This window comes from Nymphaea colorata, chromosome 5, assembly GCF_008831285.2.
Source record: "Nymphaea colorata isolate Beijing-Zhang1983 chromosome 5, ASM883128v2, whole genome shotgun sequence".
Lineage (NCBI taxonomy): Eukaryota > Viridiplantae > Streptophyta > Magnoliopsida > Nymphaeales > Nymphaeaceae > Nymphaea > Nymphaea colorata.
The window spans coordinates 3,263,378-3,324,325 of NC_045142.1; the positions used below are offsets into that span (position 1 = coordinate 3,263,378).

At 39.0% G+C, this 60,948-nt stretch overlaps 5 protein-coding genes across 5 annotated transcripts; 1 reads left to right on the forward strand and 4 right to left on the reverse strand.

Moving 5' to 3' along the window:
- The first annotated feature begins 11,190 nt into the window (after positions 1 to 11,190).
- On the forward strand, positions 11,191 to 13,223 carry LOC116253850 (uncharacterized acetyltransferase At3g50280-like). Its single transcript, XM_031628812.2, has one exon. It carries the CDS (start codon positions 11,430 to 11,432, stop codon positions 12,855 to 12,857), a length of 1,428 nt encoding a protein of 475 aa, XP_031484672.1. The 5' UTR covers positions 11,191 to 11,429; the 3' UTR covers positions 12,858 to 13,223.
- Positions 13,224 to 17,598: 4,375 nt separating this feature from the next.
- Positions 17,599 to 21,953, reverse strand: LOC116253859 (sulfoquinovosyl transferase SQD2-like). The gene is made up of 11 exons (XM_031628824.2): positions 21,409 to 21,953; positions 20,486 to 20,552; positions 20,216 to 20,286; positions 19,497 to 19,614; positions 19,349 to 19,422; positions 19,072 to 19,127; positions 18,904 to 18,987; positions 18,723 to 18,810; positions 18,548 to 18,625; positions 18,410 to 18,466; positions 17,599 to 18,330 (listed from the first exon to the last, which is right to left on the reverse strand). Exons 1-11 carry the CDS (start codon positions 21,708 to 21,710, stop codon positions 17,835 to 17,837), a joined length of 1,491 nt encoding a protein of 496 aa, XP_031484684.1. The 5' UTR covers positions 21,711 to 21,953; the 3' UTR covers positions 17,599 to 17,834.
- A 10,082-nt stretch (positions 21,954 to 32,035) lies between these two features.
- LOC116254319 (putative tRNA (cytidine(32)/guanosine(34)-2'-O)-methyltransferase) lies at positions 32,036 to 38,143 on the reverse strand. The gene is made up of 11 exons (XM_031629649.2): positions 37,823 to 38,143; positions 37,596 to 37,689; positions 36,418 to 36,467; positions 35,583 to 35,632; positions 34,654 to 34,765; positions 34,162 to 34,222; positions 34,029 to 34,081; positions 33,572 to 33,664; positions 33,352 to 33,415; positions 33,129 to 33,233; positions 32,036 to 32,750 (listed from the first exon to the last, which is right to left on the reverse strand). The coding sequence occupies exons 1-11, from the start codon at positions 37,847 to 37,849 to the stop codon at positions 32,509 to 32,511; spliced, it is 951 nt and encodes a 316-aa protein (XP_031485509.1). The 5' UTR covers positions 37,850 to 38,143; the 3' UTR covers positions 32,036 to 32,508.
- Positions 38,144 to 39,509: 1,366 nt separating this feature from the next.
- Positions 39,510 to 48,931, reverse strand: LOC116254320 (26S proteasome non-ATPase regulatory subunit 7 homolog A). The gene is made up of 9 exons (XM_031629651.2): positions 48,475 to 48,931; positions 47,538 to 47,630; positions 47,317 to 47,398; positions 46,561 to 46,657; positions 46,397 to 46,472; positions 41,262 to 41,320; positions 41,049 to 41,171; positions 40,001 to 40,144; positions 39,510 to 39,911 (listed from the first exon to the last, which is right to left on the reverse strand). The coding sequence occupies exons 1-9, from the start codon at positions 48,659 to 48,661 to the stop codon at positions 39,840 to 39,842; spliced, it is 933 nt and encodes a 310-aa protein (XP_031485511.1). The 5' UTR covers positions 48,662 to 48,931; the 3' UTR covers positions 39,510 to 39,839.
- A 5,830-nt stretch (positions 48,932 to 54,761) lies between these two features.
- On the reverse strand, positions 54,762 to 56,356 carry LOC116255056 (WUSCHEL-related homeobox 5-like). The gene is made up of 2 exons (XM_031630788.1): positions 56,047 to 56,356; positions 54,762 to 55,033 (listed from the first exon to the last, which is right to left on the reverse strand). The coding sequence occupies exons 1-2, from the start codon at positions 56,354 to 56,356 to the stop codon at positions 54,762 to 54,764; spliced, it is 582 nt and encodes a 193-aa protein (XP_031486648.1).
- Positions 56,357 to 60,948: the final 4,592 nt, after the last annotated feature.

Sequence of the window (60,948 nt, forward strand, 5' to 3'; positions counted from 1 at the left end):
TTAAACAATCAGAGAGAGCAAAACCAAGGAAAATTTTTAAATATATATATAAAAAGAAAATGCATGCCATCACCATGTGTCTCCATTAAATCTTACTCTGTAGCGAGTTCAGAAGGGGGTTTCTTTCCTTTTGAATTGCCCATCTTCACATTGACAGAAGACAGATAAATAAATGCTGGAGGTGCCCATGTGTGATCATAAATAGCTAAAGTCATGGCTGCCCAACAATGAGGGCACCAACCTCATCAAACCAAGTGGCAAGCCAAGGTCCACTCATTCTCAGACCAAGACATTTAAACTATGGCCCCATAGAGTGCTACTTTATCTTGGAAAGATCATGTGCACAATAGCAAGTGGATAAGTGCAACCCCCAATCATTTTTTCTCATGATCCCAGCGCTCTCTGAAAATCTCTCACATTGACTGTGCTGAAAGAAGTCATCTTCTTCCTTAGATCCTCCAATCTTTTCTCCAATTCTGAAAATCGAATATGCATTTGTGTGAATGACCCGTGAGGTTTTGAGGGGGTAAGGTCGACCCTTGAATCCCATTTAGGTCGCTGCCACTAATTGTTTCACTTTCTAGAATATGATGTCGAAAGGAATTATTCTGTATGCAGATAATGTGGAGAAAAGTTTGGTCTTTGAGCACTTCTCAACATAGTTGCTTTCAGACTTTGCCAACAGCAAGTCCAGAGCACCGACTAAAGATGAGGGATTGCTTCTCCTTTCTGTTCTGTCTTCAGTCTCTTGGCATTGTTCTTGCACTCAGAGGTAACAATCTGCAATACTGACAGCTTCGTGGGCCCGCTGCACCTTGGTAAAACCTATTTGGATCACTAGGGACAGGAGCTTGTTTGCATCCTAGTGAGTTGATCGTTCAATTAGTAAACAAATGAAAGAAAACAGAACCTGCATTGAGCCCTTGATCAATTGCATATTTTGATTCATTCATATCCTTTTATATGTGTCTTGTGTGTGGGCAGCTGAAAGCAAGCAGACAGCTATCATGTTATGCCCAAGAAAAATGTGCACTTTGATTATTGAACTCTCGACCTCCTTCAACTTAAATATCTTAAATGCTGGCATCCATAACAGTACTTAATTGCAGCATCATACTTTTCTCATATGCTAAGGAAAAGCCCCTAATGTCACTTGCTACAAATTGGCAGATTTCAGGCAGGTAAAATTTGAAGTCCTCCTGTCCAATGGGGTTCATGCTTGTCCTTGTGACAAGAGATGCGCTCTAGTTTGATCTAAAAATTCAACAACCTTTTAGCTCGGTGGAGCTCACAAGTTTCTCTTACCAAATTGATAATGCCCTTGCAGGCAGAAAGACCAAACTTTTCCAATACTGCCTTTGTAACAGAGAGACATTTTGTTTCTGTATGCAAGACCCTCAGTTAGAGACTTGATCAATATTATCTCAATGAATTCCACAAGGATTTCTGCATGATCACAATGTCATGGATGTTAATTAGCATACTAAACATTCTGAATGGTGCACTTTCCTTTCACAAATTAAGCTTTGTCACTGAGATGTGATGCGGAGGATCAGTCAGAGAACCCAATTTATCCGGCCTTAGTGGCGAGAGAGGGCCCAGGTTCAGTCTTCCTCCATAAGACAACCTTCAACAAAGCTCTAGCACTCCCTCTACTGACCTCTCATAGGATTTCAAATCTTTTTTTCTGTGACAGAAATCCCTGATAAGGTGACAGCAGAACAGTGGGGTGATTAATCAGAGCATTATTGAGGAAGCAAATAGTCAATCAATCTGCAATTATTTTTCAGAAGCAAAACCAAGTTGGTAGGAAAACTTTCTGTTTAAGCAGCTTTTAGACCATATCCTTTACATTTTACTATTGAATTATTAAATGCCAAGCTGCAATCAACTCATGCTGCATTGGTCCTCCCAACTTGGAGCAATGGGATCCAGTCATTTTCTCTTTTGAGGTCATAGCTAGACTGTGTAGTATGGGATTTGGATTAGTCCTAAAATAGGGATTGGTGTGACAGATGCAATGCTACAAGCGCATGAAAACACACCATCAGTCTAGGTCTGGGAAGCGACATTGCTTGCCAATCCATCATTATTGTTTCTCATTGATAATTGGCGGAAGAAGCATCATTACAAATGGGATCACCTGCAAGTGACCTGATAAACGCGAAACACCACCCGAAATGCATGCTCTTCTATCGGTGTCCAATCAGTAGGTGCAGTCACAAAACAGCATCAAAGGCTTGTGGTCCTTGGAGGTGTTGTACATTGCGAAACTGCGTGACTTGATCTCAATTCTAGGTAGATGACTACCATATTATGCCAAGAGATGCACATCAATGAGTGATCAAGCTCTTGGCCTTCTTCATCTTCAAGGTCTCAGGATGATCACTTAAAGGTCTCTTGTTTGAGCCGCTGTCGATCTAACTATAAAAAAGAATGACTATTTAAGCCAAAAAAGTGAAGATTGTGAATCAACAAAAGAGAAGATGACTGTTAAATGGGTTAAATCGGAGTTTTAATGGAGCTCAGTTTTTGGAAATATTGGCTCATCCCAATTACTGGTAGGATGTCTAACAATTATTGCAGTACTTTCTCTTTAAATTTGAAGCCTATCTCCCATCTACCATTTCTAAAGCAGAGCCTAGACTTCTTTCACTTCTTCAGTAACAATGATGAACAGGTTAATTGCTGACCCACAGACAGCACAGAGTACCAACAAAATTTACAGCACTCCAGACACCAAAGAGATGGGGACAAAGAACTTTTCTTCAACCACTTAAATCCATGCAATGCAGATAAAACGTGCTGCGCAAAGAGGAGCACTGTTCCCCCACGCTATTCAACAGAGTATGGAGCATTCATGTATATGGTAAACACCCTCAGAAGAATTATAGATGTTATTACCCCACACCAGTACTTTATAGACATGTGCTGCATACAAATGTTCAATTCAAATAAAAAATGTCTCCCCCACACACCTTAAATGCGGAGAATACATCTCTCTCTCTCTCTCTCTCTCTCTCTCTCTCTGTATCTGCTTTAATCGGAAGCGTTCTGTGGCGTTCGAGGTTGATACGCGTGTTCCTTCATTGCCGTAGATGAGATAGAGATCGAACCAAAGTAACCGAATCAGGAAGGTCAACTAAAGTAGCCATATTAGGAAGCGGAAGCAAGAAACTATATGTGTGGGAAGTGAAGGCAGGAAGCAAGAAACACTGGAATTTTCGGAAGGCAGAAATAGAAGCAAACTGAGAGAGAATTAAAGAGGAAAGCAGAGTCGTCTTAGCCACAAACAAAATAGCAGGAAAGTGATCGATTGAGAAAAGGAAATTTTGCTACCAAAAAGAAGGGGGATAATAAGGAGAAGAGCGTTCTTGTCTTATGAGTATTTAGTAGCTCTTCTCACCAAGTAAAAGTTCATCATTCAGGCCATCAAAGTGCAGTTTTTGACATGCTTCCCCACCTTGGTGGCCTTGATTTAAACTGCATGACAAAAATCACAGAGGCGCATTTTTTTCTGCAAAGGTCATATATTTGTTTTATTGTTTACAATTTACAATTAAAAAGTTTCAAAAGAAAAGGGTTTTAATATGTAATTTGCTTTTTCAGAAATTTAAAAGAGCTGAGCGCCCTGGTTCTGCACCTGACCGAAGAGTGGTGCTTGTTTCTGAAAGGTCTTTTTGCAAGTCTGCCCACTATTAAGACAATTGATCTTAAAAAAATCTGCCATGTTCTTGAGAGGTCAATGATCTTATCCTAACATGCAGAAAAAGTGAAGCAGCACGGCTTTTAAACGAAGTTTCTGCTTCTTCTTTGGCCTGAGCCTCTCAGATTCTCTTTCTTCTGCTCCAATTTTTCCGAGTCCTGAAAAGAGTAATAGTGCAGAAGAAGACAGGAAACAGGCCCAAGGGCTCAATCTGTCCACGTCGCCGCTGCTCTTGTGTGGGCACATCATGGTAGACAATTTCTTATTTTCCAAGATCACAAATCTAACATACTACCACAGTGCTCTTTCGTCAAGAGATAATTCTCTCTCTCTCTCTCTCTCTCTCTCTCTCTCTCTCTGTGTGTGTGTGTGTGTGTGTGTGTGTGTGAATAGATGGAAAGGGAGATGTGACAAGGGCAGTGGACAAGAAGCAAGCAGGTGATCCTACAGGTGATCCTATAGTTGATGAGCTTCAGTACTAAAGTCCACTGGAAGTTTCTTGCATTGAGCAGACGTTGCAGGTCCAGGTTCAGTTCATCCCAACCATCACCATTATTTGCGCTCAAATCACACAACCACTCGCAAGAAGACAACAATGGAAAATTATGATCACAATCGTGCAGCTATTTTTTGACCACGTCTCTATTTTCGTACTGTAAACTTGATCTTTTTCAACAGAGAGATCGAGTTGATCAAGTAATTAAATGAGGAGGAAGAGCTGATCAAGTAAAATAGTGGGTACAATGTCAATGTAGAACATCAGTACGTCTCTCCTGCTTTCTTCTCAATAAATTCACAAGGGTCCCCCAAGGTGTCAAAATGAATTGCAAAAGTTATTGTACATAGTTTGGCCTTGATGTATATAGATATACATAAACATTTAGATGTGGTGGCGTTTTTACGTGAGGTACACTCGAACACTCACTTACCTATAATATATGGGAAAATTCAGATGTGAACATTCTAACTTTAAGTAGCAGCAAATCTATAGCGTGTCGCTGTTTCATTTACAAACTTACAGGAAGGGAAAACCCGTATCTGAATATGAGTGACAGCAGCGACAGAACTCCTAGAAGTTGTTTGATAAAAAGAATATTGCGTTCTTATAACACATATTTTTATAATATATAATCTAAAAAACACTATGTTTTTGTTTGTGCAAATATGATGTGCATATAAATATTCTTTTTAGATTCAACATGTAAACGTTGGACAAATTCAGTCCATATTTTCTAAAACATGAACATGGTGGTCTTAAAACACATATTACAAGAACATGTGTTCCATAAGCACAATGTTACTCTTATGAAACATGGTTTCATGAAATTTGAACCATGTACCACAGCCCCACTTTATCAACCCTTTGGAGTCCAAATAAAGTTAGACAATTAGGATATAAATAGTTTCAACCTTGAGAATTTGAAAATGAATAAGTAGCAGTCACTCCCTGTTGGACTTAATAGGCTTCAACCTTTTTTTGTAAGTACATAATTTTGCTTTTTACGGGTTTGATCTAATCCCCACGTTTAACAGGAAGGCGGTGATTTTTTCTTGTTTTCTTAGATCCTTTTGAGATAGTGAAAAACCTTACGCAGCCATGGATGCAAGAGAACTTTGTCTCCGAACTACTTAAAAATCCTTGTGTCTTCTTTTTTCTTCATCTTCTTTATTTCTTCGCTTGTTGTCGTGAGTGTGAGAGAAGGCCTTGTTCCTAACACTTCCTCCTCCCAACAACCCATTAGCTGATTTCATACTGGCTTCTGAAATATATTTCATATCAATAAATAGCACTAAATTTTGTCCTTTTTCTCTTCTAATTTCACAGTCCAATATCTATTGCATTTTGAGTCCCCCCAAAAGTTTAACATTTTATTATGGACTTTGATAGATAAGGGAAGAATAGTTGCCAACTTTGTCAGGTATCAGATGAAGGGTCACTAAAGATACTGATGTATGTGAAGACTAAGGACCACGAATGTGGGGGGAACTAAAAAGGGTAGAGAAAATAACCCCTTGATGCATGAAAGAAAAGGCCATTTTTGGTATCCATGTAGCCAAGAAAATCTCATTGATCTTGATGTTAGAAGAAAGCAACCCAATTAATAATTTAGTGATGGTAATTAGCATGATAGATGAGATATTGCAATGGTCATGATATTTAGTACGAGATATTATTAGCTGGTGCCATCATGTGACAAGGAAGTCCAAGTTTTAAATTTGTGATGTACATATAAATTCTAATCATCTTCTCTACATAGATTTATTGTGTTCTACTAACTGCATGGTAAAGACAGTACAACTTAAGAAGATGTTTTGATAGGAAGGACGAGCGTTCTGTTCCACGCGTTCTGCCAAATTGAATAAAACATAACATCACAAATCCGGCATGTCTCTTGGTAAGGAATCACCAAGCAAAAAATGCGGATGTCGCGTAGCAGAGCTAGAAATTTCTGGCTGAAGGGCACTAATACATAGTAATCATACTTCTCGACCATTCAAAGAATATCTGAGGCACTTCAAATTAAATATGTAATCGACCATCAATATGTGAAACCCTAGTTTTTCAACCAGGTTTCTGGAAACTGGTTAGTTTTTGTATATGGAGTCTTTAGGTGACAAGACAAATACAACATTTGTGAAAAAAACTTTGAGGAGATTGGGAAAAGAGCCAGTTTATTCACAAACATATGAAAACATTGTTCAAAAACCCAGTTTTGAGCATCATCCATACATGCCTTAAGGTTGTGTTTGATAGTCTCGGATCTTAGACCAGAGGGTGATTTAAGATCCCTTTTATATGGGACCCATGCTGTTCAAAAACCAGATTTTACCATTATGTGAAAAAGAGGAATTGAGATCCTTAGTTTATGGCCAAAACTTTAAATCCATGGATCTAAAATTCTAAATAATCTCAAATCACCTCGGACTTCAAATCCAAAACTATCAAACACCTCATAAATGTCTTCAAAAGCCCAGTTTCGACTATCATACAGATATGCCCTGAATGTCTTCAAAACATCCGAACATGTCGTAGAAGTTCTTATGCATTAGAAATATAAGGTAGTCCACTTGATGCTTGCTGTTTGATATTGATATTTGCTCAGTCCCCTCCAAGTTTAGAACACACACACAAAGTCATACTAGCAAAAGATGCATTTCTTAAGTGAGCAGAAGCTACATATTCAAGACAGTATCCAGCCTCATCCAAATTTTAGAGTCCAGATCTTGTCTGAACTTTGGTCCATCTGGATCTAGGTACAACCATTTCAAGATCCAACTTGTTTACTAGCCAGATCTCATATTATTTATTCATCCAACTTCAGAACAAGGATTGACTAAAAGTCAAGGCTCCCACTTTCTTTTGCTTCTGCGGTTTAGGGCTGCGTCGTCGCCTATGGCACTCGAACTCGAACCAGTAACTGGCTGTCTAATGGCGTCTGACCTGAGACCCGAGATCTTATATTATTTAATAACATGAACTGTATTAGAAGTCGGTGCAAGACAGAGGGCGCACTTGCATTCCTTATATTTGATACCACTGGAAGCATATAAAATTTTTTGTAAGTACAGCCAGGATTCTCCAATGATAAGAACTGAAGCCAACCGACCAAAACCGCCATTGATTTAAAAATTAGCATAATAACTGTCTTCAAGTGAGATCCCACAGTTCGCTGCTTTCAAAAAAAAATGGCTGACCATTGATCTCATTAATTGTCTTCCTGTCACTGAACAGGCACCATAACTTCGGTCTTCTTTTAAAATATAAGCAAAGAATCAAGTATAAATTTTCTGCAACTTCAAGACAGGCATAAAGAAAAGAAGAATGCTTCACATCAGCTGAGTTGGCCTCCCTCTGTCAATAAGAGGAAGAATTGGTCATCATTTAGTGCCTACTTGTTTATAATTTAGAAAAGTGTGCACATATTTTTTTATTTTTTTGATATAAGCCTCACTTTTGCTGATTGCTGTCAAATTAACAATAGTTTACTTTCTCTGTTGTGCTGCAACTCCTGGTAAATCTTAGTTAAACTGAACCAACCAATCATACTTTTCATCTTGTGAAAAGAATAAGAAAATATGCAGAGTTTGCTCATGTTTGAAAAAGGTAAAACTTAAAGTAAAGTTGGGTTACTGCTCATCAATTGTTTCATGAAATTATGTCTTATCTATACCAATTTACAAAACAAATAAAAGTAAGAGACCCATCTTCACATTATTGCGAAAGGAATAAACTTTCAAACAAAAATTTAGAATCCTCTACTTGGTCAATGTGGTAATATGTATATATCCACGATTGAACAGCAAAGAAAGATCAAGTTCATAGAACAGTAAAAGAAAGAGGATCGCAAAACCCATTAACCAGATCTTACTCATTAATCACATGATGTATGTAGTAGGTTCATGGATGGCATTGTAAGTAACCAAAATCCATAATGTTGGATTCGTTTCTGATAGTTGGCAGCTGCCGTGGATCATGCAGAGATCTTCTGCAAGAGATTGGCAGAGTAATTTTCACTCATCTGTTGTTCTTGATTATTTTTTTGTCTGTTCTTTCTTGGGGTAAGAGACCTGACAGCCCCGCTTTACCCTGTCATTTGATGGAAAAAGTAACCAAATATCGTATTGGTAAATTGAAACTTATTCATTGCTAGGCTGTCCTCAGCCGTCCATCTCCAGATGAGTGCACGTAGTTGTACAGGGAAGCATTAATTTTTTATTTTTTTAATCAAGGTCTTAGTATTTTACTCGCGCACCATCTTCGATGAACGGCTGCTTACAGCTTAGCAATCTAAAACCAAGTCATGCTTAAGCTGGCTGATTGGATGCCTACTCTTTCAAAGATCTTTATCTTCTCCGAGGTTGAAGATATAATTTCTGCTGCTTTTTCAGTGTATGAAGATAAAAAAAAAAACACAGGGTTCATGACTATATTCAATTCATAGAGTCAGAAGATTGAGAATGAAAAATGATTGTTTACTGATCCCTAAACTATATTATTTGGAGCTGAAAATTAGTGTGTGTGTATATATATATATATATAATTTCTGCTGCTTTTTTAGTGTATGATGATAAAACCACAGCGTTCATGACTATATTCAATTCATAGAGTCAGAAGATTGAGAATGAAAAAAATGATTGTTTGCTGAATCCTAAACTATATTATTTGGAGATGAAAATTAGTACTTTATATATATAATTTCTGCTGCTTTTTCAGTGTATGATGATAAAAACCACAGGGTTCATGACTATATTCAATTCATAGTCAGAAGATTGAGAATGAAAAAATGATTGTTTACTGATGCCTAAACTATATATTTGGAGACGAAAACTAGTATATATATATAATAACTATAACACCTGAGATTTGTGGAACTTCTGAACATTTTTTGACATGATATGATTTATAGATGAGTTCATTATAGACCATTTTGTAAGAACCGAGGCATAAACCATGTTCTTATACTGATTTCTGTGGTCGAAATATTTATGAAAATTTTGGTTTGCCGATGTTATAATCTACATAAAAGCATATATATATATATATATATATATGCATTGGAATTATTCAAAAGGAAAGTTGATCACTGCAAATTGATCAGCAATTTATATCATACAAGCATGTTTACTTTTATTTATAAACATATTATCTTAATTGAGCAATCATAATGTTGTTAACATATTTATTTACTGGTTCGGCGAGACACGTGGCCCACCGACCAACTGAGCCACTTACCGAGCATTTTGACTGAACAGCTCACAGACAGACAGAATAAAATGTGAAATTCATATAAGAAATGGTTGACTTATTTCTTGTGATCTGAAGCACATGAGCCCCATGATCTGGACGACTCTTCTCCTTAAACAAATGAAGCGCAGTCAACGGTCTATTTTATGCAAGTCATGCTTGACCCCTAACCTCATATGCCATAATTTGGGTCTCGCCCACAAAAAAAAAATTAGGCAGTTTTAAGCATGTTGATATATATATATAGTTAAAAATCCATCGCAATTTTATACAGATTAATTCTGCGCAATTTTGCTGGTAGAAGACATAATTTAGATGCTTTTAAAAATAAAATTCAAAAGATATTCTTTAAGGTGCCGTTTGACAATAATAACGTATTGTTGCTGTCTCATGAATCTGTCATAGATTTATTGAACACCTATTATGATGTTTTATGAATCTGCCCCATTTTTCAGGACAGGTTTATAGGTTTATGGAATAATAACAGAATGTTACTATTCCCAAACCACTCCTAAAAGTTTTTATTCATTAAACAAATCATGTAAAACATATTCATCAAATTATTTTTGCCTATGCTTAAATATGCATTTCATTCACAAGTAGTAAAATACAAAAACACATAAAGAGTGCAGCATTTAATCGCAATGTTGATGGACATAATTTAAGTACATGAATCTGAAACTCTAGCTCTTTAGCCAAGTGAAAGTACCTATGTGGCGGCCACATTTGAAAAAGGCCATGTCCTAATAAGACCCACCTCACCACTGTGTCCGAAAGTGGGCTCATGTTCAGCAGCCGAGCTATAAATTTTTGGCCAAGAGACGCTCTCATTCTAACTTTCAAAATTTAAGGGACACTCATATGTAAAAAAAAGTAAAAAAAAAAAAGAAAAAAAAAGAAGAAGGAAGTATCAATACATAAATAAAACAAATTCTATAGACAACTGCCCGCACCAGCAACAAATTGCTCATGCTCATCCAATTGTATGGCGGTGCCCTACAAAAGGCCATATATTCACGTACCGCCAGGCGAACCGCCTAATTGGCCACCGACACGTATCTCTATCTTAGGGCCATGTCATTTTCAATGCCCCCCCCTACCTCATTCATGGTTCATTCAGGGGGCCATGCACCTTGTACGTGATCTACGTAGTTCAGATGCTCGCCACTCGTTTATCTTGATGCACCATATTCGTATTCTACAATATGATGTGATTATATTCAACATTTCGTTGTTGAACTAATCTACATGATGTCATATCCAGTAAGGTCATATTGTTCTTGAATTATGTCCCAATAACATAATGTTCGATCTTTTCATGAAACGCTATTTAATAGCTATAAAACTAGCAAATAATTCTACCAATATGATTTCAATCTAACTTGTAATACATTTTGTTATGTATCAAATTTGGTACAAAGAAGTCGGATGGTAAACTTTTAAGGAAAGAGGGATTTGAGTTCCCACTTGGATGGGTGGTATCTGTAGCTGGCTGAGATGTTGCCATTAAAATGCTGGTGGGTCCTACAACCCACCGTGCCGAGCACATGAAGGAGCTGACATGGCATGTTGCGATTGGCGCGTATGACACTGAATCCTTATCCAAGAGGGACCTTTTCTGTCCCCTGCGTCTCCCTCACATGTGGGCTCCCCCGTTCATCGTCTGTCAATGAGCCTCGTTGTCTCCAACCAGCAGATCCCTTGTGACTTTAACAATTCTTTAGCTTCTTCCATCAGTTTTTCAGCAGTATTCTATTATATTTGGAGAAAGTGAGAGAGAGGTAGCCCTGTTGGCTGTTGACAGCATCTTTTTCGACGGCCAGCAGCGACCCCTTCCACAAATGCATGAACCGATCCCTCCCTTCCGTCGCTATAAATAGCCGTCGCCTGCTCACTCTCACTCCCCACCACCAAGAAGAGAAAGAGAGTGAGCTACAGTGAGAAAAGAACAGAGAGAGAGAGATTGGTAGTGGAAAAATGGCGGTAGCACCATCCAAGTGTTCTTCTTCCTCTTCTGTGAGCCCCCTCTCTGAGTGCACGGTCTTCCCTGAGAGTCCCTCGATTCCCGTGGCCTACAAATTGACTGTTTCCGACCTGCCCATGCTCTCTTGCCAATACATTCAGAAGGGGGTGCTTCTCCCCTGCCCTCCCGACGCGTTGCTCAGCCTCCTGAAGGACGCCCTGTCGCGCACCCTCGTGCATTTCCCCCTGCTCGCCGGCCGTCTCCGGACGGACGCCGACGGGTACGTTTACGTGGACAGCGACGGCTCCGGTGTCCCTTTCGTCCACGCCGCGGCGCCCGGACTGAAGGTGGGTGACGTGTTGGCTCCCCAAGACGTGCCGGAGGTCGTCCGCGGGTTCTTCGCGATGGATGGTGCTGTGAGCTATGAAGGGCACTTCCGGCCGCTGGCTGCCGTGCAGGTGACTGAGCTCGCGGACGGAGTCTTCGTCGGGGCCACAGTCAACCACTCATTGCTGGACGGCACGTCCTTCTGGAACTTCTTCAACACGTGGGCAGAGATTGCTCGGGGATGCACCGAGATATCGCGACCCCCCGACTCGAACCGGTTCTTCGTGAAGGACTCGGCCGCTGTCCTCCGCTTCGATGCCGGCAGGGCCCTCGCTCCGCCGAAGGTGGCGGCGCCACCCTTGAGGGAGAGAATCTTCAGTTTCAGCCGGCGGGCGGTGGTCGAGCTTAAGGAAATCGCGAACCAGTGGAAGGGCGCCATGGGCGAGGAGGCGGACATGGTGGAGGTGCTCGGGAAGGCAAGCAACGACGCCTGGAAGGGAAGCGGTAAAGGGAGGAACGGGACTGCAGGGTTACCGGCGCCGGAGGTGTCGTCGTTCCAGTCGCTGTGCGCGCAGATATGGAGGTCGGTGACGCGGGCGAGGCGGCTGCCAGCGACGACGAAGACCACGACGTTCCGGATGGCGGTGAACTGCCGGCACCGAGTGAGCCCCCGGATGCACGCCGAGTACTTCGGAAACGCCATCCAGAGCGTGCCGGCGACGGTGGAGGTGGCGGAGCTGCTCCGGCAGGAGGTCGGGTGGGCAGCGTGGCTGCTCCACCAGGGGGTGGCGGAGCACTGGGACGCCGCCATCAGGGGGCGGGTGGAGGAGTGGGAGAGAGCGCCACGCGTCTTCCCGCTGGGCAACCCCGACGGCGCGGCCATCACCATGGGCAGCTCCTCACGCTTCCCCATGTACGACAACGACTTCGGGTGGGGCCGCCCGGTGGCCATCCGCAGCGGCCGAGCCAACAAGTTCGACGGCAAGATGTCGGCGTTCCCCGGCTGGGACGGCGCCGGCAGCGTCGACGTCGAGATGTGCCTCGCCGCCGACACCATGACGCGCCTTGAGCGCGACCCCGAGTTCATGCAATACGTCACCCTGCCCCAAAACTAAACTCTCCTCAAATCCCCCTAAAACCTTCTTACTTCAAACTGCTTTCTCAAATCCCACCTCCTTCAAACTTCTTAATGTAATATTTTTCAGAGAACCCTTCGTCCCAAATCCGCCTTCACCATGGTAACTATGTCTAAGAATACGTTCTCCCTTTCTTCTCCAAGAAAGAAGATTGTGAATACTTGGTCGCTCTGCTGTTAACTCTGATCAGGAACAATGTTGGTCTCATTATGTAACTGTAGTGAAGGGGATTTCCTTTCATATCTCCTTCATTTTCTTTTCCCTTTTTCTCATTTTGGGTTTTGCTGTTATTTCTTCTTGTAGTTTCTGTCATATCTACTAATAATAATTTTCTTCCTTGGATAAGACTTTTCTCCTTTTTTGCTTTTAGAGAGAGAGAGAGAGAGAGAGAGAGGACAAAATAGAAATTTAAGGAAGCCTATGGACATGAAGAGAAAGAGAATTTACTTTCGCTTCTTATAATATGTGTTGGTGGAATTTCTGTTCTTGGAATCTTCCTTTGCAGATTGGTGGCATTTTGCTCCACATATTATTTGATGATGCTTTTCTGCTTTTCCAAAATGGATATGGGCCCAACCGACCCGAGTCACCTCTGTCAATTAAAGCCTAACAGAGGGATGTTGTCAACTATGCCTCCCATAAGGTCCAAAAACAAAAACTCAAAAAAAAAAAAAAATCAGATTTTTTATTTTTATTTTTGATGCTATGGTAGAACATTACTGGTCTAGAATTAAACAGAAGACTTTCAGTTGAAAGAGGTCAAAAATTTAATTTGAAAGAAGTCAAGAGTTTAATGCTTAGAATTTATTTATATATTTTTTTTAAGCTTAAAGCTGACAAAATAGTTAAATAATTCATTGGTGGCAATGCTTGCGCGTGTCCGGGGACGGTGTCCATGTGATGCAGAGCTTGATGTTGACCTTTTATAGGTGCTAGTTGACATAGGAGAGGGACAGTAGCCACCAACTGCTAGAGCTGTCTGTGAGGCATCTTTCTCTACTAGTAAAAAAATTGCCAAAAGAAATTAAGACCAAGTGATGAATTCTCTTGACCCAAGTTGACAATGCTAAAGACTATAACAAATTTTAAATTACCAATGTTGATTGCTAAGTTGACATTGTTAATTATTTTCATTTGTCAGATATCTTGGCAATAATAAGAAAGCATGAAAATAATGTGCATATGTGTGTATATTATGTTAGAGAGAGAGAGAGAGAGAAGAGCAAGAGAGAGAGAGAGAGGTATTAATTGAACATGAGGTTGACTAGCTCTATTAATATTGATGTCAAGTTGGCAAATTTTTTAGCCTTGACAAAAAAGCTACGAATAATAAAATGTGAGGGAAGTAGGAATCACGTGAAATGAGATACGTGCTCCAAATAATTACTACTTCTCATAAGAACATGTCCTAAAGATGCATTGCGATTTGGAAAATCAGATCCACTTTGAAAGACTTCACTGTCAAAGAATACTCTCAAAAGCTGGAGTCTCTAAGGATCCATCTAGTAGATGAAACAGTTTGTAATTGTTTTAAGTTTGTAATTGTTAATGAATCTATCTTAAAAGTTGAGGCAGATTCATAAAATACTTTTTAAGGTATTTCAAGAATCTACCCCAAACTTTGAACCATCAAATGACCGCCAAAGAGCTGTTTGTTTCATTACCATTCTTCTTAAATAGTTGCACATGTTTCGAGGTTGCTCTTGATGGTCATATTTGATAGCTTCGGATCTTAAATTAAAGACTCATCCATAATTCGCATGAACGAAAATCCGCGGCACCTACAAATCTAAGATCTGTAACACATGCCAACACCACGGAAGGCGAAGAAGATGGATCGAGCTCCAACTTGAAGAAATTTTTTGCTTTCTAGCTTCGGTCGTAGAAAATGGTTCATTTTTATACACGTTTTGGCTTCAACCTCAAGGTTTGAACCTTTAATATATATACCTACATCTCAACTATCTTGTTTGTTTTCTGTAATTCGATTATTCTTTCATTTCTTTTAATAAAAGGTCCCGGAACCTCATCTCTAACAGCGTTTGCATCAAAACTATCATATTTGTTTAAAAATTAAAGCAAAGGCGCAGAGTGGCAGCATACCTCGGGCCTACTGAAGTACCACTTCAAAATATATTAGGAGGATCACTCTTTTACGACAGACCACTGACAGCCACACAATCTATATATATATATATATATATATCGAGAGAGAGAGAGAGAGAGGGGGGGGGGTCAATGGGTCCCCCATCGTAAATAAATAAAAAAAGTGGAAAGATGATCAGTATTTATACCATTCTAAAAGGATTGGCAAAATATGCATTTTTCTAATTGTCCATAAGTTTGTAGGGATTCAACTCAAATGAGCTAACGGCACTCTGGAAGATTGTAGCTTGGCATGTAGCTTGCTTTGGCCTTTAGCATTCCAAAGTGCCAAACACCAAGCTAAAGGGCATTGTTAATAATATGTTATGTACATGGAATCGATTCAACCTATTATGCGACTTGTTTTTAGATGATGTCGTCCATTTTCCTCACTTTTTCACTTCTTATCACTTTCCTGTTTCTGATTTTTATATTTACAACTATTTTCCTACCTAGAAGCGCGTAGCATAGCTAGTGGACTGGTGAAAGTATCGTCGACAATTCAATTCTCATGGGTACCACTCATTTAAACTGTAAATGGTGATATGCTACGCGGACTGATGAAAGTATCGTGATCAATTCAATTCTCATGAGCACACTTATTTAAACTGTAAATGGTGAATGCGTGACAAGTTTCAACATAGATTCATTTGAAAGGAAGGCGGCCGCACTCCAAGGTGGGTAGGGGCCAATATGGACGGAACAAGAATGGCCTTAACCAGCAGATCATCTCTCTCCCTGGCATTCCATTCATGACCTAACTACTATCCCGGTTTCGAGGAAGGAATCACTTGCTCGATCGAACCCACGTAAATTCACAACCATCAAAGATTGGTGAATATGTGTGCGTGTACGTTTCTGTTTTTGAAATTCTTCTCGATTCAAGATGCTTCCACGTTTCATGGTCTTCTGCCATCCATGAAGTGAGTGAGTGATGAATCCGGCGCATCCAAAGATTCCAACGGAGGATACATCATCTTCACCATCATTGCAGGAATTCTCCAACACTCTCTCTCTCTCCCACACTCTTCTCTATCTCTATCTACGTACTTTTTTATTTTATTTCGCTGGTCCCACTGTCCATAGCCACTTCAAATGGGAATTGTGACAGCTTCGATTCAGAACACTTGAATAGATTGAAAGTTGGGACAAGTTAGAGTTAAAACTGTTGAAAATTGAGAGAAGTTTCACCCTAGATCCGGTAAATTACTCGGTGTTGCATTTTGTTAATGTTCAGTATTACATTTTCAGAGTTCATCAGTAAACCGACAAGCCTATCACAGAGGTGAAGCAGCATATGGACATGAGATCAAGCACTCGAACCGAGTACTTAGGAGTTGAGCCACAGTACTTGGTAGCCCCCAAAAACACACATATTACTGTGCAGTAATTAGGGGACAAGGTAAATGAACTACTTTGTACAAATAGCGTCACCTCTCTTATAGATTCCTGGCCTGATCTCAACTCCATTTGCATCCTTAGTTCAAGCATGGAACCAAAAGTTTAAATCTGCATCCTGAGAAGCTCAACATTTTTCCCTTCTCTCTCTCTCTCTCTCTCTCTCTCTCTCTCTCTCTATCCCTTTCTTCGTCTACATCGAATTTCAGCTTTCTTTCTTTCTTTCTTTTTTTCCCACATTCCTCCTTGCCACCAACAAGCCTGGTGTAATACTAATATGAATGAGCAAGTTACATACTTTACACGGATAAGGAAAATGAAAATTTTCGTGCTCTCCTGGATGTCAGGTCAATGATGGAGGGTACAAAAGCATGATGGAGGTTCCTTCCCTTTTTCTCCATGAAGCACAAAACATGTGTCTGTGTCTCATCGTTTTACACACATAGATTTTCATAGACAAGATATTTGAAGATCAATTCTAGTTTTTTGGGTTTTGATTAATGTAATTTATTCATTTCAATTGCAGTAAAGTAGGGTAGTATTAAATTTTTTAAATCTTACGATAGATTGAAGGTGATTAAGTTTATTGATATGGTTAATAAAGCATTTTCAAAAGTGCAAAACGATGAGTTGCGATCTGTCTATACTTGGACAGTGATCCTCGTAAACCAGTAACCTCCGAAGATGACGATGATGATGGAGCAATGGAGTCTGGACGGTTTGGAAAGATAGTAGGATTTTGATCGGCATGGAGCCTCCACCCAAACGAAGTCTTTTTTTGTTGATACTTCATCATTGGTAAAACCAAGGCTTGGTGCAAGACTTGCGATAAGGGATGGTTCTGCAGATATTTGCCACATGTTCCATGTCATGCAGTTTACTCTTCTTCATTCAGGAGTAGGTTATCTCCTCCAAGAAAACTGACAGGAAGGGTATATGTGATGTCCCCCAGCCTCAGGCTGATTTCTGGATATATGTGATGTCAGAAAGTGTTTCTGCTAGAGTCATGGTGGTTACTTATGTCTACTGCTTCTTAGTTACCTCAGAAGGAGGTGCCACTGTAGATCATGGATGCAAAGTTTGGATAAAAGCATTTCCATCAAAAGTAAGGTTTAACTTTGTCAAACTTTATGATTTCTTGGTAAATTAGTAGTTTCATCAATGACCGATAAAACCATGCAGCAATATCCTTGCCTCCTTTAGCTTTTCTTTCCTCAAAGATCTTGTCTTCTTGATGCAAGCATCCACAGTTCCAACCAGCTTGCTTTTCCAAAAACAAATGGAAGCACAGGAAGTTATGGAAAAATGCTTCTTCTGCCACAAGATAAGATACATTGTGGGCATTGAACTCAATGAATGAATAGCAACACTTGATCACCAAGCACACAATTAGGCAATGAACCATCTACTAAACTAATCATATCTGACTGCTGGAGACCTGAACACCAACCGGACCAGCCACTGAACAGGCCTCAACAGTTGTGCTCGTTTTTTCCTCCAGAACCAAATTGCAGCATTGTACTGCTCATTACGAATCTTCTTTGTTGCTGCTCGCCAGTCATACTTCTCCATCTCTTCTCTAGCAGCTCTTCCCATAGCTGTTCTCAATTCTTCATTAGAGAGCAAAGTTTGCACTTTGTTGACACAATCTTCTAGATCACCAGGTGTAAAAAGGTAACCTATCTTTCCATCTTGATCTTCAGGAATTATATCTGGTATTCCTCCAGCACGTGCAGCCACCACTGGAACACCTGATGACATGGCCTCTAGCACAACAAACCCAAGTGTTTCAGATTCTGATGGCATCACAAAGACATCACCACTTGCATACGCTTGTGATAATTCCTCCCCCTGCAGCATTCCTGTGAAAACAGCAGGCATGCCAGAGAACATTTTCTCTAGCTCTAGTCTGCGGACAAGATCATGTCATATAGCTGCAAATTTAGACACATGATTTTCAGATGCTAGTGGCAGGGCCTTGTGCTTACCTATATGGCCCATCTCCTACAAAAGCAATCCGTGCATTTGGAAGTTGGTCCATCACCCTACAAATTGATCATGGTGTCAGCAATATATTTCAACAACCAATTCCATATCTACACTTGACCTCCAAGATAATATCATACCTTTTAAGGACATCCAAGCTCTTTTCAACTCCTAGCCTTCCCACATGAATTATGAGTGGCTTTTGTGGTTCACCGTTACTAGTCAACAACAAAAAGAAACTCTCACTAACTAAAGATGCATAGACATCGGAGGCACAAATGGCCTATAAATGCAAAAAGAGGTTATCTTGCTTACGTAAGTCGGATTCTCATCTCTTCACTTTGATAACGTGGATGGAAGCTCTCGGAATCAACACCTTTGCTCCAAAGTCGTATTTTATTAGCTGAAACATCAAGCAAGGTGTAATACTTAGAACTTGGAAGCCAACATGAAGATGTAACAGTTAGAAGCCAAAGTTGTTAATGATGCAGTTCACCTGCAGTCACACGGGCAGCCAAGAGGTCTCGACTGATGGCAACAGAAGGAACCAGAGTAAGATCTGCCGCTCTGTGAAGAAATTCTTTATAAAGTAAAAGCAGATTAGAGACTAAAACAATTGAAGTATCAGAGAAATGATGAAATAAGAAGTGAAAATCTTCCATACTTATGATTAGCCACATAGGTTTCACCAGCCAGCTGAATGTGTACCTTGGGATATATCTGTGACCAGAAATATAAACAAAACTAAGATGAATAGCGAGGAAAACCATGTTAAGCATGTTCATCGTGACACGTAAAGATTAGATGTATCAGAGTAGAAGTCAAGAGTACACAGTAAAAACATATTTTATTAAGTTGGGGAGGATTGTAAACTTATTCCTTCCCCTTTTCTGAATTTATCTGATGAAAAAAAAAAATTAGAAAAGAAGCAACTGACTCACATTGGAACATGAGTGTGATATGACAGCACCAAGGGAACACATAATAGTTTGGCAATTACTAGTGCACCAAATACCTGAAAAATACAGAATGGTCAAATAATAAATATTTATTTTACATAAAAATATGATTTCAATTTGTCATGCGTACCATAATTCCAGGCGATGAAGCATGGATTATGTCAGGCTTGAATTTTGCAACTTCAGAAATTATTCTTGGGCTCAGGGCCAATGAGAGTGGCACGTTTCGGTACCATGGGCAAGGGAAGCTGTAAAAGAAATAGAAATGCTTAGAAGGCCTAGAGAGATGCATAAGCACACAACATTCATGCATAATTTGCCTTTATGGTTCAGTCAGAGGATAATGCAAATTCGTTGCACAATTTCCCACCCAACAGAAAGCGTTATATATCTCAGGTCACATATCCAGGCAATAAGACAACACAGGCAAACACAACCCATCAGAGGCACAGTATATAATAATAATTTCTCAGAGGCTGATCAATTTCCTTGTACGAGTTTCTAATCCACAGTCAAGTGGTCACAGATTTCCAAGAGGATTGCAAATATATAAGAACCACGAAGTCATGGGCTAAAGCCAGTCTTCTGCAAGGTGAACATTAACACAATAACTTTTCTATACATTTCGGTGCCAATGAACGGTTTAGGGTTTCAGAGTTTGAAGATCCTCAAAAGTCTCATTTTTACAAAGAATCCTTTAGATGGCTGTCAAGTCAATATGGCAACACTGGAAAGAGTGATTAATCTTTAGATTCCGTTGGGTGTCCGAAGCTGCATAATTACATGCATATGCTGACAGGAGACATGTATTTTCTAGGTTCCCATATAAACAAAGAATACAGAAATCACCTCCATGAACCGATCAATTTAGCACCATAGAACTCTTGCGGAACACCTTCATGAGTGGTCACCACAATGACCTAGATACAGACAGGGGACATTAAATATGTGAAAAATATCACTGCATTTATTTAAATGAGAAAAACCAATCAATGCCTCACTCTCAATACACCTTTTAGCGTATGTGAAGCCTGAAAGTAGCTTTACAACTCACTAACAGAAAACTCTAATATAGAGTTGCAACAGAAAAAGATACATATTGATTGACTATGCAAATACCTCATCCCCCATTTCGCGCAGATACTTGATGAAGTTTTGGAAACGGTTCTTGTATCCCGAAATGTAGCTGCAGTCATAGAAAGCATACATCAGTTCGTCATGTGGTTGTTTGTTTTCCTGTTTTCAATACACGGGTATCACAGGAGAAAAGGCCAACCATGGTCTACAGATAAGTATAATATAAATATTAATTCTAGGGTCAGTTTTCTTTAACATAATGGCATAATTAAGTTCAATTCATTAAATGCAAGACAAGAAAAACCATCCCAGAACTTTTGCGTCAGACTTCCGATAAAATTTGGATTGAAGTTCAGATCTCAATCCAATGAACACGGTTCTATAATCCAAAATGAGGACCTAAATAAATCAAAGACCTGAGGACAAACACATTGGATAAAAAAACAGGCCCTTAAAAAACCTGTCTGTGGCATTTCCTCAAACAATAGCTGGATATCTCACCTGCACAGGCATGAACTTGCGCAACCTCTCCAAAATTTTCCTATTCAATTAGACAGTCACCATAGCATGAAAAATGCATAAGAAGGATCTCCCTTTCTTCACTATTTGTAACCGAAGCCAACACTATAACATCTATTTACAGGATTCAATTCCAAAGACAATTGTCCGTAACATGAAAATTAAGCAACAAGAAGAAAAAAGGATCCCCAACAAGACGAGCATGATAACTCTCAAGTCCAATTCAATAGTACTTGCAATATTTCAACACCACAATTTGCCATTTATGGAAACCGGATTTCAGATGACAAAAAAAGACAAATTCAACTCGGAATGGTACAGAACAAGAAATTTGGTGCAACATAAACTTAGAACAACAAATTACCAACTTGAAGAAAAGAGTTCACGAAAACGGGGAACGGTAGGCTACCAAAGTGCAGAAGCGGTAAAAGTGAAAAGAGACGCACGCGAAAGGGGAAGGCTCCACGAAAAGAGCGATCCTTCTCGGTTTAGACTTGGGGTCAACCACAGGCGTTCCAATTGATGGCACGTCCGCTTCCACTTCAGCTACCAATTCCATTTCTCCCGAACTCAAGCTCTCAGTTCTTCCCACCATACATCTTTGCCTTTTAGCAACCGATAACACGCTAGTGCGAAAGATGGTAGTTCTGCAGTCACCAACAGTAAGCTTGACCGGCCGTTTCTTCACCAGGTACGCGGGAGAGACCTTCTGCGGTACTAGCGGATTCGTATACAAGGAAGCAGCCATGGCGGGTATCGGTTCATGAGCGCATTATACGATATAGATAACGAGAATCTGAAAGGCTACGCTTACGATTTTCCGCCTCTGAATGGGTCGACTCAAAATAGGATATTCTCCAAGCAGGGAATCATTGAATGGATATGCCCACTAGTTACCAGTACTTGCTTTCTGATATGTCAAACACCATCGCATCGCTTCTGATGTTGGTGCAGTTCCTGCACAAATCTTTCGCTAGCGCTATGAGGTTAAATAATGATAAGCATGGAGATGTCACCAATAAAAATACTAATCAATCTCTACCCTCTGGTTTTTTAAATGTTTATTTAAGGAAACGGCCTTAGTCAAGTTTGCTTCAAGCATGAGTGGACCTTACATTGTCACCAGATGGGTAGCACAAAAACAGTGTGACAGAGAACACAAGGTTTGAACCTTGAACCCCTTAAGGGGTGTTTTGATAACCTTAGGTCTGAGATTTGAATAATTTGAGATTATTAGGAATCTTAAATTCATAGATTTAAGATCAAACCCCCATCCATCCAATCATAAAGGCTTTGATCATAAATTAAGGATCTCTAATCTTCTTTGTTTTTTCATAATGGTAAGATCTGGTGTTTGTTCATATCTTTCTTAATTTTCTCATATATCTGAAAAGGATCAAGGCTTGAGATTATTCATCTAAAATTTAACTATTGAACACCAACCAGTTTCTCTCTCTTTCTCCTTTATATATATGTGTGTGTTTGCGGGAGGGGGGGGGGGGGAGAGAGAGAAAATTTTTTGTCCTTAGATTTTTCTTTTTGTTTTTCTCTCAACCATCAATCTAAAAAAAAATAATCAAAGGTTAAGATTACTCTTCATCCAACTGCCATTTAAGTGTCTAGCGTGCATATATATATATAGATAGAGGGACAAAGAGAGAGAGAGAGAGAGAGTTAAACCCTCAGCCATCCCTCACTACCAAACATTGTTAGAATAATATGATGAGGAAACAGACCCACAACTTGAGCTAAATCCACTCTATTCGTTTAGCACTCTCTATAACTCCTATTTTCTTATGTGTTTGAACTCTTTTAGCTTCACGAAAACACCAGAAACACCACATATAGGCAAGTGTTAGTAGTTGGCCACACTAACCCTACAAAAATCGTTCAGTTTCATATTGTTGCCTTAAATTATTTACTTAGTGTCCCTAAAACTGAAAGAATTTTTGAAATTAATGCCCTTTAGCCCAAGATTCCTGGCTATGCCACTTACAAAAACATGCAACTTTCAACATGAGCCTTGCTATTTGCTTGCTCCTCTCACCATTCTCACTTCAGCTTTTGCTTTAAACATGTAATGTGTTTGCACAAACATATAACATCTTAGTGTCACATGCTTGTATATTGCCGCATTGGCTTGATTTTTTCTTGCTAATTTCCTCCATATCGACTCCTTTTTCCTACTAATGCTCTGTTTTGTTTATCCTGCGGCTATATATTTGCTCACTTTCATATGAACTTCAACCTCCTATGTAAATGAGTTGATCTCGAGCTTAATTGAAAACTGGAGCTTATAAACAAGTTGAATTACATGAACTCGGCTCGATTAAACTGGAGTAAACATGTTTAATCTATGTTATTATTTGGTAATTTACAAACTTAAAACCAAGAAAAGAGATCAAGTCAAATGAGGTAAACGAGCTTAAACGAGTCAAGCTCGAGCCGAGACTTGGTCTATCTAGTTGAGCTCGACCTGACCTTGTAGAGCTCGAGCCAAGCAATATATAAGCCAAGTCGAGCTGATGAAGCTCAAGCTCAACTCGGCCTGTATACATCCCTATATGTAAGCTTCTGTTTTGTAAAATATGATCTATCTTGACAATGTTCCACCGACTAAAAAATCGTGTATTCATTTTAGTAGTAATTGGGCCCAAAACTTTCTGCCTACTTCTTAATCGGATTGACGGAAACTGTTGTCAACGAAAGTGGAACAGAAGTTTGCTTGGTGAGATGGATATGTGTGTGGTCTCAATTAATTCACGTTGTTATTTTGACAACATCATGATAATGCGATGCATCCGGACTCAGCATATATACAATTTCAGGACTGAATATGAATCCGACTCTCCTATTTTACCCGGGTGATCCAATAAAGAATTAAAGATCTGGCTTCATTACATACTATGATAGTCACATCCAAATCCGCTCTTTTTATAATAGTATTCTCAATTGGAGTTGGAACTTGAATCTGGTCAAGCCAAATTCAGGAAGGCCGAGAAAGATGTCGACCTGAATACAAACCATGCTGCTTGTGAAAAGTAGTTGGCCAATTTTCTCAATCTACTTATAACCACCCCGAGGTACCGACGCGAACCTTAAAGGGATGAGAGGAAGGGAAAAACTTCAGCCTTTACTCCGGCGCTGAGATTTTCTTTCCCTTACTATATTATAGCCAACAAATTGGAAGCTGCAGTTGCACCATTATAGTTTGCAAGCTAAGGATTAATGGATCTAAGAACTTAAATTTCAAGTACGTTAAGAAGTTACTGATAGCTGAGAGGAATCTCTCGGCATAATATAATACATACCTTTTTTCTGACACTTGGGCAAGTAATCTTTCGTGAGTGCAGGGTTTCTCCACTGTGAAGAAACAGTAAATGTTTCTGAAAAATTCACTATCTGTTCATCAAAAAATACTCCTCCTGGTCCATAACTGGATATGCAGAAGGCGGAAAGTATTGTCAAGTACTTGTTTGAGTGAGCCCCATGAGCACAGCTTATATTCCTTCCATTTTGTGAAGACAAAAGAAAATAGTTTTACTTTACTGTAACTTTTTTCAGCCAAAGAAACGCAGAATTACAGAAGTAAATCATGAAATGTACTATTCACTATATCACATGGGCACGAGCGTGAGACAGGACATTACATGGGTACGGGACGTACAATAAGATAGATACATACAATATGCATATATAAATATATATATATAATTGGAAGTAACTTATATATGAGACCGACAAGTATGGAGGACAGACATGAGTATAGCACGTATAAATAATTGACAATGAGAATCCAAACTCTATGTAAAGCAGACAGAAATACTGTTCATCTTGAGTAGTGATTACATGTTATGGTACCTAAGTACCAGTGTAAGAGCGTGGGCTCATGGAAGTACGAACATGGCAGTGTATTTAATAGTTTTACAGAGAAAATATGAAGATAGTACTGGAACAGTATTGTTGGATGTCTGGTCATAATGTTATTGCTAACCTTGTCGTCTTCTTGTAGCCATGCACCTGCAAATGCAGCGGGAGGTTGGTATCTTTGGCCCTACTAAACATCAATTGATCTTCCTTCAACTATTCACTGGTCTTTCCCTTTTACCCTCTTTTATTCTCAGGAGGAGAATACTGTGCTGTGAAAGTAAAGCATGGCTTCTTGCAATGAAGAAGAAGCTCCATTTTCTTGCTTTGGTCTTTCATATATATATATATATATATATATATATAGCAGAGCACTTCTATTGGTCGCAAATTGCGATTGATAAGGACGCTCTTCATTCATATTAGGGCGCGAAGATCATGCAGTGTCAATGTTCTAAATGGTGCGTTTACAGAAAACCTAAAACACAAAAAAAAAAAAAACAGACGCACACACGCACAAAATCTTTCCCTTTTTTCATCTTTGGCATTTTTTCACATTTTTTAATGCTAAACTACTTGTTTCTGTGTTTTGATTTTTATTTGTTAGTTGTTCTACTTATTTTTTGATGTTGCCTTATTATAATTTTGTTTAATTTCTCCTGATTTTAAAAATTTGCTGTATTTTTCCCGTGTTTTTCCTTCTTTTTTTTTCAAGAGTCGATGCCATATTATACACGAGAAAACTACTGTAAAAATGGTGTTTGTGACTATACTGGAAGTAAAAATATATACTTGTCTTGTATGTCCACCCTCGCTGTAAAAGCTACCACTCCTTTGCAGTTTCTTATTCCTAATCTTTTACATGGTTCTCCTTTCTATACAATTGAAAATCTCATATACCACAGGTAATTGTTCCAACGAGTCCGGGTCATGCCCATCATGAGCGGATCCGAATCATACAATCCAACACAAGAATTTCCCTTTCATGTCAAATTTCCTCTTCTTTAATACTGGTCTGTGAACATGAAGAATCAAACTGTACAAAATATGCAAACGATGACTTTTTACTGCGGGAAATTCTACCGGAGTCCGAGTTTTTTGGTGTATTCAGGTGACTCAAAACGTGATCTGATCGCATCAATTTTGTCTTTCAAACAAGAACAGGTTAATCTTTGGACCTTCTTCTAGCGGTCAGTTGTTAACCTCATGTTCACAATTGTGAACACAAAAGGTTCACCTGAGTCATTATCTATGAACATGGCCGTTCCCCACTTCAAAGCTAGGGAAATTATAGATTAAAAGCATTAAACGATAAAAATAGGTAAATGAAATCTTTGGCTGTGTTTGGTTACTCAATTGAAGGAGCAAAGTTCGGCCGTGTTTGTTAACCGAGGACTCGAGATCCGACACCCCATCGGGGAACATGGATCTTAGATCCAAGTTTTTTATGCATTGTTAAGGTCCACTGTTTGTTTAAACAATCTGTCCTACAAAACACTGATTTCGGATCCCACAAGTATGCGCTTAAAGTGATTTGCTGCTTCACCGAAGCAGGTTTAAGTATCTGCATGGGCTTTAAACGATGAAATCGTTGATAAAATGCACGGCAATTGGTGTAGTTTTTTTTTTTTTTTTATCAGATAGCCCAAAAAAGTTTCAGTCAAGCTGATGACCGGTTTGTTTAATCAGTCCTAGTCCCAAAAGAGACTAGTTAAGTTGCCACCCACTTCAACTTCTTGTGTTTCAGGTGAGCAGGAGCTCAAGCGAGAACCAAAGCCCCCACCTCACTGGCGGAGCCATAAAAACTTGGTTGGAGGAGCACTTGTTTAAAGATACTCATATCTCGTGGGACACTTATATATATATATATATATATATAATGTTTAAAAATGTCCATTTAAAAATAAAAAAAAATTAAGAAACTAGTGTAGGCAACTGCCCACGTCAATCACCATGTAGCTCTGCCACTGTTCCTCCTTCTTGTCCCAAGGTACCAATGTTGTGTTAGTACCAAATGGCGAGATGTTTGCATGCTTCACCTTGCACGTAGAATCTACCCACCTTACAGTATAAAAACAAAACTTTCTACAAATTGAACCAGAGATACTTTGCATAACACACACACAAGTTTACCAGTTTGAAGTATGCCACCTTGGAACTCATTTCAACTTCTTGTGTTTGCTTGTCTACAAGAAGCTTTTGTGAGGGTCCGCGGTGTATTCTCATCAGTCTACTCCGATGAGCTTGGGCGGATGAACATGAGATGCTTGCGCGGTCTAACTTTTGCGACCACACCAGGTGAAGGTGAAGAAGACTTCATCTCAATTCTCTCTTGTTTTTACGTGCTCATCTAGAAGGCTTCTTGAACTGTTGTTTTCTGCATAGCGATCTCCTCCTTAAATCTTTCGCCACTTGGTAGGAAAGCGAAGGTTGTGCGTTGGATATCCTACCAAGCCCAAGTTTTTTTGGTTTAGTCCATCAAACATCAATTCCACATTAATTACTGAATTCAGATTCAGTTGTATCAACGGCCAAATGGGAAAGATACCCCTTCTCACACACACACATCATGATCTTCTACATTCTAGATGAGCAAGAGGTTAACAACCCACTATCTAAACAATGAAGGCATCGCCTGTGTTTTCCTTTCTTTCAAGGTTTTAGGTTGCATCTTCAACTTATATACAGTTGCCCCATCACTTAAGATGTAGAGATATAACATCTATATGAATCGAACTACCTCAACCAACTACTTACATCATGCTTTTGCAAAGCAAGAAAGCAATCAACAGTGCTCTTGTTGATCCTTGCCTGGCTATCTTTTTCTATGAGCCATCTCCTTTGACAGATGTCCCATCTTGAAAGCATCAACCTTTTCCTTCTTAAATGAGACATAGATGTATCTCTTATTGTTTTTAGGTATGCCATGCTTTCATAGTTATCTACATCAACAGTGGACATTTTTTCAAACGTTTTGCCTCGATACTTCGCTTCATTAAGTTGGACACAATGATTTTCATTTCCCAACAAAGAAATCACGAAGAAAAATAAGAAGGGGGTGAATCATGTCCTTACGAATTAATAAACCATATCTATAGGCTCAAGGATTGATGGGTAGGGTAGGTAAATATTTGGTACCAAGGAAAGATCGTGTTTGGTAAGATTCTAGTGTACAATTTAAGATAGACTAGAAATTGCAATCATGAACGCTGTAAATTTGATTTCCTTCTGGAATTTTTGTCGAATCTCATTTTTTTTTCTTTTCAGGTAATCATAATGTTTTTTGAAACATATAAAATATGATGTTGGTACGATTTCATAATTGGGAGGGAGAGGATAGAAAGGGTTCGACTTTAGTTTATAAAACAACTTGCCAGATGGAAAATAGATTTGAGCCAAAGAGATGCAGTAAATTCAGAGTTTACTTTGACTGCCCTTGGTTCCACACTCTTCAAAAAATTTCCCCTGATTGTAAGGTGCATTTTTAGTATTAAACGATCTCCGATGTCCATTTTGCTCACATGGGCACAGGTACCATTCGGGTGTGGATGTGGAGATATGGGTACGAGTATGGTAACTTTAGAAAATTTGAGTATAGGTTATGTAGAATGTATATGTAAATACATATAGTGTATATATGATAATCCACAAAAATTGGAAAATATAGAATTTTGGTAGAAGGGAAATAATACATAAAGAAAGAAAAAATCAAAATTAAAGAAAAAATTACGTTTAAAAATATATTTTTTATGTTTTAAAATACAGCCGTAATGTTGCCTTTTCCGCATACCGAAACAGGCACATACGCATATCACACGTGTGACTTAGTGTGGTCTAGGTATTCTAGGCAGAATCCAAGAAGAATGCAACAGGAAATTGTGGAGCACAAGAATTAGAACTTTTGCTTCTTCATCTTCAGTGATTGCATCTCCTGCTCTGCCCATACACAGACCCAAAATTCAAAATTTTCATAAGGGCACAAAAGAATCATGTTTATGCTGATGCATATTGATAACTTTTTAGATTTAACCATAACTGAGGGGATACCTGTGATTCATGCGAGCGTGGGTTATCATGCTCAAGATCTGAGAGGTACTGACTTACTGTCTTCGTCTTCTTAATTAGAAAAGAAAGAAAACATAAACTGTTTTTGCAGATGACGTGACATTTCATTGAAGACGAGTTTTAGGTCACCATTGCTCCCATGCCACAGAAAATTAATTGAAGTTGTACAGTCAGAATGGTTGAGCTTGGGGAAGAGACAAAACATGGTCGGCAAGTTTCTGCAAAATTTAGATTGATATCCCATTATACATTGAATGCCATGATTTCGCAGCTCATTTTGATTAAGGTGCACTTTCATGATCAACATCATGTATTCTTAGTTATGTTAAAATTTTAAGACTGCCCTTAAGAATCACCTCCCTCATATATAAGGAAAATTAGAGACTGAGAGAATTAGAGACTTGTTTGAGCCGTATCAAAAGTTGGTTGTCATGATATTTCTCTCTCTTTCTTTATGTATATAATATATATATGTATGATGTTCTATATTAATTTGTGAAAATGTACCTTATTTTTTTGCAAATGAAAGCTCAAACCTTAAATGGCGTTGATTGTTGTGTTTAGAGCTGCATAACAAGAAAACCTGCAGGAAAACTTGTTTATCTTCATGAAAGAAACCTGAATTCTTGGGGTTCTCCCTTGATTGACAAGCAAAAACTGATTAAGTGACGCCAACGGGGCTTCAATGTAACGTCTCAATCTGATTCAATGCGAAATAACCCTTCATGTATGGAAGTCAGACGCGAGGCACATCTCAATGATTCACTTCAATTTTTACTGTCTAGTTTCTGCTACTGATCAGGTTAAAAGGAAAAAGAAAGTGGTTTCCACTTGATCGGCCCCACCATCAATAGGTAACATGATGTGGGATCCACAGGCATATTTGTCTCTCTCTCTCTCTCTCTATCTATATATATATACATGTGTGTGCATGGAGCTAATCTCTATGCGTGATCTTTGGTATCTTTTTCTAATCAACAACTTATGATGAAGCCAGCAGTGAGCCTTATGTGCTCTATTGCTGGCCAGTAGCAGAGAATTCCCTTGAACGCACGCTTTTCTGTACAGGAAGCACCAGTTTCAACAGTTCCCAGGTATCCCTCAAGGGCACTCAACATCCTTTTTCAACTTTTCCTTTTCCATTTTCTTTTTTTTCTTTTTTTCCTTCCCTTTGTTTGTTTGTCATTTCTGCATCGGGTACACATAAAGAAGAGCTAGACCGAAGCAATAGCTCTTCAATCATCTCCATCTAACAAAGAAGAAGGGAAGAAGACGAAGAAGAAGAGGGCAGATTTTCCTGGTCGTCTCTGTTCTGTTATTTCCTGTTGGTGAAGATTCTTCTAATGTCGAGGAAATCAAGCAAGCGCATTAGTTTCAGTCCAGATATTAGAACTGAGGAACCAACCGTTATGAAGCAGTATAACGCAGGATCAAGGCAGGCTACGAGGGGGAGAAGAGCGAAAAAGACGACCAGCTATGTCTGCTCTTTTCATCTCCCCAAGAATCCCATCCTTTCGCCGCTAAGATTACTCCGGCGAATCGGAGCCGGCGCCTCAAAAGCCATCCTTTTCATGTTCAGCAGGAAGCCTGCTGCAAAACCGCCGGCAGTGAGGTCGAGGCCAGGGAGTTCTCACGGTGAATCTCACCATAAGGAAGCCATTGAGGATTGCATAGAGTTCATCAACTCCTCCTCGTTCTCAAGGTCAAATTCTGTCAGCGAGCGGCCTACTAGCCAACCTTGTGCTTGTCTACCAACACAGAGCACCAACATGGTAGCTGTTAGAACGCAGAAGCAGTAGAATGTCCAGAGACTTAAAATGGTGTTCCACAAATGTAGTGAGTGAATTGACTACCAGCAAATTCCATTGCCTTAATCTCTTGCCATGGATAGTTGTTAGACATGTTTTCTGCGTTTGCAGAATCACGGTTTCTGTATGTTCGTGTTGGGGATGAATAATTATTCAACAGATTTTTGCTATACATATGCAAACACAATCAAAATATCAGTTTAAGATTTGCTTGAAAGACAACTCTATGGAACGTGTATTTCATTTCCGCCACACAGAAAAGTGGCCGTACTCTCTCTCTCTCTCTCTCTCTCTCTCTCTCTCTCTCTGTGTGTGTGTGTGTGTGTGTGTGTGTAATAAAACCAATATTAACTAAAGTTTAACCAATGTTCTCAAAAGGAGAAAAGTAATGGTTCCTCAAAAGGAGATGCCAGTTGACTGCTTTTGTTTGTGTATTTACATGTGCACGCAGGCATGCTTGCCTCTGTGCGTGCGTGTGTGTGTGTCTTGCTCCTTGTGGGCTTCAAACTTTACCAGGCGCAGACAGAAGTCAAGTGCAGAAGAAGAGATGCATTGATTGTTTGAGGACACAGCGTCAAAGGCAATCAACTAGACTTTGATTCCGGGCTGGTCCCGATCGCTAGAATGCTCGCAGAGTCGCCAGTCCCTAAAACCAAAGAGCGACTTCTCCTTCTTGGCCAGTTGGATGGTCGGTTGGACCTGGAATTTCCATGTCTGAAGATTAAATGCTTGACAGAGATGCAAGGCAGACCCTCTGTGAGTCAAGTGGTCCCTTTCCCGCTCACTGCAACTTGAAATTTGGACTGGGCTTAGCTGGGTTGGTGTGCCTGATTAGGTGGGCGAGCAGCGAAAAGGCATAAAAGCCTTCAAATTGAAGGAAAGCAAAGACTTTCCTAGAAGGCAAGAGAGATACTTTGAAATGTTCTGCACCAAGAACAGCAATCGGACACTAACCGCTCAACTTATGTGCATCCAAAAAACAACAACGCCAAACGAACAGACGTAAGAAGAGGGAAAAATTGATTGAATTAGCAAAGTGTAGTTAAACACACTAGAGTCGCTCTCTAAGCATGGCCTGACCTGTTGAAACTTCAGTCGAGCACGCCGTCGTACCACGGGCATCTACCTACTTCGGATTTCGATAATTGAATTACATGGGGAACCAGATTCCATTGAATTCAGTTAAAAAACAGAAGAAAAACCCAAAAAGGTAGCCTGATCAAGAGTTAAATCCGTATGCGCATAGCCTAGCTAGAATTTCATCAAGGAACACAGAGCGATTTTAGTTGATACTTGGGCCAAACCATCAAAAGTCCAAGTCAATCTAGAGCAATTGCACTAAACATTCATTTCCTTGACATAATTCCCATCAATCTTCAATATTTTATGGATAGCCGAACTACAGTAGTCTCTGACATGGTCCGCAGTTGCAAATTTTTCTTGGTACTCGGCACCACCAAGAACTTTCTCAAATATGATGAGCAAAAATTATCGGTTTTACAAGGCCAAAACATCAAATCAGTACACAGACCGAATTTAGAGATTTGGAAGTTGTTGACAACTCTTAACGGCTGTCAATTACAGCCAAGACAAAATGAAAATCCTGTGGTTAGCTGATTATACCAGCGTTCACCATATCTCCAAGCTGAACCAGGACGCCCTACTATTTCACTCTGTAGACTTTAGGAAAGCCGAGAAAGGGAATCCAGGGTTTGTCCAGTTAAAAGCAGATGCTCTACGAGCAAGTTGAAACCTTTCTCATTCATTGCCATCAAAACGGTGAGGATGATACTAATAACCTTGAGATCACTCATCCAGCGAGAGCTTTTCAAGGTTTTTAGGGGCATGACAGGCAGCCTTCTTTAGTTCAAGCGCAGTTCTGTAGGGTGGAGCAATTGGAGGCTGAACAGGATCTAGACTTTGATAAGAACTCCCTTCAACATCTGGAAGGGGATAGGAGCGATCCGAATCATATCCCCTTAGATCTCCACAAGCCAGGAATGGGATGTAAACCTTGTTTGGTCCTTCCAACCACCCACTACTGCAATCTGTAAACTCAACTCATCAGTTTCATAAAAATCCAATACATAAAAGTAATAATGAGAGAAAAGGATAAAAAGAAAACAAATGGTTAACTTTGCAGGAAAATTGCTGTATTTCCTATATATTTCAATTTGGTGTTCATGATTATCATTTAATACTGTGATTCAGACTTTGAGCAACTTTAAAAGCACATACTAGTGAAAGTGAGGTATCAACCATGAAATCTTAGTTCAAAAAGCATACTAGTCAGATGCTTGGCTCAGATGCAAATGCATGTCACGTGTGACACACTCACATCACACATGTCAACAGTACATGAGACATCACCAGAAGGTCACAGGGAAGAGAGGAAGGAGAGAGAGAGAGAGAGAGAGAGAGAGTACCTGAAACATCACCAGAAGGGCTGCCAACTTTTTCAAGAAGTTTGTATAAGTCTTTTGGATTAAATCCATCTGGAGGACTGTAATTCTCACAAACTACAAAAGCCTCTGCATTGCAGTAACATAGGCTTATAACATGACGGAAAAATTAAAAAAAAAAACGGCTTAATAGAGAGAATCAATACTATCCATCAGAAACCCAAAAAGCTGACATTGATCAACAAACCTATGCTAGAATTACGACTGCTCTTTGGCTTAGCCACAGTAACAACAGGAAAAAACAGCTTCAGCTGCAAAAGAAAACAGAAATATCATATTAACCATCAATAACAGCATTGTCAAGTACTTTTAAGTTTTACGAAATAGAGGTGGAAAAATGAAAACGCAAATAACTGAAAACAAATGGATATATTAGCATAAGCCTTTCAAATGACAACTTTCCATACTTGACAGTAGAGTAGGCTTGTATCTTTACCCCGGAATATCTTTGCAATATATCTCCCTCCAACTCGCAGCACATGAGTAACAATAGTAAGCCCCTGTACACAAAGTGAAAATCTTCAATCACCATAGACAGAATAGATACCTAATCTGATGCATAAATTGCATTTTCAGGAGGTGAGTCCCAGAAACCACAAAATTCTTCGCAAACAATGGATCTCGACCCCAGGGTGTTCACATGATGAGAGAGGGCTGCCCTGTTTGACAGACAAACCACGTTCAACTCCTATGAATGTCCACCCTTAGCATAAAGCCAATGTAACTATAGGCAGTTGGATGAGGGTCCTCGGTTTGGGGTTTTATGCTGTCATTAGCAACATTGACCTTTTTCAAAAATTCTAGATGCAACAAAACAATTCTGCAGAAACAAGAGGAAGGTTAACAGAAGGAAGTTGCTCTTACTGCTAAGATAAGCTGGGACTGTACATATTCGTCCATGTCATGAAGTCCAGTAACTGCAATGAAACTTAATTTTGAATTGCAGTAATAATTTGGAACCATTACAAATGCAACAAGTAGCCAAAGTATATCTCACCATCAGGAGCACCATCACAGACTACCAAATCAGCCTTGCATCCATCAAAATGTTTTATAACCTGATAAGAACATTGTAAATGTCAACCACAAAATCATTGACGCAACTAGAGGAGTACAAAAAGAGAACAGCTATCTCCTGGACCATACACAAAAGGATGAGATCAATGAAATATGATCTCACCATGATGAGGGAGAGAGAGGTTGTGTTCAATTGTTTTACGCCACTGGTTGTGGTGTATATTCCTCTAAAGAATCATGAAATATCACAGGAATGCAACTGGTTGTTTTATTTTCTCACATGATTTTCTTGCACACGTGCACACACAAGGTCTCAGTGAGTTGCACTTCTTTTTTCCAGAATAAACATATCAGACATCAGGAACTCAACCAGCACTAATAAACATTACAGACACTTCATGTTTTAATGTGTAAGCTTGTTTTGCTATGTCCATGACACACCACATAAGAATCAGATTAGACAGATTCTTACCACTTCAGCTGTCCGAGCATTGGTAATATCTCCCTGCACTTGAATAACACCATCAATTGGAGCCATTGGTTGAAGATCAATAGCAACAATAAGCGGGAGTTCAACCTCCTCACTGCAAAACCAGAATAATCTGGTCATCATAAAAAATTTGTTTCTACAGGTTATAGAGAAAAAAGAGGATGCAGTTAACCGTTCTGATTATCTTTATTATTTCAAATTCCAAGTTGGCAAATTGCACATAGCGACAATTTATAGCACACGCAAGGAAAAATAGCATGTGGCTCAAGATGAAAGAAGAAGACTGACAGTCTGAAACCATGATCACTAGTCTCCAGCAGGAGATTCATGAAATTTCACAGTCGGTTGACGACTATAAGTACAGGAAATAAAACCCAGCACAATCAAGACAATGATTCCAGGTGTGTTTCCCACATAACAATTGGAAAAAAAAATCTCAACTGCTTAGACACTGACACAATCAATTCAGGCCTTGTCACAGTTTTCTCAAGAAATTTTGACACAAGACAAGAATAGACACCATAAGCACAACAGGGAACTTGCTGATATAGAATCTCATAGCATTTGAACATCAAATGTCTAATAAACCTCCAAAAGCTGAATTACTGTTTGAAGAAGCATTATCATGATTTCTTCAAAGACTGCATGTTCAGGTGGTTCATGATGAAACAAAATTGACTCCACAGCCCCAGAAATGACAAAATGGAAATCATTGTACATCAACGAGGAAAAACTAACTCAGTTATCCACTAAAACCAAGAATGTCTCCATGAAGTTGATGGAAAACTGATACTGGTAAAATTAAAATAACATGTCATCAGAAGTACTAAAGTTAATGAAGGCTAATGAATTCAAGCTTACAAACTACACACAGGCAGATCAGACAATCTCAAGCAGGACCTCAGGCATACCTTGATTCTGATGCTTGCTTGGCAGGAAGATAAAGCTTTCGACTCAGTACCTTTATGAAAAAAACTAGATTAGGTTATCAAATGGTTTTTAGGCAGTACGTCATATGGTATAAGGCATGACATAGAGACGAAAATGACCAATAGAACTCTGTAAACTGGACAAATTGCTGCAGAAATGAAGATATGGAAACAAACTAGAAGTCTAATGCAATTTGAAGGTAACAGTTGACCAGCAAATAATGACTTAGAAATATACTTATCAGTGAACCCTTAAAAGCAGACACTTTAGGTGACCAGTATAAACTACGCAAAAAGTTGGAACCAAAAATGTATTAAGTGAGTTAAGTTTGACACTCAGTGGACCAACACCAATAACTACCCAGAATACTGTGGCTCGCACTGCCACAGAAGTTCAGCTGAAATACTATATTGCACAGGCACACAGACACTTACAGATCCTGAAGGTTCATTTTTCAAAGATAGATGAGAACTATAAGAACCGAACTTAAAAACAGATGTTTCCCATACTACCAACATGACAGATAATTGATGAAACATTTAGTAGGTTGTACAAGCTTACCAATAGCCCATGACAGCTCATGACAGACCGTACTCCAGACTACCAAATACAGAAAGGTCATGTGGAATGCATGTGGATGTGGATGGCAGGAAACACACTGTGAGTGCATTTACTTATGAACTAGTAACTAACCTAGTTAGCAATGAAGCAGTAACTAACATAGCAACTGACTAATGCTTATAATTGGCCTAACTTCAGAATAAACAAATCAAACTGTGAGGCATAAGATGGAGATAGATCCTCCAAAAGAATCACCTGACTCCAACTGCCAGGTGCCGCACAAAGATCTACTACACGCTTCACCCCTGCAAAAAAATATAAATTATTTAAGAACAATACAAAAAGATATCTTAACAACAATCCTAAATCTGGATCACAGAAAGGACACTAGGACCCTCCAAAAGAAGATCATGGCCAATAGAAGTACCATAGAAGCATGTATGTAAAGGAACATCGGTCAACAAAGAACACTACATTGAACAGATTGGACCGAAAGTTGAAATAATTACATCCCAGCGAAGATAGAAAGCAACAGTCAAGAGACAAAAGTGTCACCCTCTAAATTAACTAAACGGTTCATACAAATGTTTGCAGAGGATAGACTTCCGTATGTTCAGCACAAAGATTACTGTGATCAGTGGTTATTTATTTCACAAAAATAAACATCGTTTACCTCACTAGACCACTGGATTTAGTAATGGCAACAACTATTTGGTGTTAATATTTTACTAAGCATTGACAAGGAAGGAGGCATTTTCGTGGCGCCTGATGACAGGGGAGACGAGGACTGAAGCCCCGGTGAACGGCAGTCATGACTATAACAGTCCTAAGGTCGTGAAATTCCTTGTCGGGTAAATTTCGATCCACACGAAAGACATAGCGATTTATCATGGAAACTATTTCTATTCACATTTTAATCAGCATAAAGAACCTACAATGTGCAGGGACTTTCTACTTTTGAACCTACTGAAATCTGCCAAGAAAGGCTCTTCAAGAGGCAAAAAGATTAGGATAAAAAAGATTGCTTCAAAACTCATTAGAATTTTACGATCAAATGCCTTAAAGCTACATCACACTGGATTTTCAACAGCAGGTCTCCAGAACCAGAGTTATACAGAACTATCAACACTTCCACATGATCAAGAGCTAGTTGACCGAAAGGGTACACGTGATGTAAGCTTGATATACACCAATCTACACAAACACAAGCCCAAAACCAAGGAACCTCTCCGATACTAACTACATCTACGAGACAACAATCCAATCATGAGAGGTTCGCCGCACAAGTCGTTACATAGAGAAGCAAACTAAGGCACCAGAGCTTCCACAGAAATTAAAAATGAAACACCATAAGACGACGACAGAACGACAAGTAACCACAATATAACGAACTCCCACCTGAAAACGAGAGCATATGTCAACGAAAGCACTACCTTCAAAGATGTTGAACTCTTCATCGATCTGAAGGAGCTTGAATGCGCTGCGAGCGCGCCAACCTTCTTCCTTGGCTTTCCGGTAATAGATATCCTAGCGAAGGAATTCACGTATTGGACTAGTCAGGCAACCAAACACCACCAACAAAAGCACATCCAGTATCTGCCCTGGAAAAAGTGGCGAAAACAGATAAAACTTTCCGTCCTTGGAGGACAGAGCACTGTACCCTCTTATCTCGCGATGCCTTCCCCATCAACTCTTCCTGCTCCTGGAGGACGACCGGCGATGGACAGACCAGACGATCGGCGCAAATGGAGCGAGTAGAAATGGGGAAATAGACGATGGGTCACCCTCCCAGCAGTGTCGTTCGGGATTTCGAACCCGAACTCCTTCGTCGACTAGGCCATTGTCGTAGGGTATAAATCTGGACGGACGCAAGTAATGAGACCCCTTCTTGGTTCTTTCTTTCAACGCCATCTGTTTCTTGCATTTCAGTCTCATCCATAAAGGGGCACGGTTCCATTTTCATGGATGCTGTGTTCCTGAGTTCGATTAGATGCTACGCTCCTGAGTTGTGGCACTAATAATGCACCAATTTAGTTATAGCTATGGTGCCGGGGTTGGCGGGATTAAACATCTACGCCAACATGAGTTCTACTCTTATCATCATGAGTTCGATTCCCATAAATGTTATGCTCTTGAATTCGATTTTCATGGAATCAATGTTCTTGTGGCAGTAAAAATGCACCAATTCTACGCCTAGGTTCGGATATAGTGCTCAACCTTACTAGGAGTCAAGTAGGATAGAATATGATGATTGATGAGACCTCATATCATGAAATGAAGTGTATCCACACAAGCTATAATTTAAACCAAGGTGTACTGACAAGTTCAAAGAATAAATCACTCTTTGTGGCACTACAAAAGATAATTTTTTGAACGAAAAAAGAAAATAAACACCCTGTCATGGGGATCCGACTTTTTTTTTCTTTCGGAAGATAAGCTTGGGTATGTCATATGGGGTGAAATTATTTTGTTAATTTCATGTATGGAACTTCACCCTCCGTAGGATTATCAAACGCCTCCTCCTGCGCTAAACTAGTAATAAAAACATATGGATTGGTTTCTATCTTAAAATCAACATTGCTGGGTCCGGAGAAAGAAACAAAAAATAGACCGTCCGTGACTCCGATGTCTACTGGATCCGGCAATGACTGGAACGACTGCTGTCTTATTTTGAATCGTTGGGTTCAAGTAGACTAAGGAAAAAAAAAAAAAAAAAGACCGGGGATGGTCCGAAGTTTTCCTCGATTAAAAAACGATTCGGATGAAAAGATATCGACCCCAATTAGGCTTTTAAAGTATAAGAGGCATGATCCGGTTAAAATCATAAGATCGGATGGACTTCAAACCTCACACGTTAACCACAGAGTGAAAGGACAATTTATCACAGTTTTAGAGGGTATGATATCCTCTTACTGAACGCACCCGGTTAGCATAATTACCTTCAGCTGAAAATTATGGCATTTCCCGAGTGGAGAATCCACCTACAAGAATCAAACTAAACTGTCACGGACCCGCCAACCCAACCTTCATCTAAAATGATGATGAACATTGTAAAAGAACATAACGTGTAGAGAAAGGACTCATCAGTGTCATGCTAACTCACACGAATACCCAACTTCTTGACCTCCTTCAGCCGGGTGGCAGAGATCGTGTTAGAATTCCAGAAGCAACAATTTTTATTACATTAACATGCTCCGTTGGAACTCAGACAAGCCCATCCAACAAACTAAGTTCATCCTTTCAGCAGCCTTGCTTCGAACTGAATTTTGGACAAAACCCTGCAGACAGAGAAATTACCAACGTAGAAATACAATAAACGCGTCTTTCAGTGATTTTACAGAAGGAAAAGAATGGAAAATTCAGTTCCTTTAACATCTTAAGCATGCCTTCTTGTCATGATCCATATTTAATTCCAACAAAAACAATTCACGTCTGGAAGCCCTAACAGTTTCTAAGTTACACGATTCTACTAGAATCAACTAGTCATTGAAGCACTCGGATGTTGGTTCTGGTGGCAAGTTGCATGAGGGCGTAGTTTCTGAAATAAAGATCAATACAAAATTCTCACAAGAGCCAACACCAATTTGCAGCAGCCAACTTCGGCACAAAATGCAATTGCGAACTAGCACTTTGCTGCAGAAAATAACCGTGACACATCCAGACCAAGGCTGAGCAGCTTAGCTTCCTGCTGCTGCAGGAATTGGCATAGGCTTCGCATCTTCAGCTTTCTCGTGTTCTTTGTTGAGTATCTGTCATAAACCACAAAAAAATCAATTCGTCACAAATAACAAACTCACATCTGCAAACATCGACTGAACTAGTGACGCGATGGAAGTACCTTGTTGTTTATCAAGTTGTGCAATGCAATGACACTTCGAATGAGGGATGAGAGGTAGATCACAAGCATCATATCATTTGTCTTCACAGAGAATGCCTTGATCAACTCATTAACATTCAAATTGGGAAGCAGGTTGAACACATCCTGGGATTAGTCAGTCAACAAGAGAAAATTTGGTAAGAAAAAGCTTGGTGCAACCAGGCATCAGAACCAGTCTGATTCAGCGGGATGTGAGCAAGAATTTAATAAGCTCAAGGAATGCATAAGCAGGGCATAGGGCAAATGACTTCGATGGGCAGTTGGATGCTAGTCTACATTTGATATAAGTCCAAAAGGTCTGCACGCAGATAATCCCTATCAACATGCAACACCAAATATCAAATGAAGTGACCAGTCTTCAGGACATCAAGCAAATCATGTCCTTGACATTCTGCTCTGACCAAAATGAAAGCACAAGCACCTGCCTGACAAAATATAGAACACCTAAATGCATAAATTTTTAAAAGGAGTTGTATCTACAGAATCTTTTAGACCAGTTAATTGCAAAGTGAAAGAAAGATAAAGTAGAGAAGCCACGATATGAACAGGATTGTCAAAAACAACTAATGACGGCACTCTGGGAATAGGATCGACCAAAGCAACTGAAACAAAGATCACTACTGCATTTAGGAGGTTTTGATAATAGAACTCTTTTGACTTTTTATTCCTGTCAGTTCCCTATACTAGAATTTATAAACCCCTACCAATAAGGCATGAGTGGAAGAATATTCATGTTGAAGCATTCCTTTCTTGAGACAAAGGACCTCCCTGAGAACAGTGATCACATAATAGGCCAACACTTCCGCATGGTAAACAGTCTGAAGCAATATTGGAGACAATAAAAAATAGACATTCATAATGAACTTCAAAACAAAATCAAGAAACATTAAACTTCACATCATTTGATAGATAGAATTGATTCGCCAACTATGCATGATGTTGACAACTGTGTTGCTATGGCATGCAGTGAGAGAGAAAAAGCACCACACCAATTAAAAAGTAAATGCACCTGCAAGTGGTAGAGAATCTCATGATTTAGAGGAAGTTTTCCATCAATAACTAGATCCAGGTAACCACGTATTTCCCGAAGTCGAGCATCAAGCCCTTTCAATGCTGTCAGTTTGCTAGTAACCTGCACAAAAGAATGAGTAAGATGTAGCACAAGACAACCAAGCTCAATCTCAAGGGCAACAGAATAAGGATGAGCCAAATTTTTTCAAACCTCTGTGGCGAGGGTGCTGACGGTTGTATCTTTAACATCCCTAAGCAGGTGTTCCACGCCTGCAACCAGTTATGGCATTTAATCAGACACAAGTAATAGTCCAACTCAGGGAGGACAAATAAGTGACACGTTATAGTCTTATACATCAAAGAGACCTGCAGAACCATAGAGAGTGCTCTACTTAACTATGAAAATTGAAAACTAAACCGACTGTTACAAGGGTGATACTGCAACAATATGAGCATTAAATTTGATAAACAATGTTATAACCAAGAGCATCCCCAGTTAGAGTACAAAAAAATGCAACCAATCAAAATCAGCTACTGACATATGGGAAAGATATTCAAATTAAAAATCCAGAAGTAAAAACCAAAAAAAAAAAGTATCAAGAACTTATATGGAATCATACAGGAAATGTGATTGCATCTCATCATAGCATCAAACCTGCTATTTATGCACCGTTGTGGGCACCTCAAAAGGGAGGAGTTCCTTAGAATTCCAAGGATGGCTGTCTAAATGCAATGATGGGGTTAGCTCAGAAAAGGATAGGATTGTGTGTGCAGGGCCGCTTGGGTGTTAATATTTTGGCCAAGTTTCCTGTACCTACAGATTCTACGTTATGTGGCTGTGATCCTTTGTTAGGTTTCACCACCCTAGAGATCTAAGGCTCCTCACAAGGTCCCATTCTACAACATGGTGGCACAACCACTAGGAGATTGGTTCCAGGTTGAGGGTCAAATCTGCAGGAGTCTACTTGGCTCCATGACCACCAACAGTCTTTCTTATGAATTCTACGAAATAAGTTCATACTTCACCCCGCCATTTGCTTTAACAACCAAAAATTCTTACAGTCTCATTGCCAAGGGATCCCCGACAACCATAGAGGAACCCAACCTGCCTGGCATGGCAGGCTGCTCTTTTATGTCACAATAAGACCTGCATGATTATCCTTGCCCAACCCAACTGGTAGTATGAATTCACTAAGTCACATGGATATGAGTACAGGTAAGGGTAGGGCGATACGGGTACAACACGACAATTTTGAGAATTATAGGTATAGAGAGACGATGGTATTTTTAATGAGCATTTTTTAAAAGCTTGCAAGTTTCTCCAACATTTATCTGCAAGTTCTGAAACTTTTTTTTCTATAAGCCCTTTGGAATGGGGTTAGAGAAAATTTACAAAGCAAATAAAAAAAGGGGACAATTCCACAAAAATCCATCCCTCAAAATATCTCTCTCTCCCCAACACTCTTCTCGCTTGTGACACGGATACGGCAATCTGGATCACGTACCGGTGTCGACACTCCGACACGCGGACCCCGACACTTGGACACGACAAGATACGTTTTAGATCGGGTTTGGGTCAGACCCGATCCAAACCACTTTCATAACCCGATTTTATGTTTTAATCCTCGATTTCGTTTTATGCTTTACCCTCGACGGTCGACCTTTACCCTCGACTCCTTGTGGCGACAGCAGAGTTAGGCAATGGTGGGTGACTGCGACAAGCTCCGGCGATCGAAGGCGACATCCGGTGGCGTCCAGCGGCAGCCGACGACGGCGACAGACAGGTAAGTGTTTTTTTTTTTCTTTTCGATATTAGAAGTTAGGATTTCATTTAGGCATTTGGGTTTTTTTCACTTGCGTTTTTCTTGCTGATTTGGGGATGTTTTCTTTTGAAGATTGGACGGTTAAATTCGTCGATCTTCATCCTATTCTTCAATGCTATGTGCGATATTTTTTTTTGTTTGTTTGATTTGGGGATTTGGGGATTTTGCCGATTTGGGGATTTTGCCTTAGTGCTTGTAACAGTTCTGCACTCCATTGCGCTTCTCATTGAGGACTGTTTTACATTACCTAGAAATAAATCTGCATGTTTATACTTTCTTGTATTGTTTTATTTCTTAAATTTTATGTTCATTATATGTTTTTTGCATCTTTTTATTATGTTTAATGTATTATCATTTTTAATTTTTTAGAATATAATATTCGTCGTGTCAGCGTATCCTAAAATTTTGAAAATTGCGGTGTCCGTGTACCCGTACCCGTGTGACATAGCTTCTCGCCTATGTCACATGGTACGGATATGAGCACCCATATGGGAAGGATGTGAAGTATTTATCAAAAAACTTGGCCGTACACACGCACGCGTAAAAACATATATGTATGTATGTATGTATATGTGCACATATAATCATATATAATAAGATTTTAACCAAATAAACACATAACTTCATTATTTACATCGTCACAAATAGTGTTTACAGGTTGTAAAGTTTAAACTATGAGATTTTTCTCAAATATAATACAGCACAGTTGAAAATTTCAAGAAAATTTTGGCAACTTTAAAAGAAAAATTAAAAAACTAAAAATAAAATGCAGTGATATGAATTATGTAAGATAAAAAATTTGCTAAAAGCCTAAAACTGTATTTATTAATGTTTATTGGCATTTTTCATTTTGGCATCTATTTTCAAAATTCAAATAGATGGGTTCTTTTAGGTGGACCTATTTTTGAAGTTCTCAAAACATTTTTTTTCAAAAAAAAAAAACGAGTATTCTATGACATGGGTTTACATTTATATAATATATATTACTGAACACAAAATGCTAAAATAGATCAAGAACATATAAAAAATACAAAGAATATACCAAAAAAATTACATCTGCAGTGTCCCATGCCAGCACCAGTGTCATGTCACGGGGACACGGGTACTTCTACAATCTACCTTTCAGAAGCACTTGGGCTGCATGGCCTCTCTCTCTCTCTCTCTCTCTCTCTCTCTCTTCTTTCACACACTCTCTCTCACTCATTGGCTTTTTTTTCAACATAAGCATCAAATTTTTTTCATTAAATGTTCTAAATATTGGGAAATGTGTCAAGATGTGTCCCCATGCCTGCTTGCTCATGTCCTCGTACCAACATGGGTATGACCACCATTTTGCCATACCCATGTTACTCAGCAAATTCATGTCCATTCCTAATTGAACATTGCTTCCTTTCTTTCTCTTTGTCTCTTGTACCCATCACCTGAATCCACACAAGTGTACCAACTCCCCGACAGACTAGATGAGGATTTTGTTCTCACAAACAAACATAACTGCCACACACACCTAGGAGAAACTCTTCCTGCATATTCATATAAGACTTGAGTAGGTGGTCAAGGAAATGTTGTAAAGTATGAGATGTAGAACACCAGGCCGAGGCACAACTACTCAAAGTATTTCCTACCCCGAAAACATGTCTGTCATGGCCAGTTCTTATTGACAAATGCCACATTTTATATCGTTCTCAATAGGGAGAGATCTCTTTCTAATGAGACTGATAGCCACAAACACTTTTTTATAGGATAGTCTATCATAGGTAAAAGTAAACAAATTAATGATAGTAGATTTTAAACCCAAAACGGAACAAACAGGAAAACAAAATAACTCCACACAATAACAGGTGATTGCTCCACTTGTAGGACTTGATTCACTAATAAGCTCAGTCAGCCGGATGCCCTGAAGGGTGCCTGCACTCGCATCAACGGAATCGGCAGCGACGCGGGGGAATCATCTGGACACACACCCGACCCAGGTCAAAGGTGAGTCAGGTGTGGTCAAAGTACGGGGATGTCATATTTGTCGGCACTTCTAATTTTTATTTTTTTTTAATTTCATTTCATAAGCCTCGACGAGCCAGCGACGGGTTTCATCTAGAAAACCCTGTTTGAAGTGATGCCACTCTATGGGCTGTGCATCCGACCTCTGGTGACAGCCTCTTGTTCAGCCGATGCTCTTCCTGCGACTGCTACAGTGCCCTGGTGACTGTGACAGCCAGCCTCTTGTCCAGCTACAACTCTGGCAACAGCTCCTCCGGCGACAACTTCCGTCCACTTTTCTTGTTTATTTTATAAAATTTAGGGCTTTAATGTAAATCATGGTTGCCTAATCTAATTTCTTAATTAATCTTCTTCATAACCTTCAATCAGTGTTGTTCTTATGATCTTATCAATTTCTTTTATGTTGAATCGATGACGTACCCTTCATTTCACCGTCTTGTTTCTGCCCTATTCCCCATGCTTCTGTTTATCTTTTCACCGAGCCTATTGTTCCTTGTTTCACTAATTTTCTGCAGTGCATGTAGTGCTGACTTCATTCACTGAATGCACTAGTATTCACATAACCTCCATGGGTTTACATGCTACGGAATGACTGAATGGGGCTGAAAGTTTAATAAATATGCAATTTCTGGTGCTCCTTCTTAGTTATATATTAGTTATTACTTATTAGTTATATATTAGTCATAGCTTTTTTGTTTGTACTTGTAGGAGTTTTAAGTCTAACAAATCCTTATGAGTCTAATGACAAACGAGTAACGCTTAATCTTTGATTTCTACCAACTATTTTTGTTCACTGTTATTTAGTTTTGGTTGAAATTATATATATATATATATATATATATATATATATATATATATATATATATAATCTGCACCCGCACTGATACTTTTTTGGGATTTGCCGCACCCCGCACTCAGGTGACTTAGCTACTAAGCTATCATAGATAATCAAACTAAATCTGCTATATGCATATTGCATAGGATGCAGTAGAAAATGCATATTATTCTACTCACAAGTTGGCCACGCATAATAAAGCTAAATCACTTCAGAGCGAAAGCACCTAGGCCTAAAGTAGAAATTATCGCAAAAGTAAAAAAAATGGGGTCAAATGTAAGGCCAAATAAAGGAAAAACATGGAGTATATCATTATGGAATTGCAATGGTGAATTGCATTGACAAAAAAAGGAATTCCAAAGTAAAAGATTCGCAACAATTAAGCTTATACTTCATTTGCAGTTAGTGCACTGATAATAGTCAGGAAATTTAAGGATATGACAGCAATGCAGGCTGAAATTCAAGGAACTTAGTAAATTTTCAGTAGCTGCACAAAAAAATTTAGGGCCTGACTTGGAAATCACATTTAATCTGAAGAAGAAACAACCACGATATATGATACAATTGATATTTTGAGTTTTTTATCCGAGCTTCCGCAATAGTTTAATGTTTGACAATAAGTTATTAGCCAATTATTTACAACTCTGAACAGAATTTTCAAACAGATAGTTAAATTCCGACAAATTTTCTCACCTATTTCCTCAACCTCATGTGCAGCAATCTCCGATGGCACATGAACAAACACCTTCTGGCTTTTCTGGGTAGCATTCTGTTCAACAAAAATAGAAGGTAAGTAAAAACCTGCAAAAGGTAAGTGTAAAAAAAGGAAATACAGCAGGGCAGCAGCACTCTCTCACCTCTTTCACCTCTTCAACTGCACAATAAGCTTTAGTGGGTATGCCCAATTCCTTTGGTTGTACATCAATGATGACCAAAACGGGATTAGGAACATAACTGGCAAAATAAAATTTAAAAAAAAATCATCAAAACCATCATTTCGTAATAAACTACACCAGATGGTCCAACTCTTGCTTAGCACAAGATATGAAATTTATGATTTAAGTGAAGTTACCCCAAGTTAGATATGCATAGGAATTGAATAAATTGAAAGTTAAAGAAGCCAAACTACAACTTAAAAGATGCATGGATCATTACAGATGATAAGGGCCTAGCAGACTGAGGATTTACAGTTAAAAAACAATTATCCAAAATTAGAAATCTCTAACTAATGCAAAAATAACAGAGTTAGCCTTTATGCGGTAATCACAATTCACAATGACACAGACATTAGACGCCAGAGCACCGCATCATCACAAGTCTGTGGAGAATGCCAAGTAAGCAAACAATTAAGACAATTGCAGAAGTAACATCTTAAGCGTCAAGAATATGTCAACTGAACGAATACAAGACTGAAACAGATTCAATTACAAATGACATTTCAATTAAACAATGGATAACAAAATAGACAGTAGGAATTGCATGATAGTGATAAATGGACATAGAAGTAAACAGGAGATGACACTAAGCTATTTGCCTTGTACTCTTCAAGAAGAAAAGCAATAATGATAATAAAGAAAGAGATAAAATGTGGAAGAATGGAAGCAGAATCTTACTCATGAAACAATCCATGCACATCCAAATCATTTTCACGCAATTTTGGGCCTGTGCTGTACCAACCCACAACATGTTCCTTTGCTGAGGTGTGCAAAAATAATGTTGTCAGAAAACGCAGATACCAAATTTGTCACCCTGAAATTCCTTTGTTTAAGAAAGAAGCATATCTAATAGACACTAACAAATTAAAGCAAGATGAAATGTTTAAGAAGATAGATACCATTTATCCTCTTGAACATCCCAAACATTGACTCGTGATAGTTGTGGTCAAGAAACCAGATGCCGGGATCCTTGTCATCTTCTTCAAAAGGTACTGCAATTGCCAAACTATGATTTAGATAAAAAAAAAAGTCCAGTGAGGGTGCACCTCAGGAACCTAATTAATTATGAAAATGAAGAGGTGGCATGTTCATCTAAACAAAATCCTTTTGTAGCTAATCACTTGTTAAGAAAAAATTGAGACACTCAACAAGGTGGAAGAAAGGAATAGTATAATAGTAAGTAGTGACTCGGTGCTGCACATCCAACATTATATTTGTAATGGTCGACCAGTTAAGTGCTCTACTGAGCTGGCTAAGAAGTATGATTCAACCATGTCAAACAAAATTCTGCAAGGCACAGAACACCAGTGGCAATACAAGCATGCATACAGAATCATCAAATGGAGGCTCATAAGATTTTGTTCATTCAAATAGCGGGCTCTTCAGAAAGTAGCAGAGTGAAAGTAGAAAGTTCATCAATAGATAAACCTCAAATTCTAAGCGTAGTTCTTACTCAAGATCCTGAACTTCTTCTAATCATATCTCACGTCTCAAAGTTCAACACCACAGACTGGTCTGTTTCCACATTCCAACAAATTGCACATAGCAGTTAATTTTCCTCATACGAACGGTCCCAACCCTCGACGGCAAAGAAGAAAACCCGAGAACAGTCAATAAAAGATGCATAAAACTTGAAGCTCATCAACGAACAGAAACAGGAAAATGCTTTACAATCCCACAAGAAACCCTAAATGAATGAAACACATTAACTCCGACCGAATCCCCAAGTAGAAATCAAACAGCAGAAAACAAGAACATTAAGAAATTCCGATGTCTAAGAAAAAGGCAATGCAAGCAAAAAAGGGACAGGGCGCAAGGAATAAAGGAGAGGCGTACCAGCGTAGCTATTGGTAACATCGACGACGCCCCTGAAAGAGCTCCCAAGGAGGACGCCGATGACTCGCTTCCTTGTGTCCCTCGCGACCCTGTTGTAGTGATCGACGATGCTGAGGAGGACGAGCGGGTGGACAACGACCTTCTCCACCGGCCGAGAAGATATCTGCTGCGTCTTGATCACATCCATTCCGACGCTTCGGCAATGACGGCCTCCGCGCCCTCTCTCTTCCCGATCCCCAAGCCCTTCCTAGCACCAACGAAACCCTAACACAGCACAAAGAGAGAAAGAGCGAGATCTAGGGTTTCCGGCCTATCTGGTTCGAGGGAGATCGCCGGGCTGCTGGAGAACCGCCGGAGTCACGATCGGTTACCTTCACCCCCACCCTTTTAAAGGCCGCAACAGCTCACCAGCTCCTGCCAAGCGCCACAGACTTCTCCCACACGAAAGGGATTGTCTTTGGCGAGCGGCGAACTTAACCTACCTCGCTGCACTGGCTCGATTTAGGCTCGCTTGTACCCGAGTCGGTCCGTCAAACTGGTACGTTTAATGCACTCACCTCATAGCTGAGATTGGCTCCTCTCAAAACCGGCAGTTATCATCTCAAATTTTTTGAAATAACAAAATTTTCAGTTTTTTGAATTTAAATTTTTAGATCCTAAACCCAAAACAAATTTCTATCTAAAATGAATCTATAAACTCATGTTCGAAGAGATTCAAATCTAAAATTCTACTTTCAGTCTAATTCCAAATTTAGATCCAAATCAAAAATTTAATAATCAAAATTTAAAGCAACATCAAAACTCAACTTTTTTTTAAAAAGACACATGTAATTTGAAAAAAAAACATTAAATCTATATAAAATTTAAAAAATATATATATTTCAGCTCCCTATCAAAATTTTAGAGTATGACTTGCCCTTGTAAACAAAAATTTTTTGGTTTGGTCCGTCACTAACAATAACTCGTTTGTCATACTATATTTCGCATAAAAATATTATGATATGACGTGATAATAAATATTATATTATGATAATAAATTTTAAGCAACGGACTCTCTTCCTACATGTACCCTTTTCCTGCATGCAAACACGAACGAACATGATGTTAAGTTTTAACTTATGGCGCATTAGCATTTTTAGGGGGCTTAGTTAGGGCAAAAACAGATTTTTTTTTTTTAAGAAAGTCGAATTATATTTTTCAAAATTTTTAAAAAGGCCAATTATTGTATTTTGAAAATTTTTAGAATTCCTAAAAGATTTAAAAAGGTAAAATTTTGTTTTGCAAAATCTTGGGAGAACATGGCCCTTACAACCCCTCTTGGCTATGATGTCTTCCAGTGCAAAAACATACTCAATAATATTATAAGTTTTGAATCCATAAACCAGCAATCTAGTCGCTAAAGCTCTCAAAGATAAGAAAAGGTTAATATTTTACCATTTTAGAAATTTGTTTAAAATCAATTTAGAGCAAAAGTACCTTTGGCAAAGCTGAAGCATCGAGGACACTACCTCCAAAAAAAAAAAAAGGATTTACTGACGTGTGGAAAATCTCAAGTGGTGAACGATGACTTTTACCGACTTTCTAAAAACAAATGTCGGTGAATATGAATTTTCACCAATGTCAGCGATGCGTGGCTACATTATGTTGTTGAAATTTACATTTTACCAACGTCGGCAAGCTAGACATCAGTAAAAGGCAATTTTTACCGATGTCATATTCTTGATGTCAGTAAAAAGTACAAAATTTTACTGACATGTGACTGTAACGTTTGTCGCTTGAGTCAGTAAAACTCATTGATGTGTTTACTCCAAATGTTGGTAATACCTTTACGGCATTATATCATCGACATTTTTAAGTATATTTTTGGATGGCTTGAAGCTTAAAAGGGTTGGTTCCTCAGTCTCCTAGCCCCCTTTTTTTATATGATTTTAGGTAATAATATGCTTGTAGGTATATATCCAAATTTTTACAACAACATATCGCCATCATCTTCTGGTAGTTTTTTGCCGTGAAACTTTGCAAGAAGGATATGTGCAGGTTCATTAAAAGATAAATAATGAAACTTTGATTACAAAAAGAAAAGACAGTTTAGAATATGTAACTGGTGTGAAACAAATTTTTGACTATGTTGTTATACATAATGTAATAGTGAATCGAACAATGAGATGTCCTAGAGTAAGATGCAATAATATAATCACTCAAACGACTAAAGATGTCATCGCTCATAAGTAATGACTACTGTTGAGTTCATCATATGCAACTGGATGGTGAGCATTGTTCTTAGAGTTTCATGACCCTTTCCTTTCATAGGATCCCAAGTTTTCACTTTCAAGCATCTCGTACCTAATCTGTCATATGGCAATGTCACATCAAACCACAACTACCACTCACGCATACACAAACACATAAATGTGTCACTACGGTTACATTTGATTCCCCACAGATCTTAAATCAATCTCAAATCCATGATAGTTAAAATCCACAGTTGTATCAAACTGCGGATTTCAGCATTCTCCCTAACATGGATTTCAAATCTATGTTTTAATATAAAAAAACATGGATTTGAAATCGAATGGGGGTAGGACTTGAAAAAGATCTCATATCACAGTGGATCGAGATTTGCGGTAATCTAATGCGACCAATGGTCCCAGTGTGTTACTCCCAATAAGACTATGGCAGACATAACATTCGAGCCGAAAGGTATACAATACATCTATTCTGACCCCTAAGTAAGTCGTAACATGATACACCTTGAGGGTTTTTTGCCAAAGATGGGTTTTCCTAACATTGTTTTAAAAAAAAAAAAACAAAACCTAATAGAAGATAACTTTTTACCTAAAATTAAGTGTCCGGAACTAGAATTCCAAGAGGAGCGCTGCCCATGGAGGCAATTATGTGAACTTCCAACTCTTTTCTTTTTTTCCAAAAGTTATATTAAGGTCTCGTTTGATTGTCGGGGTAAATGTGGAGGGGAGGGTGAAATTTGTATGGGCGGGTGAAATTTCATCCGCCCGTCTCACGCGGTATCAAACGTGATTAAATTTCATCCACCCCATCAAAGTAATCTTGGGTGAAATTTCACCCGTGAAAAAATCCGAGCTGTGAGCTCGGATTTTTTCGCAGAGACAAAACAGAGAGCCGTTAGCTCTCAGTTTTTCCCCTGCCATCGTTCACACTTCCCTCTGCCTCCGACGCTCCCCTCTGCCCACCCGTCATCCACGCTCCCCTCTGCAGGGAAGTGCAGCATTAGATACCTCTCTCGCCTGTGAATTTCTGCAGCTTGCTTTATCCTATCTTTGAATGATGAATCCATGTCTTGAATGTTTTTCTTTGGCAACTGTTATATGGTTAAGCTGTTAATAGGGCGAGTATCTCCTTTGAATACAAATAAAATTGGATAGTGCATTATTGTGGCATTACAATGTAAAATGCCTCAGCATAGTATTCAAGATTCAGTTATTTAGTTTCTCCTTGAACATTTAGTTGTTTTGGATCTTCCAATTTCTTCCCACGTCAAATTAGGGAGGAGAAGAAAAAAAAAACAAAAACTACTAACAATTCTGAAAAAAGTCTTTCCATTTTTCTACCATGTGCATCAAAATGATTAAATTTACCACATTAAATTCTTCATGTGCATCAAATAGGATTAAATTTACCATGTTAAATTCTTCTTGTGCATCAAACAAGACCTCAGATTGGAAGAGGAAAAAATTTTCATCCTGTAAATTTTTCTAGAAAAATGACCATGGTAAATTTACCACATTAAATTATTCTCGTGCAACATGTGATTTGGATATGGGACCAGTCCGGTGGTTTATCTTTCCAAAGTTAATTTCAGGCATAAACATAGAACGAGGCCTGCAGATTCACTAGATTTTTAATAACTCAGCTAGTCTATTGTTGACACTCTTATAATAAACTCTACCAAGTATGCACGAAAACTGAACGCCTTCATTTCCTATCATGGTTATTGTGAACTTCAAGCGTTTTAACTAGCGAAGCATGCATCAGAATTGAACATCGATCTTGATGATGGCTAATTTGAACCAGGCTTTTCTTATCAAGGAAAATCGAATAAAAGAATTAAGTCGATCAACGTTTTTGATTCACGAGATTGAAGATAAGACTTTCGAGTTCAAGAAGTCCAATAGATCAATAATTAAATTTGTCTATGTTGGTACAATCTCATATGGTCCGCAACTCAGATCCCCTCGCTACTAGATTGGAGTTTACCTTAAGTTGAAAAAAATTAAGAACTTAATGAACGCATAAGCAAACAAATGTACTATACATGCCAAAATCATAGGAATCTATCAAAGTTCATGAGATCATACCAATATCCATCACACAATCAAAAGAGGGGCCAGTGGATCTTTCAGAGGCTGCAAAGGTGACACAAATTTTTCTAAAAGGTGACATTTGTGTCTTGGAGACCACAATTCTATTTATAAACTTATGAGAGTTCAAATGATGGCTTTGCCAATCATGAACCGGATATAGTTCTCTTTGGTTTCTACACATATGATTCATATTAAAAAACATAATACAGACCCAGACTTATTAGAGCATCATAAATTAGCTCTATCTGTACAAATAGCATACATTGTACGATAATATATATATATATATATATATATATATATATATATATATATATATATATATATATATATATATATATATATATATATATCTGTGTGTGTGTGTGGATTTCTAACACTTAATAACTAGGTGTGTCTATGTTTTTAGCAAAATCATATATATGGATCTACATAATACTCCCATCTAGCTTATAAAAATAAACATATTGGGAAATTTATATATACCATTTGATCATGTCTACACTATTATATGGACTACATAAATTAGGCAATCGGTCTGCTATGTACCATATATACATGGCGTAACAACGCCCTCTATACATGCCTGTCTTCCAACGGTCTGGCTCATATTTAATGGATTTGTCTAAAAAAGCATGAGATCGTGAAATATTTCATTAAATTATAATTCGACAGCCGACCCCTTTGGCACCTTTTGCTAAAGAAACAAGGGAGCCTCCCCTTCATAAGACAACCACTGGGCTCTAAAAGTTTGCTTTTCATGTAGTGACTTCACCATCTCTCTCTCTCTCTCTCTCTCTCTCTCTCTCTATATATATATATATATATATATATATATATATATATAGAGAGAGAGAGAGAGAGAGAGAGAGAGAGAGAGAGATTCAGTGGCACTTTTAACTACCAACAAAACGTACACAAACTCATGAGATTTCTCGCCACCCTCAATTTTTTTAATGCGTAAGATAAAACCAAGGGGACGTCTTATCTGGTTGGACTGATGCGCTAGGAAGAAAAACCAATAAAGAAAGGACTCAAGATTGCTTGGTTGCTTGGAGAATGTCGAAGCATATAAAAGTACGGTGACTAAATATGTTGAAAGTCTAGAGCGGCGTGTACACAGTGAACACTCAATAGTGCACTACTGGGTGGAGCTCTTCCCACTTTTTAAGTTTTAAGCACCAAGAGAAGTACTAGTGGGACACCTCAAAAAAAGAAAAAACTAAAACGGCAAAATGGGTCGTCCACGTACCCTTATTCATTCACAAGACAGAGAGTTCTAGAGAGAGAGAGAGACAAATCTAGAGAGAGAAAATGTCACTCCCCATTAAAAGTGATTAGAGAAAATGAGCTAAGACAAGCATATTTGACGAGGGAAATAGTACGTTTTTGAATTCATTGACTATCTAAGTACCACGCTAAATAGAAAGTACTTACTAGAGGCATAATTTGGGAAAAAATGTACACTATGACCTTGGAGTTCGGCTCTGTGTGTAAGGTTGAGCTATGAATTATTAAGAGCAAAGAAGTCTGTTTACTTTGCTAGAAGTAAACAAACGAAGATTCATCAGTAACTTCTCTATGTTTTGGGGTTTTACATGGAAGGCTGATTCCTCTAAGTAAACATAAACAAAAAAACTTCCAAAAATCTTTCCAACTAAAACTCTTAAGGGGTTGGAGTCATTGGACATGAGACTTTTTTTGCTAATGAATGATAAAACTAGTTTAATACCTGGGTGATTCTCTTAAGAAAAGCAGCTTAAGCCAAGAATGAGTAGATACATTTTCGAGTAAGTGAAAGGAGTATTTCATCCCATCATCCAGATCAGAGCATATTAGGCAAAGAAAAATAAAAACAGTTATTCTCAACTTGTTTACTATGTAGGGACTGCAACCAATAGAATAATGCATAGACTCGTATTCGAATATTCAATTGTTCGATTGTGTTTACAAAGAACTCAGGCGTAGATCAAGTGGGTCTCTTGTGGCAGCAGCGGCGGTGGCGGTGTTAGTGGTGGTGGCGGCAGAAAAGATGGAGGCTTCAAAGAAGAGAGAATATGGCGGGGTTTCCTTGGTCGACCCGTTGGTGAGCAGCCGAGGGGATCGGTCCAGCCCGTCTGACTTCTCGTACGACTTCAAGGGGAAGAGTTGCAGTGTCCTGACGGCCGAGTCCTGCTCCAGAAGGTCGATGGTCGACGACATATCTGCCTCTCTGAAGACTTCATCGCCCAGATAATAAAACAAACAGTCAGCCAGATGCATGGCAGGATACCAAAAGGATCACGAGAACAAATGAGACGCATTTCATGGGTTTCAGTACTTGGACATGATGGGTCAATCAATGTCTAGGAGATCAAGCGATAAAAGATGCTGAGAAGTGCAGAAAATTTGCTGTAGATGACATACCAAACAAAGATTAATTGAGATGTGTGCTGCCTGACATCTACAGAATAAGCTAGAACGCGCCTAGAGAAAGAGAGAGAGAGAGAGAGAGAGAGAGAAAGAGAGAGAGAGAGAGAGAGAGAGAGAGAGAGATTCTTTCTTCTTTTCTGAAAGAAATGAAGAAACTTTTTGTTCTCTACAGATATCTTTGTTGGCTCTTTTGCAGTGAAAAGCAAAATGACTTTCTTGTTTGTTTCAAAACGTTGGCTGGTCATTAACATGCACAGAAGAGTCCAGAAAGAACACGAAGCAAGAATAATCGATGCCTTTAAAGTTTAACCAAAACAAATTTTTTTGCTTGGAGTTCTTAACCTTATACATAAGAATTATAGAAGAGAGATTAGCAAAAGCAGTAACTGTAGTTAAAAGTAAAAGAAGAAAGACATAGTTTGAAAGCAAAAGAAAGAAGAAAAGAACTAATGAATCACTAATCGATCACCTATTTTTCTGCAGTTGGCGCACAGATCCAGGAAAGTGACATATATAACTAGGGATGTTGCACCTCCCCCTAATTTTCAGGATAAGTGGAAGCACAGTGCTTCCATATTGCACCACCATCTTCAATAAGGAAGGATGGAAGATATCAATGCTTTCAAAGCTTTGCACTCCAATAGTAAAACGTCCCATCCATCCCAATTTTCAGGATCATGAACAGGTGGATGCGATTCAAGAATATCATTCACCTTTTCTTTTGCATTATAGTTTGCTTTTCTGGTCTCACATCATTTTTTTACTAACACCATTTGTTGGGTGGTGCTGGATTATTAAAAGAAGCGAAGCAGGAACCTACATGCAGCAGCAGCAGCGGCGGCGGCGATCTTCTTCTTGTCGTCCTTGTCCGAGATCTTCCGGCGCTTCTGCCTCTCCCTGGCCTTGTGGTTCTGAAACCAGTAGAAGACGTTCTTACTTTCGATCTTGCCATAGGAGCTGAGCTGAGATGAAATCCTCTGTATCTGCTCGGCGCTGGGAGTCCGCAGGCCGGCCTTGAAGAGGTCAGTCAGCACCTTCACCTGCTCAGCCGTGGGGTTCCACCTCCCACACTTTACTCCCCCTCCTCCTCCACCTCCCCTGATACAGAACTCTGATAATCCTTCTTCCATATTCTCTCTCTCTCTCTCTCTCTCTCTCTCTCTTTTGCAGTTAGCCTCTAAATCTCTCTGTTAACTCAAGTGATGGAACGCGTTCTTGTATTTATATTTGAATCTCTCTCTTTCTCTCTCTCTCTCTCTCTCTTTCTCTCTCTAGGATGAGTGTGTGGCCCCCTTTTGGTATTTTGAGATGCAGGAGACACGAAGAAAAGGTAGCCAACTTCAACATTCTTGGGTTTCGTGATCACCACCACTGTTTCATGAGAATATATAAGGATATTAAGTCAGAGTCCATACTATATAATTCATTGGCTAGGCTATCTCTGCACTAGACAGGATCAGGTTTTATTGACTCAATTTATACTCACAGGCATCTTGATCGGGCAACTCCAAGTTTAGGTCCAGTTGTATGTATGTACGGCTCAGTGGCAGAGCTTAAAAAAAAAAAAAAAAAAAACTTTGGTTGATAGGTACTAATTCAAAAAATCTTGGACCCTTCAAATACATAAAATGATTGAACAACACTAAACGGATCTAACACCAATATAAGAATAAGCAAATGATTGGACACAACCGATATATAAATTATTATTTTACATTAACTATGTTATATTATCACCGAGAACTATTATTGTTTCTTGTGTCCCTAAAAAGTCAGATTAAGTGTGAATTCTCCCTATTTGTGGCCCACTACACGCTTGATCATATAAATAAGTAAATGTTCATTTCCATTAAGAACAACAACATTGCAAATATAATGGTGGATGATTAGGATCAAGTTACTGTTGTAACTCGTTCCCTGCTTTGTTGAGCTTCTCAATTTTACTTATGATTAGTTACCAACGTTTTTTTTTAATGAATGGGCCACAAGTTATATTACTCCCCTTTCTTTTCATTTCTTCATTTTCTGATGTGGGCAACTGCCTACACAAACATACATGTAGCTCCAGCCCTGATGTGGCTCCGAACCTGCATGGGCACCCGACCTAGCAACTATGCTCATATGTACCTTAGTGCTCCGTGAAATATGCACCAAAAATACTATACGTATAGTCTTCACAACCTTGTCAATATGTGCGTTAGTTATAATACACTAACTAGAGAAGTGTGTGACACTAGTAGTCTTTCACATTGATAAAGTCAATCTTTAATCTTTAACACCAGCTTTGAATCCAACACTTGCTTTAGTTTCTACTTTGGTGACATAACTTCCTCTTACCTCATGCCTCTGCAGTCTGCACCTGCTCAAAGCCGATGCTAAGACTGAACGCTTCCCCAACTGCTTCTGGTTTGTTTAGCAATACTTTTATGGCTTCGCCTGCAGCAATACTTTGACCGACTCCAGGTCCAAGAGTATCTAATCTATAAACAAATAGAGATCCCTGGTTATTCTTCTATACTAAGATATACCATGAGATCAACAAGTTGATTTGAGATCTCGCTATTAGATTCCATTGTGGGCGATTCTTCCACAAAGTTATGCTCGGTCATGTACCTAAAATTGGGTGGACCAAGTTGGTCCATGAATCACCTAACTGAGCGTGAATATCGTAGAGTTCATGAATTGTTTTTCCCAAAGCTTCCTTGGATAGGATTGAATAGAGATTGGTTTGACATGATCCCCAACTTGGCACCACGACCAATTCATGCAAATTCCGAGCCGGGCAGTCTCTAGACACTGACAAATTTAAATTTCAGGTCTCGTTTCTTTTCTGACACGCTTTGAAATCTTGTCTGAGAACAAATTATTTTCCAATAACATCGCCAATTCCTTTTTGAACAGACAACAGTTTTCTACCTTCAGTCTCCATGCACTGAAAGAACCTCTTCAATTCCCGACGCCCAGACTTTCAATTATTTGTATTCTAGTTTCCCAGTTCCTTTCGTTTGTCCTCACACGACCAACAATAAAATAACACCTCCAATCTCATCATTATCTGTGTAATGTGCATGTCCGCGTGTTTTACAGTGGCACATCTGTTCATGCTCTTCTCAAATCTCGCAACCAAATTTAAGATTACCAATTTGAAGAAGAAAAAGAAAGGAACGGCAACATGCACCAAGGCATCCTGTCTACGTATTCTGTAATTTAAATCTGTTGACTAAATTGGCTTCTGTCCGTATGATCTCTTGCGTTGCCTGCTGAGACAACGCTGACAGTAGGCCAGAAAGCTCCCACTGTTTGGTCTTCCCCTTCCATCTTTCAGATTCACACCACAGTGGTAGATTACGAGAGAATATGTCCAAAACAAGAGGCTTTACTCTAAAGCGAAGGTAGAGAACATTGCAGAACACAACAAACTCCTCCACACAGACACGAAGAAAAAGGAAAAAGAGGAATATTAATGGCAGTTCATGAACAGTAGATTAGATTAACGTAAATGGATTTGATCATGTGATTTAGCTTCAAATAGACAGATGAATCTGTCTCTTTCTGTACCAAATATGGAAAAACCTCATAACCTGTTCATTTGCTCCTGTTTCTTTTGGTCCTAGATTCATGCTTATTTCTTGAGTTCATTACCTCTACTTTCACAGATTTCCCTGCTGCCACCTGAATAAATGGAACGAAAAGCATTTTTTTGTTCTGCTTTAGCTGGGATAAAATCCACGGAACACACGAAAAAAGAACTGCCCAACTCAAATTAGTGGAAAAAAGAGAAGGTTTGCGTGTTGATTCTTATGTTCTTCATCAGTAGCCTGCCAGAAGTGGCAACAAAGAACAAATAGGCGTCCAACCATTAGAAAATCTTTCCACTGACTGATGCACAGACATCTATCGAAACAGACAAGTAGATGGTAGTCTATTTTTCTAGAAACAAAAACTCATAAACCTATTAGAAAACATCACCAGGTTGACCAAAGCGGCAATTAAAAAACAGCAGCGAATTGTCTTTTGTGCTGGTCCTTGGCTCTTTGGCCGTGGATTCTCTTTCTTGCCTCCTCTGAGACTCCTTTCCAAAGTCATGTCCTTCCTTTTGTATATACTCTTTCGGGAAATTCCCTTTTCGGGGCTTACATTTTTCTCAAAGTTCAGCTTAAAGTTTATGATTTGTTTAATCAAAAATGCCAATCAAAAAGTCGAAGAAAATAATGGTGGCTCCTCAAGGGCAATGTAGAATAGCGCAACTTTTTGTGCTTTCCAATGGGACATATATGGTTGACGCACCCGCTTGGTTTAGCAACACTAGATGACTTGTTATTGGTTTAAGTAATACTCCCGACATGGATGAAATTAGCATACAATAAGAGAGAGAACATAAGAAACCAGACCTGCTAAATTCTTGTCAAAATTGATTTTAATTAAAATATAAACATTCCACCATGTTTGTAAATTCTAATTGAACATAAACATGTTTTAATTCAATTTGTCTTTGAGAAAAACACATAGTTTTTTACCATTAAAAAATTGTTGTTATGATTCACTTTTTTATTACAAAAAAAAACACGTTAAACTTAGAAAATGATTGACTTAGTGTATGATTGAAACATTATTAAGATCATATTTGATATAGTTAGATTGTATAAAAGAATGCTCTAGCAATCAACTTTGGATGGCTTCGCGTTTGTCCCTAATCTAGTGATCTGCCAATTACTCTCTCTCTCTCTCTCTCTCTCTCTCTCTCTCTCTCTCTCTCTCTCTCTCTCTCTCTCTCTCTCTCTCTCTCTATAATAGAGTGAACAGAACTATCCAAAGTCACCCAAATCATCCAACAAATACCATCTATCTAATGCAAATAGATGGTTGAGAAAAAAAACATGAACAAAAATATGGGAATTAATATTAAATGACAAAAATGTCTCTTTTTCTCTTTGTTCTTCTTTTAACTGTTCATTAGATGTGATGACCATCTAATTTAGATGGTTGTGTCACTCTAAAAAAACCAAAACCACCACCATTCAATATATATATGTATATATATAAATTTGAGAGAACTAATCAGAACTTGCAAAAAAAATTAAGGCTCTCATAAGCAAAATTGAAAATGGGAGGGGCCATTGTTTAAATTACTCCCTGATAAGAAATTTATCACAATTGTTAACTAAAAAGGGGTCCTTCCCCAAACTCCAACACGCCTCCTCAAAAAGAAAACTTTTAAGCCATCAGCAGGATCGAGTTGTTTCTTAGTTTTGCAGCCGCGTGAATTCAAGGCCTCTCAGATTCCGTCGTTCTCTTTTGTCCTCTCCCCTCCCTCCTCGTGCTCAGGTGCAGCAACCCAGATTTTGTTCGTGAGCCTTATGACCACCATTGACGACCAACCCACTATCTCAATCTCAACGCGTGGCTTCCCCTTTCACACGAGCTAAGAATGAACCACACGCAGACTGGACGCTTGTTTGTGAATCCAAGGAGAAGTCTTTCAAACGCGGCATGATTTCTGAAATTTTCTTCGCCTTTTTCCTCCTTCTTCAAGCTTGTTTTTTTGTCTATGTTGATGTTTTTTCCTTTGTTTACTGGTTAAACTAGCAGTATTACATAGTTAATATGCATTTCATGGGGTGATTCAGAGGCAGAGTAAGGATTTTTTTATTGAAGGACACTCAAGTTGCTATCACAGGTCCGATGTGGGTGCCTGGTGTAATTTTTAAGTCATCATAATATA

Excerpts from the sequence above, each read along its gene's own strand:
- LOC116253850 (XM_031628812.2), top strand. The coding sequence starts at position 11,430 with ATGGCGGTAGCACCATCCAAGTGTTCTTCTTCCTCTTCTGTGAGCCCC.
- LOC116254319 (XM_031629649.2), bottom strand. The coding sequence starts at position 37,849 with ATGGGGAAGGCATCGCGAGATAAGAGG. Across the intron at positions 34,766-35,582 it reads AAGCAAGCATCAGAATCAAG|TGAGGAGGTTGAACTCCCGC; the intron begins GTATGCCTGAGG and ends CTGGTTTTGCAG. Across the intron at positions 34,082-34,161 it reads CTGTGATGGTGCTCCTGATG|TTACTGGACTTCATGACATG; the intron begins GTGAGATATACT and ends GTTTCATTGCAG.
- LOC116253859 (XM_031628824.2), bottom strand. The coding sequence starts at position 21,710 with ATGGCTGCTTCCTTGTATACGAATCCGCTAGTACCGCAGAAGGTCTCT. Across the intron at positions 19,615-20,215 it reads AAATTGATCGGTTCATGGAG|CTTCCCTTGCCCATGGTACC; the intron begins GTGATTTCTGTA and ends TTTCTTTTACAG. Across the intron at positions 19,128-19,348 it reads TATCACACTCATGTTCCAAT|ATATATCCCAAGGTACACAT; the intron begins GTGAGTCAGTTG and ends TTCTGGTCACAG.
- LOC116254320 (XM_031629651.2), bottom strand. The coding sequence starts at position 48,661 with ATGGATGTGATCAAGACGCAGCAGATATCTTCTCGGCCGGTGGAGAAG. Across the intron at positions 47,631-48,474 it reads TGTTACCAATAGCTACGCTG|TACCTTTTGAAGAAGATGAC; the intron begins GTACGCCTCTCC and ends TGGCAATTGCAG. Across the intron at positions 47,399-47,537 it reads GATGTTCAAGAGGATAAATG|CAAAGGAACATGTTGTGGGT; the intron begins GTATCTATCTTC and ends TGCACACCTCAG.
- LOC116255056 (XM_031630788.1), bottom strand. The coding sequence starts at position 56,356 with ATGGAAGAAGGATTATCAGAGTTCTGTATCAGGGGAGGTGGAGGAGGA. Across the intron at positions 55,034-56,046 it reads CGCCGCTGCTGCTGCTGCAT|TCTTCAGAGAGGCAGATATG; the intron begins GTAGGTTCCTGC and ends TGGGCGATGAAG.